General features: G+C 50.1%; 1 protein-coding gene across 1 annotated transcript; it reads right to left on the bottom strand.

Annotated features, from left to right (window-relative positions):
• Positions 1-34,409: 34,409 nt before the first annotated feature.
• On the bottom strand, positions 34,410-67,735 carry NMUR1 (neuromedin U receptor 1). Its single transcript, XM_060240930.1, has 2 exons — positions 66,829-67,735; positions 34,410-34,956 (listed from the first exon to the last, which is right to left on the bottom strand). The coding sequence occupies exons 1-2, from the start codon at positions 67,733-67,735 to the stop codon at positions 34,553-34,555; spliced, it is 1,311 nt and encodes a 436-aa protein (XP_060096913.1). The 3' UTR covers positions 34,410-34,552.
• Positions 67,736-71,061: the final 3,326 nt, after the last annotated feature.

The raw sequence follows: 71,061 nt of genomic DNA, 5'->3' as shown, positions 1-71,061 counted from the left end.
GGGTGTGGAATTGTTTTCTGTGGTCCCAGAAGGTAGGTCCAGAGCCAGTGGGTTGAAATTAAATCAAAAGAGTTTCCGACTCAACATCAGGAAGAACTTCCTTACCATTAGAGCAGTTCCTTAGTGGAACAGGCTTTCTCGGAAGGTGGCGGGCTCTCCTTCCTTGGAGGTTTTTAAACAGAGGCTAGAGGGCCATCTGACAGCGATGAAGATCCTGTGAATTTGGGTTAGGTATTTGTGAGTTTCCTGCATTGTGCAGGGGGTTGTAGATGACCCTGGAGGTCCCTTCCAACTCTATGAGTCTATGAGAATGGAAGAAGAATTGCAGACTTATACCCCGCCCTTCTCTCTGAATCAGAAACTCAGAGCAGCTTACAATCTCCTATATCTTCTCCCCCCACAACAGACACCCTGTGAGGTGGGAGGGGCTGAGAGGGCTGTCACAGCAGCTGCCCTTTCAAGGACAACCTCTGCCAGAGCTATGGCTAACCCAAGGCGATTCCAGCAGGTGCAAGTGGAGGAGTGGGGAATCATCCCACCACAAATCCAGAGTGCCAGACATCTTATAATAGCATTACATGAGGTGCTCAATAAGAATTGAAACCCGCCATCTGGATCCTGGTGAGTTGGATTTGGATACTGGATTTGAATTGTACTACATATTTTAAATTGTATGAACTATTGAAATGTTTTAATGCTTTTATTGTACTTTGATTTTAACACTGTTATTTTAGTGCCCTGAGCCCATTAGGGGAGGGCGGGATAGAAATGCAAATAAATAAATAAATAAATAAATAAATACAATAAATAAGATATTGGATTTATATCCCACCCTATACTCTGAATCTCGGATTCTCAGAGTGGTCACAAACTCCTTTCCCCCCCACAACAGACACCCTGTGAGGTAGGTGGGGCTGAGAGAGCTCTGACAGAAGCTGCCCTTTCAAAGACAACTCTGCAAGAGCTATGGCTGACCCAAGGCCATTCCAGCAGGTGCAAGTGGAGGAGTGGGGAATCAAACCCGGTTCTCCCAGATAAGAGTCCGCACACTTCACCACTACACCAAACTGGCTCTCAAAGAAGAGTGTTACTAAGCCAGATAACAGCCCAATATATTGCATTTCAGTGGAATTTCACCATGCTTGACAGTTAGCCACTCTGGGACAGAGGATGTGGTCTTAGGTAGACCTTTGGTGTGATCCAGCAGAACTCTTCTGTTCCCTGATTGATTTCCCTGATTCGTTTTCTTTAATTTCCATACTAAGCACCCCCGCCGTTCTTCTTCATTGCCTCCCAAAAGCTCTCCAGTGCATCTTTTTTGGGAACTGTATCAGTTGAAGTTGGTTCAAACGCCCCAGTCAGCCCTCACGAAACAAAACAAAATAGGATAAACTCAACTGATTACGAGTTTTATGTTTATCTACGGACAGGGCTTTTGGAGAAGATCATAAAAATGATGATAATCTTACAGTAGTTTGGGCCCAGCAGTCCTACAACAGCACAGAACTGTTCTCTCTTCTGCCCCATGATATTCTTGAAGCTTTCAGACTCAGAACAATATAGCCTAGATCAGGGGTGGCCAAACTGTGGCTTGGGAGCCACGGGTGGCTCTTTCACACACATTGCGGGGCTCTCTAAGCCCCCACCACCCCATCAGCCAGCTTGGAGAAACTGAGCGATAAATCTAGCTAAGATTGGATGAAAGCTGTTGGCAACGACTGTGCATAGCAGCAAATTAGCATACGAAGAGCAGAGTTAAGAAAAAGATGTGAGAACTGAGTTTGAGCCCACTGGTCTTAGAGGTGCCACAAAAAAATTTAGTCGTCACATCTGTTTGTTAGCTCTTTTGGCGGCGTTACTGATACATCTAGTTAGAAGTTCTGTCTTAACTATCACTCTTATGGGCTTCTACAGGTCAGTGGCCCAGAGGCCCTGGAGCAGTGTTTGTATTCCCCTGGGCATAGAACACGGGTCATGGAGGAGAGGGGGGGAGAGCTTTGAAATTCTTGCATTGTGCAGGGAGTTGGACTAAATGACCCTTGGAGTCCCTTCCGAGAGCCAGTTTGGTGTAGTGGCGAAGTGAGTGAACTCTTATCTGGGAGAACTGGGTTTGATGCCCCACTCCTCCACATGCAGCTGCTGGTGTGACCTTAGGTTAGCCACAAGTTCTCACAGAGCTGTTCTGCTCAAGGGCAGTTCTGGGAGAGCTCTCTCAGCCCCACCTGCCTCAAAGGGTGTCCGTTGCGGGGAGGGGGAGGGAAAGGAGATTGTAAACCACTCTGAGACTCCTTTGGGTAGTGAAGGGCAGGGTATAAATCCAATCTTCTTCTTCTTCTTCCTCCTCCTCCCCTCCTCTTCTTCTATTTCTTCTTCCTCCTCCTCTCCTTCTTCCTCCTCTCCTCCTCTTCTAATTCTTCTTCATCCTCCTCTTCTATTTCTTCCTCCTCCTTCTCCTCTTCTTCTATTTCTTCTTCCTCCTCCTTCTCTTCTGCCTCCTCCTCCCCTCCTTTTCTTCTTCTTTCTCCTCCTCTCCTCCTCTTGTTCTTCTTCCTCCTCCTCTTCTATTCCTTCCTCCTCCTTCTCCTCTTCTATTTCTTCTTCCTCCTCCTCTTTTTCTTCCTCCTCCTCCTCTCCTCTTCTTCCTCCTTCTCTTCTTCCTCCTCTCCTCATCTTCTTACCCTCCTCCTCTTCTTCCTCCTCTCCTCCTCTTCTTACCCCTCCTCCTCCTCTTCTTCCTCCTCTCCTCTTCTTCTTCCTCCTTCTCTTCTTCCTCCTCTCCTCATCTTCTTACCCCTCCTCCTTTTTCCTCCTCTCCTCCTCTTCTTACCCCTCCTCCTCCTCTTCTTCCTCCTCTTCTTCTTCTTCCTCCTCCTTCTGTTTCTATCACAAACTCCCCTCATTCTCCTCGCTAGAAGCCTGCAGCTCCCTGGGAGGGAAGTCCCACCTGTGTCATTTGTCTGGGAGGCCAAGGCCGAGCGCAGCCTCATCAATCACCCCCTCCCATCACTTCCCCATCTAGCGCAAGGCGAGTCCTCCAGAGAGGTCCATAAATAATGGGGGCTCTCCTGGCACACTGCCTGGAAGAAGAAGGAGCTCTCTTGTCACCAGGGTGGGTGTTCCTCCTCCCCACCCCCTGCCCTCTCTTTCCATCGCAATCTGCTGGAGCCTCTCGCATTCGGCCCCTAAATTGGAGGCACCCCTGCCATCGCTCTTGTTCAGCTCCAACGCACCCGGCCTGATTTACCGCTGGGCTCTCTGGGGCGGTTGCTGATGGCAGGCTGGGAACTGCAGACGAACGAGTGGATCTTCAGCAGAAAGCCTGAAATGAGATAGAGAGAGAGAGATTGCTTCCTTCCTTCTGGGCATTGTCATGCTTGGAACGTCAGGAGGAAGAAAAATGCCAATTGCTTCCCCTTGCAGAAAGGCCCTTCTGAAAGTAGGGTTGCCAAGTCCAATTTAAGAAATATCTGGGGGCTTTGGGGGTGGAGCCAAGATCAAGGCTGTGACAAGCATCATTGAGCTGCAAAGGGAGTTCTGGCCATCACATTTAAAGGGACGGCACACCTTTTCAATGCCTTCCTTCCATAGGAAATGATGAAGGATAGGGGCACCTTCTTTTGGGGCTCATAGAATTGGACCCCCTGGTCCAATCGTTTTGAAATTTGGGGGATATTTTGGGGAGAGGCACTAGATGCCGTGCTGAAAATTTGGTGCCTCTACCTTAAAAAACAGCCCCCCCAGAATCCCAGATACCAGCAGATCAATTCTCTTATTATTTTCTATGGCAATAAGTCTCCATAGGGAATAACAGAGTTCCCAGCAGACATTTCCCTCCCCTCCCCCCTCCTGCTTTCTGATGACCCTGAAGCGGGGGGAGGGCCTCCAAACCGGGGGATCCCCTGCCCCCACCTGGGGATTGGCAACCCTATCTGAAAGACAGAGCTGGAAGCCTGGGGTGTGTGTTGCAACCTGTAACAAAGGCTCACAATCTCCTTTATCTTCCTCCCCCACAACAGACACCCTGTGAGGTGAGTGGGGCAAAGAGAGGCTGACAAAAGCTGCCCTTTCAAGGATAACTCCTGCCATATCTATGGCTGACCCAAGACCATTCCAGCAGCTGCAAGTGGAGGAAGAAGACGACTGCAGATTTATACTCTGCTCTTCTCTCTGAATCAGAGTCTCAGAGCGTCTCACAATCTCCTTTACCCTCCTCCCCCGGACCAGACGCCCTGTGAGGTGGGTGGGGCTGAGTGAGCTCTGACAGAAGCTGCCCTTTCAAGGACAACTCCTGCGAGAGCTACGGCTGACCCAAGGCCATTCCAGCAGCTGCGAGTGGAGGAGTGGGGAATCAAACCCGGTACTCCCAGATTAGAAACCGCACACTTTGCCACGACACCAAACTGGTGTAAAGGCTCCAGGTTATTTTCTAACACAGACCTGACAGCGGCAGCCCTAGGTGAGAGATGTCAGTTCCCCTGGAGAGAACAGCCACTTTGAAAGGTGGACTCTATGGCATCGTACTCCACTTAAGTCCCTCCCCTTCCCCCAACCCCGCCCTTCAAAGGCTCCACCCTCCAAAATATCCTGATATTTCCCATCCGACACCTGGTAAGCCCTGCCTGTTACTGTGATTCCGAGGAGGAGGAAGGGAGCTAAATGACCCACCAGTCTAGAGTCTGCTTTATTTATTCATCAATTTCTATTCTTTCCCCACCTTTCTCCCCAAAGCCCCTTACAGAATTCTCCTCTGTTTTGCCTTTACAACAACCCTGTGAGGTCGATCAGGCTGAGAGTGTTCGATCACCCAGCAATCTTTCATGGCATTGCGGGGGCCGACCCTGAGTCTCCCACATCCTGGACTCTAACCACGACTACACGCTCTCCCTGAGAACAGGTTTGGTGTGTTAGGATGCTTTTTTTTTGTAGCAGGAACTCCTTTACATATTAAGCCACGCCCTCTTGTGTAGCCAATCCTCCAAGAGCTTACAGGGCTCTTAGTACAGGGCCGACTGTAAGCTCTTGGAGGATTGGCTACATCAGGGGTGTGTGGCCTCATATGCAAAGAAGTTCCTGCTACAAAAAAGCCCTGGGTGTAGTGTTTAAGTGCATGGACTGTTATCGGAGAGAACTGGTTTTGATTCCCCACTCCTCCACTTGCAGCTGCTGGAATGGCCTTGGGTCAGCCATAGCTCTTGCAGGAGTTGTCCTTGAAAAAACAGCTTCTGGGAGAGCTCTCTCAACCCCACCTACCTCACAGGGTGTCTGTTGTGGGGGAGGAAGGAAAAGGAGACTGTAGGCCGCTCTGAGCCTCTGTCCTTGAAAGGGCAGCTTCTGGGAGAGCTCTCTCAGCCCCACCCACCTCACAGGGTGTCTGTTGTGGGCGAAGAAGATAAAGGAGATTGTGAGCCACTTTGAGACTGTGAGATTCAGAGTGGAGGGTGGGATACAAATCCAATGTCACCGCTGTCTTCTTCTTCTCTTATTTATTTATCAATGGGATTTCTATCCCACCCTTCCTGCCAGAGAGGGCTCAGGGCGGGTTACAACATAAATATCATATAGTAAGATACATAATGCAATAGATGGTCTCTTAAAACTAAATTCTTGCTGTTTTCAATGACAGATTTATGTAGGGTTGCCAGCCTCCAGGTGGAGCCTGGAGTCCAGAGGAGGGCAACGAAGATGGTGAGGGGTCTGGAGACCAAGTCCTACGAAGAAAGGTTGAAGGAGCTGGGGATGTTTAGCCTGGAGAGGAGACGGCTGAGAAGTGATAGGATCACCATCTTCAAGTCCTTGAAGGGCTGTCCTATAGAGGATGGGATGGAATTGTTTTCTGTGGCCCCGGAAGGTAGGACCAGAACCAATGGGTTGAAATTAAATCAAAAGAGTTTCCAGCTCAACATTAGGAAGAACTTCCTGATCGTTAGAGCGGTTCCTCAGTGCAGGGGTGGCCAACGGTAGCGCTCCAGATGTTTTTTGCCTACAACTTTAGATAAAAATATGGAGCAGAGGTCCATCAGTGGCTATTAGCCACAGTGTATGTGTGTATATAACATTTTTTGCCACTGTGTGACACAGAGTGTTGGACTTGATGGGCCGTTGGCCTGATCCAACATGGCTTCTCTAAAAAAAAAACTCCCATCAGCCACAGCCAGCATGGGGCTGATGGGAGGTGTAGGCAAAAAACATCTGGAGAGCTACCGTTGGCCACCCCTGCCTCAGTGGAACAGGCTTCCTCGGGAGGTGGTGGGCTCTCCTTCCTTGGAGGTTTTTCAACAGAGGCTAGATGGCCATCTGACAGCGATGAAGATCCTGTGAATTTAGGGGGAGGTATTTCTGAGTTTCCTGCATTGTGCAAGGGGTTGGACTAGATGACCCTGGAGGTCCCTTCCAACTCTAGGATTCGATGATTCTGTGATTCGATCTCCTGCTTTTACAACTGATCTCCAGCTGGAAGAAATCAGTTCCCCAGGGAAAACGGCTGCTTAGAAGGGTGGACTCTGTGGCATTGGATCCTGCTGAGGCCCCGCCTCTCCACGAACCCCGCCCTCTTCCAGATCCACCCCCAAAGTCTCCAGGTATTTTCTAACACAGACCTGGCAACCCTCGATTTATATCCGTTTCTTCTTTTGTGTAGGGACTGTGTAGGGGGTTGGACTAGATGACCCTAGAGGTCCCTTCCGACTCGATGATTCTATGACTGACCTGTTTGTGGGATGTGGAAAGAGAGAGAGAGTGTGTTTGTAAATGATGAATCAAGTGAAAGAATTCTCATGAAATGGAATTTGTTTCTCCATCTTTACTCCCAGGAAACTTGACAGCAAACGATATCCACATGGGGTTACGGCTGAAGAATGAAACAGGTCAACAGGTAGCGTGTCATTCCCTTGACGCCGTGACAACCTACCCGCCTTTTGTGGGTAAGCAAGATCCCCAGGGGGGGAACATGTGGAAATGGCTTTGTGGCGCCACAGCTGCTGTGCCTCAGGAAAACGGCCAACCTCTTATCTCAAACGAGGAGCATAGATATGATGAGCAGTGAGCTTTCTAGAAAGTTCCGCCGGGCGATTAGAGAGAAAAGGATGCAAAAGCCTCCCAGTGCTCAAGAGAACTCAAGAGAACATAAGAACATAAGAGAAGCCATGTTGGATCAGGCCAATGGCCCATCCAGTCCAACACTTTGTGTCACACAGTGGCCATAAAAGCCAAGTGCCATCAGGAGGTCCACCAGTGGGGCTAGAAGCCCTCCCACTGTGCCCCCCCCCCAAGCACCAAGAATCCAGAGCATCACTGCCCCAGACAGAGAGTTCCAACAATGCGCTGTGGCTAATAGCCACTGATGGACCTCTGCTCCAGATGTTTATCCAATCACCTCTGGAAGCTGGCTATGCTTGCAGCTGCCACCAAGATATGCCTTTTCTCAAGGGAAATGGGTCATGCCGTCCAGTTGAAAGCAGAACAGCAAGCGTAGAGGGCTTGCTACCAGTGTTCCCTCTAAGCTGAGTTAGTGGGAGCTAGCTCACGGTATTTTAGCCTTTGGCTCATGCATTTTTGTCTTCGCTCAGAAACGATGGCCCCAGGGCAAACTAATTTCTGCAGCAGCTCACCACTTTAATGCCAGTAGCTCAGAAAGTAGAATTTATGCTCACAAGACTCCACAGCTTAGAGGGAGTACTGGCTGCTGCTATACGTCCTTTGAGAGCCAGTTTGGTGTAGTGGTGAAGTGTGCGGACTCTTATCTGGGAGAGTCGGGTTTGATTCCCCACTCCTCCACTTGCAGCTGCTGGAATGGCCTTGGGTCAGCCATAGCTCTGGCAGAGGTTGTCCTTGAAAGGGCAGCTTTTGGGAGAGCTCTCTCAGCCCCACCCACCTCACAGGGTGTCTGTCTTCTGAGAGCCAGTTTGGTGCAGTGGTTAAGTGTGCGGACTCTTATCTGGGAGAACCGGGTTTGATTCCCCACTCCTCCACTTGCACTTGCTGGCCACGGCCTTGGGTCAGCCATGGCTCTCGCAGGAGTTGTCCTTGAAAGGGCAGCTTTTGGGAGAGCTCTCTCAGCCCCACCCACCTCACAGGGTGTCTGTCTTCTGAGAGCCAGTTTGGTGCAGTGGTGAAGTGTGCGGACTCTTATCTGGGAGAACCGGGTTTGATTCCCCACTCCTCCACTTGCACTTGCTGGCCACGGCCTTGGGTCAGCCATGGCTCTCGCAGGAGTTGTCCTTGAAAGGGCAGCTTTTGGGAGAGCTCTCTCAGCCCCACCCACCTCACAGGGTGTCTGTCTTCTGAGAGCCAGTTTGGTGCAGTGGTGAAGTGTGCGGACTCTTATCTGGGAGAACCGGGTTTGATTCCCCACTCCTCCGCTTGCAGCTGCTGGAATTTTTTGAGATAGAAGTACCAAATTTGCAACATAGCATCCAGTGCCTCTCCTCCACCCCCCCCCCCCGCACTTTCAAAAAGATTGGACCAGGGGGTCCAATGCTATGAGCCTCCAAAGAAGGTGCCCCTATCCTTCATGATTTCCAAAGCAGACAAATAAAAATAATAATAATTTTTAATTTATATCCCGCCCTCCCCGCCGAAGCAGGCTCAGGGCAGCTCAGAGGAGGCATTTAAAGGTGCGCAGCTCCTTTAAATGTGACGGCCAGCACTCCCTTTGGAGCTCAATTACGCTTGCTCCTGACTCCACCCCAAAAGGCTCCTGACTGCACCCCCAAAGTCCCCACATATTTCTTGAATTGGACTTCTATTGCCTACCTTTGCATCCTGGCCTTGGTATTCTTTGGAGGTCTCCCTTCCAAGTACTTGCCGGGATCGACTCTGTTTAGCTTCCAAAATCTGACGAGATCGGGCTTGCCGGGGCTATCCAGGTCTCGGCCCTCTCGGGTTCCATTCTGAACTGGGACTTTTGACCTACCTAGGATTCCTGATCCCTGTTAGTTATTTTATTCCTCCTTCCATCCATGGATCTCCCGGGTAGCGGACAGAGCGCCCCGCCCCACCATTTTATCTTTACAATAACCTTGCGAGGTAGGCAAGGTTTAAGGGATGCTCCTCCAGTGAGATTCGAGGGCAGGTTAGGGCTTTCACCTTGTTGTTTCTTTAAACCATTTCTATGGAAGACCACCAAGGAAGGCTCTGCAGAGGAAGGCAATGGCCCACCACCTCACTTGCCTTGAAAGCCCCTTGCTGGGGTCACTATAAGCCGGAAGCTAAGCGTGGTAGGTAGGTATTTGGAAGGGAGACCACCAGGGGTCGTTTTGTAGAAAAATAGATGGTGGAGCTCATGACCATAATTCATTAGCATATAGGCTTCCCAATCCCCAGGTCCCAGAGGGGGATCCCCGGGTTTTACAGGCTTCCCCCCTCCCCCAGCCAGCTGGCCGGCGGGGGAAGCCCCGCCCCCAGAGCCATCATGCACCTCCATGAACGATTCCCATAGGGAATGATGGGGAATTGAACTGCGGGTATCGGGGGCTCTGGGGGGGCTGTTTTTTGAGATAGAGGCACCAAATTTTCCGTATAGCATCTAGTGCCTCTCCCCAAAATGCCTACCATGTTTCAAAAAGATTGGACCAGGGGGTCCAATTCTATGAGCCCCAAAAGAAGGTGCCCCTATCCTTCATTATTTCCTATGGTGGGAATGCATTTAAAAATTTGTGCAGTCCCTTTAAATGTGATGGCCAGAACTCCCTTGAAGTTCAATGATGCTCGTCACAGCCTTGATCTTGGCTCCGCCCCAATGTCTCCTGGCTCCACCCCCAAAGTCTCCTGGCTCCACCCCCAAAGTCCCCAGATATTTCTTAGATTGGACTTGGCAACCCTATTAGCATATTCTCCTCCCCCCCCCCACCAGCCAAAAGCAACCCAGTTCAAGAAAGGAGAGCCCCGGGGAAGTGAGGCCTGCTTGAGATCCAGGCAGCCCAATCAGGCCTCGCTCATCTTGGGCTTTCCTCTGCTGCCCTCCCCCACAGTCAAAAGACCAGCAAGCCACCCGCCACTCAAAATCACATAAGAAGCAGAGAAAGGGTGGCGGGGGCTTCTCCAGGGGTCAATGAGGGCTGCTGGGGGTGTGGCAAAGCCCCCGGTGGCTGGCTGGCTGCCCCCTCTCCTAACCCAGGGATTGTTATGCAGCTGCACCTGCTATTCAATGGATAAGGTAGGTGGGGAGGAGGACGGGGAACTCTCAGAAAGGTTCAGGAGCTGTGCTCCTGTGAGCTTCTGCTGAATTCAAGGCCTGGAGACCACCAAGGAAGGCTCTGCAGAGGAAGGCAACGGCAAACCACCTCTGCTTCCCCCTCGCTTTGAAAGCCCCTTGCTGGGGGAGGCTAAGCAGGGTCGGTACTTGGATGGCAGACCACCAAGGAAGGCTCTGCAGAGGAAGGCAATGGCCAGCCGCCTCTGCTTCTCCCTCACTTTGAAAGCTTCTTGCGGGGGGGATGGGAGACCACCGAGGAAGGTTCTGCGGAGGAAGGCAATGGCCAGCCGCCTCTGCTTCCCCCTTGTCTTGAAAGGCCCTTGCTGGTGTCACTGTAAGTCAGTTGCGACTGGACAACACTTTTCACACACACACTTTTTTTACTCCTTTGTTTCCAGATTGAAACTTACAAAACCGGTTTGGTGTAGTGGTTAAGAGCCGGTTTGGTGTAGTGGTTAAGTGTGCGGACTCTTATCTGGGAGAGCAGGGTTTGATTCCCCACTCCTCCACTTGCACCTGCTAGCATGGCCTTGGGTCAGCCATAGCTCTGGCAGAGGTTGTCCTTGAAAGGGCAGCTTCTGTCAGAGCTCTCTCAACCCCCCTCCCCACTTCGCAGGGTGTCTGTTGTGGGGGGGGGGGGAAGGTAAACGAGTTTGTGACCACTCTGAGACTCTTCGGAGTGGAGGGCGGGATATAAATCCGATATCTTCATCTACTTCACAGGGTGACTGTTGTAGGGGAGGAAGGTAAAGGAGATAGTGAGCTGCTCTGAGACTCTTCGGAGTGGAGGGCGGGATATAAATCCAATATCCTCATCTACCTCACAGGGTGACTGTTGTAGGGGAGGAAGGTAGATTGTGAGCCGCTCTGAGACTCTTCAGAGTGGAGGGAGGGATATAAATCCGATATCTTCATCTACCTCACAGGGTGACTGTTGTAGGGGAGGAAGGTAAAGGAGATTGTGAGCCGCTCTGAGACTCTTCGGAGTGGAGGGCGGGATATAAATCCAATATCTTCATCTACCTCACAGGGTGACTGTTGTAGGGGAGGAAGGTAAAGGAGATTGTGAGCCGCTCTGAGACTCTTCGGAGTGGAGGGCGGGATATAAATCCATCTACCTCACAGGGTGTCTGTTGTGGGGGAGGAAGGGAAAGGAGATTGTGAGCTGCTCTGAGGCTCTTCGGAGTGGAGGGCAGGATATAAATCCATCTACCTCACAGGGTGTCTGTTGTGGGGGAGGAAGGGAAAGGAGATTGTGAGCTCTGAGACTCTTCGGAGTGGAGGGCGGGATATAAATCCATCTACCTCACAGGGTGTCTGTTGTGGGGGAGGAAGGGAAAGGAGATTGTGAGCTGCTCTGAGACTCTTCGGAGTGGAGGGCGGGATATAAATCCAGTATCTTCATCTACCTCACAGGGTGACTGTTGTAGGGGAGGAAGGTAAAGGAAATTGTGAGCTGCTCTGAGACTCTTCGGAGTGCAGGGCGCGATATAAATCCATCTACCTCACAGGGTGTCTGCTGTGGGGGAGGAAGGTAAAGGAGATTGTGAGCCTCTCTGAGACTCTTCGGAGTGGAGGGCGGGATATAAATCCGATATCTTCATCTACCTCACAGGGTGACTGTTGTGGGGGAGGAAGGGAAAGGAGATTGTGAGCCGCTCTGAGACTCTTCGGAGTGGAGGGCGGGATATAAATCCAATTTCTTCTACAAAACCCCGCTGGCCTCTTCTTCTGATGTCAAATCTGGCGTTCGCACAATGCAATCGCAGAACCAGAGAATGCCTAAAGGCCAGACAAGCTTTCCATACGTCTACTTAACCGGGAACTTTTCTTGATAACAAAACACCAGACAGTCCCTACCGAGGCCGTTCCCTTGTAGGCTATAGAGAGCTCACGATAATATTGCCCATTTCCGCTTGACACGTTGGTTTGTTTTTTTTGTTTTTAAATGAATTCTCCAGGGCAACAAGGAACATTTTAGATGCGTCTCGTTTTCTGAAGAAAATTACCGTCAAAACTTTTAATGCCATTTCTCGGCATCAGATGAATCGTTCCTGTGTTGTTTAAAACCGCAGGTGATGTTTTAAGGGAAAGCTATATTTTCCATGATGTCTTGAAGCTGCGCGTTTGCCTCTGATAGGCTAAAAAAATAGGTTAACAATAGCATTGAGGTGCTTGTCTACTCAGACAAAGAAATATTGGTCTTGTTCAGGGAAGGTTATGTCAGTTCATCCCTAACCATCACTGCGAGGGGCTGTAGCTCAGTGGCAGAGTCTCTGCTTGGCACGCAGAAGGTCCCAGGTTCAATCCCCGGCATCTCCAGTTAAAGGACCAGGTAGGAAGTGATGGGAAAGAGCTCAGCCTGGGACCCTGGAGAGCCATGAAGTGGGGCTGTAGCTCAGTGGCAGAGCCTCTGCTTGGCACGCAGAAGGTCCCAGGTTCAATCCCCGGCATCTCCAGTTAAAGGACCAGGTAGGAAGTGATGGGAAAGACCTCAGCCTGGGACCCTGGAGAGCCATGAAGTGGGGCTGTAGCTCAGTGGCAGAGCCTCTGCTTGGCACGCAGAAGGTCCCAGGTTCAATCCCCGGCATCTCCAGTTAAAAATGACCAGGTAGGAAGTGATGGGAAAGACCTCAGCCTGAGACCCTGGAGATCCATGAAGTGGGGCTGTGGCTCAGTGGCAGAGCCTCTGCTTGGCACGCAGAAGGTCCCAGCTTCAATCCCCGGCATCTCCAGTTAAAGGACCAGGTAGGAGGTGATGTGAAGGACCTCAACCTGAGACCCTGGAGAGCCGTTGCTGGTCTGAGTAGGCAATCCTAACCTTGATGGTCCAAGGGTCTTCTGATTCAGTAGAAGGCAGCTTCATTTCCTGGCAGGGAGAAAATCCCAACTTGTTGACCGAGTAAGTTTTACCAGGTGTTGGAGATCCTTAAGAGTCACTTTTGTGCAGTGGTTCAGAGTGGCGGACTTTAATCAGGAGAACTGGTTGGATTCCCCACTCCTCCTCCACCTGGAGCCAGCTGGGTGACCTCGGGTCAGTCACTGCTCTCTCATGAGCTCTTACTCAGCCCCATCTACCTCACAGGGTGTCTGAAGGAGAAGATATTGGATTTATACCTGGCCCTACACTCTGAATCTCAAAGTCTCAGAGTGGCTCACAATCTCCTTTATCTTCCTCCCTCACAAGAGACACCCTGTGAGGTAGCTGGGGCTGAAAGAGTTCTCACAGAAGTTGCCCTTTCAGTTGTGGAGAGAGGAAGGGAAGGTGATTGCAAGCTACTGAGACTCCTTTGGGTAGTGAAGAGCAGGGCATAAAAACACCTCTTCTTAGAATCATAGAGCTGGAAGGGACCTCCAGGATCATCTAGTCCAACCCCCTGCACAATGCAGGAAACTCACAAACGCCTCCCCCTAAATTCACAGGATCTTCATAGCGGTCAGATGGCCATCTAGCCTCTGTTGAAAAACCTCCAAGGAAGGAGAGCCCACCACCTCCCGAGGAAGCCTGTTCCACTGAGGAATCGCTCTAACGGTCAGGAAGTTCTTCCGAATGTTGAGCCAGAAACTCTTTTGATTTAATTTCAACACATTGGTTCTGGTCCTGCCTTCTGGGGCCACATCCTCTATAGGACAGCCCTTCAAGTACTTGGTGATCCTATCACCTCTCAGCCACCATCTCTCCAGGCTAAACATGCCCAGCTCCTTCAACCTTTCTTCATAGGACTTGGTCTCCAGACCCCTCACCATCTTCGTCCTCCTCCTCTGGACCCATTCCAGCGTGTCTGTATCCTTCTTAAAATGTGGTGCCCAACATGTGGTACCATCATTTCACGTGATCTGAACACTATGCTTCTGTTGATACAGCTGCTTCTTCTTCTTCTCCTCCTCCTCCACTCCATCAAGTCTCTTCCAAGCGTCTCAACTGACCCAGCTCCTCCATGTGGCAGAAGACCGGGGAGGGATTTGTGGCCACCATGTGCAATAAAACTGAACACTGTCTGTTCCCCCTGCCATTGGGGAGGGGGGCACACAAGAATGCACATGAATCTGCCTTATACTGAACCAGACTTTCAGTCCATCCTGGTTAGTATTGTCTACTCAGACTGGCAGCAGCTCTACAGGGTCTCAGGTGGAGGTCTTTCCCATCACCTCCTGCCTAGTCCTTCTTACTGGAGATGCCGGGGATCGAAGCTGGGACCTTCTGCGTGCCAAGCAGAATCTCTGCCGCTGAGCCACAGCCCCCTCCTTAGCTCTCCAGGGCCCCAGGCAGAGGTCTTTCCCATCACCTACTGCCTGGTGCTATTTAACTGGAGATGCCGGGGATTGAACCTGGGACCTTCTGCATGCCAAGCAGATGCTCTGCCACTAAGCTACAGCCCCACTTCATGGCTCTCCAGGATCTCAGGCTGAGGGCTTTCCCATCACTGGAGATGCCGGGGATTGAACCTGGGACCTTCTGCATGCCAAGCAGACACTCTGCCACTGAACTACAGCCCCACTTCATGGCTCTCCAGGATCTCAGGCTGAGGGCTTTCCCATCACTGGAGATGCCGGGGATTGAACCTGGGACCTTCTGCATGCCAAGCAGAATCTCTGCCACTGAGCCACAACCCCTGTCTATGTCTCTGCATGGTCTTAGACAGATATCCTTCCCATCACCTCCTGCCCGGTCCTTTTCACTGGAGATGCCGGGGATTGAACGTGGGACCTTCTGCATGCCAAACAAAATCTCTGCCACTGAGCCACAACCCCCATCTATGTCTCTCCATGGTCTTAGACAGATATCTTTCCCATCACCTCCTGCCCGGTCCTTTTCACTGGAGATGCCGGGGAATGAACCAGGGACCTTCTGAATGCCAAGCAGAGGCTCTTCCGCTGAGCCATGGGCACCTCCTGTAGCCATTTCCGATTTCCTTGTTATTGTTTACTCAGATCCCCGATGCCAACTTGTTTGCCTACGCCAGCCCCATTGAAGTGAAGGGGAGAGAATGCAATGGAAGCCGGGCTCTCTTCGAACCCTTCAGCACTAAATTCTCTGAGCCGAAGCACAGATGGGGAAAGCGGCTCTACGGGCCCCTAAGGGACAGATACCGATAATTGCAATGTCTGTCGCAAATCGAGAGGTGGTCGTGCCAGGGTAATACTTTGTGCGAATCGCTCCCTGGAGCCCTCCTGAATTTTGCCTTGTCAGATGGTGGCAGTCGGTTGGGATGAGCGGCTCCCCCTGGCGCAGTTCCACCGGCGGCGATCGGCACATAAGCGCTGTATTCCTCCAGCCGTCCCGTCCTCTCTTTTGGAATTTTTATGAGCATTTTGCCCATTGGAATAGAATGCTAGACGAAGATTGGAGAGACCTGGGTTCAAGTTCTATTCGACCACGAAACTTGCTGGGTGACTTCTGAGTTTTGGGGGAGTGAACGCTGGAGCATAAGCTTGCCAATCTCCAGGCGGGTAGCAGGGGAGCCCCTAAGGGTTCTGTGAGTAAACCAGCCTCCAATATAACCAACAAATTTTCATTGAAATTTATAAGGGAAACTTAAAGCAGTGAATTGTACATAAGGTGAAGTCATACAGTATGCTCAGTTTTTTATAAGGACAAAATGAGGCGAAGTATTATAATATGCACAGTCTTTCTTGGGACCAATAGGCCTCCCAATGGTTTCAGCCAAGAACTGGCAAAGTAAAGTCTTCTTCACATGTCAAACTGCTGTAGAAAAAAGCCAACAGCAGCACACTGCTTTAAGTTGTTGTCTATGGCGTTTTCGCACTGACCTTCAAGTGGCGCGACCCCCCTCTTCACACCGGAGGATCTGCGCGGATTTCGCACAAGAAGCGCCGGAGCACCCAAAAGAGCCGGCGACTTCCGTCGCGAAACCCGTTCAAACGGAAACCGCCAAGAAGCAGGAAAACGTTCGAGCGGCTTTTGCGACGGAAGTCGCCGGCTCTTTTGGGTGCGCCGGCGCTTCTTGTGCGAAATCCGCGCAGATCCTCCGGTGTGAAGAGGGGGGTCGCGCCACTTGAAGGTCAGTGCGAAAACGCCCTATGTTTCCTTTATAAATTTCAATGGAAATTTGTTGGTTATATTGGAGGCTGGTTTAATCACAGAACCCTCAGGGGCTCCCCTGCTAGACATTTATCTGTGATTCTCTGTTCATATTGGGTTATTTAATCTCCAGGCGGGAGCTGGAGATCTTGTGGAATGACAGCTGATCTCCAGACGACATGTATGGCTTATTTGTTATTTATGTATACCGTTTGTTCCACTTCTCCTAGAGAAAACAGCTGCTTTGGAAGGTGGACTATATGGCATTATATCCCGCTGAAGCCCCTCCCTTCCCTGAACCCTGCCCTTCACAGGCTCAAACCTCCCCGCCCCCCGCAAAAAAAAATCTCCAGGTATATCCAAATCTGGAACTGGCAACCCTGCTAGAGCATCCCCCATTGGTGTGATGATGTCATTTCCAGGTTGTGGGGTTATCACTAGAGGGATTCTCATTGCCCCTCCCCCCCCACACAGTACGCCCCTGACAGTTAGTGTAGCGGTTAAGTGCGCAGACTCTTATCTGGGAGAACCGGGTTTGATTCCCCCCTCCTCCACTTGCAGCGGCTGGAATGGCCTTGGTTCATTCACTCCACCTTCTGTTTAGAGGACATCCTACATTCCTAAGAGGGACATAAGGAAAACCAACCTCTTCCTTTTCCCTGAATTTTTTTTTTTTTGCTCACTGTGCCGGATTCCTCGTCTGACGAAGTGCGCTTAGAGAGCTCACGAAAGCTTACGTTCTAAATAAGAATCGGTTGGTCTTAAAGGTGCCACTTGACTCCTGCTTTGTTCAACTGCTTCAGACCAACACGGCTGCCCGCTTCGATCTTTTCCCTGAAAGTTATGGGTTACACATAAGAACATAAGAGAAGCCACGTTGGATCAGGCCAGTGGCCCATCCAGTCCAACACTCTGTGTCACATAAGAACATAAGAGAAGCCACGTTGGATCAGGCCAGTGGCCCCTCCAGTCCAACACTCTGTGTCACATAAGAACATAAGAGAAGCCACGTTGGATCAGGCCAGTGGCCCCTCCAGTCCAACACTCTGTGTCACATAAGAACATAAGAGAAGCCACGTTGGATCAGGCCAGTGGCCCATCCAGTCCAACACTCTGTGTCACATAAGAACATAAGAGAAGCCACGTTGGATCAGGCCAGTGGCCCCTCCAGTCCAACACTCTGTGTCACATAAGAACATAAGAGAAGCCACGTTGGATCAGGCCAGTGGCCCCTCCAGTCCAACACTCTGTGTCACATAAGAACATAAGAGAAGCCACGTTGGATCAGGCCAGTGGCCCATCCAGTCCAACACTCTGTGTCACATAAGAACATAAGAGAAGCCACGTTGGATCAGGCCAGTGGCCCCTCCAGTCCAACACTCTGTGTCACATAAGAACATAAGAGAAGCCACGTTGGATCAGGCCAGTGGCCCCTCCAGTCCAACACTCTGTGTCACATAAGAACATAAGAGAAGCCACGTTGGATCAGGCCAGTGGCCCATCCAGTCCAACACTCTGTGTCACATAAGAACATAAGAGAAGCCACGTTGGATCAGGCCAGTGGCCCCTCCAGTCCAACACTCTGTGTCACATAAGAACATAAGAGAAGCCATGTTGGATCAGGCCAATGGCCCATCTAGTCCAACACTCTGTGTCACATAAGAACATAAGAGAAGCCATGTTGGATCAGGCCAATGGCTCATCCAGTCCAACACTCTGTGTCACGTAAGAACATAGGAGAAGCCATGTTGGATCAGGCAAATGGCCCCTCCAGTCCAACACTCTGTGTCACATAAGAACATAAGAGGAGCCATGTTGGATCAGGCCAGTGGCCCCTCCAGTCCAACACTCTGTGTCACATAAGAACATAAGAGAAGCCATGTTGGATCAGGCCCATGGCCCATCCAGTCCAACACTCTGTGTCACATAAGAACATAAGAGACGCCATGTTGGATCAGGCCAGTGGCCCATCCAGTCCAACACTCTGTGTCACATAAGAGAAGCCATGTTGGATCAGGCCAATGGCCCATCCAGTCCAACACTCTGTGTCACATAAGAACATAAGAGACGCCATGTTGGATCAGGCCAGTGGCCCCTCCAGTCCAACACTCTGTGTCACATAAGAACATAAGAGAAGCCATGTTGGATCAGGCCCATGGCCCATCCAGTCCAACACTCTGTGTCACATAAGAACATAAGAGACGCCATGTTGGATCAGGCCAGTGGCCCCTCCAGTCCAACACTCTGTGTCACATAAGAACATAAGAGAAGCCACGTTGGATCAGGCCAGTGGCCCATCCAGTCCAACACTCTGTGTCACATAAGAACATAACAGACGCCATGTTGGATCAGGCCAGTGGCCCCTCCAGTCCAACACTCTGTGTCACATAACAACATAAGAGAAGCCATGTTGGATCAGGCCAGTGGCCCCTCCAGTCCAACACTCTGTGTCACATAACAACATAAGAGAAGCCATGTTGGATCAGGCCAGTGGCCCCTCCAGTCCAACACTCTGTGTCACACAGTGGCCAAAAATATATATATATACACACTGTGGCTAATAGCCACTGATGGACCTCTGCTACATATTTTTATCTAACCCCCTCTTGAAGTTGTCTATGCTTGTAGCCGCCACCACCTCCTGTGGCAGTGAATTCCACATGTTAATCACCCTTTGGGTGAGGAAGTACTTCCTTTTATCCGTTTTAACCTGACTGCTCAGCAATTTTATCGAATGCCCATGAGTTCTTGTATTGTGAGAAAGGGAGAAAAGTACTTCTTTCTCTACTTTCTCCATCCCATGCATAACCTTGTAAACCTCAATCATGTCACCCCGCAGTCGACGTTTCTCCAAGCTAAAGAGCCCCAAGCGTTTTAACCTTTCTTCATAGGGAAAGTGTTCCAACCCTTCAATCATTCTACACAGGCCCTTGAATGAGAGAAGGTTGCTTAGAGATCGGAAGTTAAAAAACCAGATTTGCTGGGGGCGGGGGGAGGGCGGAAGGGGATGTAGGGAGGAAGATAACATCTTCAAAATTTAGCAAGCCAGCATAAGCTCACAATTCAGAAGCTGCTATAAGAATTTGAATCTTACTGGGAAGTGTAATATATATGTCAAGATTCGAGACAACACAGCAATACATATGCTAAATTCATTCAGTCCTTACATCTGTATTCTCCCCAAGGAGGGCTACACATCCTCTCTATTATAGTGCATTTCTTATTTGGAAGAGTAGATTTGAATAGCACTGTAATGCAATGCAATGGAATGAATATTAGAATGGTATATTGGAATGCATTCCTCTTTGTCTGGTAATAGAGGTGACTGTACTGTAAATCACCCCACCTCAACTAAAAAGATTCTATTAGTTACCTCCGCGCTTGAGAGGAGACAGATGGAGCGTAACAACAAGGTCTCAGTTATTTACTCTTAGCACAATTAAGAAGGATACATTTATACATCGATCTCCAATTCTGACACATTTATTTGCTTCACTGTTTTTCCCTCGACTTAAATCCAATCAATTGTGACCTTATAAACTTAGCTTGTTAGTCCTGTTTGCATCTGTTAAAACATTTTCATTATATTGTATGCAGCAACGGTGCCAGGCTATTGCGCCCCCCCTTCGGATCTCCCCCCCCCCTCACATGCGCCTGGCCAGACTTACCTTGCCACAGCTGCCTAACCTGAGAGGTAGGGTGTAGGTGCGGTGTGGCCTGGAGGTGTGTGCTGCAATGGGGATTGCCAATCCCCAGATGAGGGCAGGGGATCCCCCGGTTTGAAGGCCCTCCCCCTGCTTAAGGGTCATGAGAAAGCAAGGGGGGGGGAGGGAAATATCTGCTGGGAACTCTATTATTTCCTATGGAGACTTATTGCCATAGGGAATAATGGAGAATTGATCCCTGGGGATCTGGGGCTCTAGGGGAGCTGGGGGGGGGGGGTTGAGATAGAGGCACCAAATTTGCAGCATAGCATCCAGTGCCTCTCCCCAAAACACCCTCCAAGTTTCAAAACGATTGGACCAGGGGGTCCAATTCTATGAGCCCCCAAAGAAGGTGCCCCTATCCTTTATTATTTCCTGTGGAAGGAAGGCATTTAAAAGGTGTACGGCCTCTTTAAATGTGATGGCCAGAACTCCCTTTGGAGTTCAATGATGCTTGTCGTGCCCTTGCTTCTGGCTGCACCCCAATGTCTCCTGGCTCCACCCCCAAAGTCTCCTGGCTCCACCCCCAAAGTCTCCTGGCTCCACCCCCAAAGTCCCCAGATATTTCGTGAATTGGACTCGGCAACCCTAGCTGCATTCCGGAGACACACCTGGACGCATGCACACCGCCTTTGTTTCTGCCTCCCCCTCCCTCCTGGACATTTTAAAACGCGCGGGAGGGAACAGCTGAAAAAGCCTGCCAATCAGCCACAAGCAGGTAGGACAGTATCTCTCCCTTCCTCGCTCGCTCCCTCCCCGGCCTAGGGTCGCCTAATGGACACGCTGGCCCCAGTTGTATGCTAATTTGCTGTTCAACCTCTGTCTTATAGAAATACCTGGGATACAGGTAGGAAAGATGTGAAAGCGATATTGCATGGATGGGAATTTACTGCTTCACCCGCTGTTGGCTTTGTGATGAAGTGTTACCCTTAGGTAGCCAAGCCCAATTCGAGAAATATCTGGGGACTTTGGGGGTGGAGCCAGGAGACATTGGGGGTGGAGCCAGGAGCAAGGGTGTGACAAGCATCACTGAACTCTAAAGGGAGTTGTGGCCATCACATTTAAAGGGACCGCACACCTTTTAAATGCCGTCCCTCACCAGATCCCCGCTGATCCTCCCACAGGATCCAAGAAACTGGGCAAAGGAAACTGTGGCTTTTTCCTTCCTTCCCCAGGGAACTGGGAGGGGGGGAGGAGCCTCAGCCAATAGAAGGAAGAGAGGCTTGGCTCAGTAGCTCTGCTACGCAATTGAGAGAGTCTGGAGAAACAAGCTCTGCCTCCCCCGCCAAGGGAGGCGCTTCAGTTAAAGGAGAGAATAGAGGTTTTGCTCTGTAGCTCCTGTGCGATTGAGCAAGCCTTGCAAAGCAAGCTGTGGTGCAGATGGAAGCAAGAGAGAGGGAGAAGGAAGCAGATGACAGCCAGTTGCTTGAGGTTCTGATAGGGGCCTTCCGGGGGCCCAGATTCGGCCTCTGGACCGCATGTTTGACACCTCCAGAAACAAAGGCACCCCAAAACCCTATTGAAGACTCCCTGTGTCAAATCGCTTTGAGAGGCTCAAAAGCCTGCTTTGCTCTTAGCTGTTAAGCAAAGCAAAAATGGATAATATGCAGCAATGACCGGGGAGAATTAGGATCCAGGAGTCCAGTGGATTCTTAGGCTGCCTCGGCCGGAGCCAAACTGCCTCGTAAATGGACATAAGATATGACTGCTGTCAGGGTGTTTACATGGCGAGGAGAGAATTATTGCCGCAACTCACACACTCCGGTCTGGAGACAGCTGCAGAAAGTGACTCACCCCCTGGATCCACCCTGTTTCGCTGGAGGATGCTGATGCCTTCCCAAAGCAGAGGTCTATCAGTGGCTCTTAGCCACAGTGTATTGTTGGAACTTTCTGTCTGGAGCATAAGAACATAAGAGAAGCCATGTTGGATCAGGCCAATGGCCCACCCAGTCCCACACTCTGTGTCACATAAGAACATAAGGGAAGCCATGTTGGATCAGGCCAATGGCCCATCCAGTCCAAAACTCTGTGTCACATAAGAACATAAGAGAAGCCCTGTTGGATCAGGCCAAAGGCCCCTCCAGTCCAACACTCTGAGTCACATAAGAACATAAGAGAAGCCCTGTTGGATCAGACCAATGGCCCCTCCAGTCCAACACTCTATGTCACACAGTGGCCAAATAAACCCCCCAAGTGCCATCAGGAGGTTCGCAAGTGGGGCTAGAAGCCCTTCCTCTTTGCCCCCCCCCACAAGCACCAAGAATACAGAGCATCACTGCCCCACACAGTTCCAACAATATGCTGTGACTAATAGCCACTGATGGACCTCTGCTTCATATTTTTTTCCCAATTCCCTCTTGAAGCTGGCTATGCTTGTAGCCGCCACCACCTCCTGTGGCAGTGAATTCCTCATGTTAATCACCATGCTCTGTATTCTTGGTGCTTGGGAGGGACAACAGTGGGAGGGCTTGTAGTGTCCTGGCCCCACTGATGGACCTCCTCATGGTGCCTGGTTTTTTGGCCACTAGGTGACACAGAGTGTTAGACTGGATGGGCCACTGGCCTGATCCAAGATGGCTTCTCTTATGTTCTTCTGTGACACAGAGTGTTAGACTGGATGGGCCACTGGCCTGATCCAAGATGGCTTCTCTTATGTTCTTCTGTGACACAGACTGGATGGGCCACTGGCCTGATCCAAGATGGCTTCTCTTATGTTCTTCTGTGACACAGAGTGTTAGACTGGATGGGCCACTGGCCTGATCCAAGATGGCTTCTCTTATGTTCTTCTGTGACACAGAGTGTTAGACTGGATGGGCCACTGGCCTGATCCAACATGGCTTCTCTTATGTTCTTCTGTGACACAGAGTGTTAGACTGGATGGGCCACTGGCCTGATCCAACTTGGCGTCTCTTATGTTCTTATGTCTGGGACAGTGATGTTCTGTATTCTTGGTGCTTACGGGGGCAACTGTGGGAGGGTTTCTAGAGTTCTGGCCCTGCTGGTGGACCTCCTTATGACCCCTGGGTTTTGGCCACTGTGTGCCACAGAGTGTTGGACTGGATGGGGCATTGTTCTGATCCAACATGGCTTCTCTTATGTTCTTATATTCTAAAGCAGGGGTGGCCAACGGCAGCTCTCCAAATGTTTTTTTTTTTGCCTACAACTCCCATCAGCCCCAGCCATTGGCCATACTGGCTGGGGCTGATGGGAGTCGTAGGTAAAAAAAATCTGGAGAGCTACCGTTGGCCCTGTTCTAAAGCACTGCCCACATGACTGGGGACACAGGTGCAAACAGGCCGTTCTCGGGTGGATGCCAGGATCAGACCAGACCTCAGCTCTGCTCTAAGAGCAGCTTGACAAGTGCTAAGGTTGCCAGTTCTGGGTTCAAGAATTCCTGGTGATGTTGAGGATGGAGTCTGAGGAGGGCAAGGATTTGAGGGGGGCGGGGCTCAGGATAAGAACCAAAGAGAACATAAGAGAAGCCATGTTTGACCAGGCCAATGGCTCCTCCAGTCCAGCACTCTGTGTCACATGAGAGAAGCCATGTTGGACTAGGCCAATGGCTCTTCCAGTCCTATACTCTGTGTCACATAAGAACATAAGAGAAGCCATGTTGGATCAGGCCAATGGCCCCTCCAATCCAACACTCCAATCAAGCCATGTTGGATCATGTTGGATCAGGCCAACATAAGGGAAGCCATGTTGGATCATGTTGGATCAGGCCAACATAAGGGAAGCCATGTTGGATCAGGCCAATGGCCCATCCAGTCCAAAACTCTGTGTCACATAAGAACATAAGGGAAGCCATGTTGGATCAGGCCAATGGCCCTTCCAGTAAAACACTCTGTGTCACATAACAACGTAAGAGAAGCCATGTTGGATCAGGCCAATGGCCCCTCCAGTCCAACACTCCGTGTCACATAAGAACAGAAGAGAAGCCATGTTGGATCAGGCCAATGGCCCCTCCAGTCCAACACTCTGTGTCACTTAAGAACACAAGAGAAGCCATATTGGATCAGGCCAGTGGCCCATCCAGCCCAACATTCTGTGTCACACAGGGGTCCAAACCCAGGTGCCATCAGGAAGTCCACCAGCAGGGCCAGGACACTAGACACCCTCCCACTGTTTTCCCCTCAAGCACCAAGAATACAGAGCATCACTGCCCCAGGCATAAGAACGTAAGAGAAGCCATGTTGGATCAGGCCAATGGCCCTTCCAGGCCAACACTCTGTGTCACACAGTGGCTAAAGCTCAGGTGCCACCAGGAGGTCCACCAGCAGGGCCAGGACACTAGAAGCCCTCTCACTGTGCCCCCCCCCCCAAGCACCAGGAAGGAAGGAAGGAAGGAAGGAAGGAAGGAAGGAAGGAAGGAAGGAAGGAAGGAAGGAGATGAAGATATTGGATTTATATTCCGCTCTATACTCTGAATCTCAGAGTCTCAGAGAGGTCACAATCTCCTTTACCTTCCTCCCCCACAACAGACACCCTGTGAGGTGGGTGGGGCTGAGAGGACTCTCACAGCAGCTTCCCTTTCAAGGACAACTCCTACAAGAGCTATGGGTGACCCAAGGCCATGCTAGCAGGTGCAAGTGGAGGAGTGGGGAATCAAACCCAGTTCTCCCAGAGAAGAATCCGTGCACTTAACCACTACACCAAATTGGTTCTCAAGGAAGGAAGGAAAATGGGCAAGGGAGGAGGAAGAGAGAGGTGGAAAGAAAACAATTTTAAATGCATTCCCCAAACTGGCTGATGGGATAGTGGGGGCTTTGAGAGCCACCCAATATGTGTGAAAGAGACACGTGTGGCTCCCAAGCCACAGTTTGGCCACCCTTGATTTATACCTTGTGACTAATAGCCACCAATGGACTTCTGCTCCGGATGTATCTCCGGTCCTCTCTTGAACCTGTCTACACTTGTAGCTGCCTCCACCTCCTGCAGCAATGTCTTCTACATGGTCATTAGTCTTTGGGTGAAGAACTTTGTTGCTGTCGTTGGAATGGGGAAATTCCTGGAGACTGAAGGGTGGATTCTGGAGAAGGCGGGGTGTAGGGAGGAGAGGGACCTCTGGGGGTTATAATGCAGAGAGTCTGTCCTTGTTTTAGACCAGGGGTGTCGAACTCATTTGTTATGAGGGCCAGATCTGTCATAAATGAGACATTGAGGGGTTGGGCCATGATGAGTTGGGCTGGGCCATGTGTGTACCTATTTAAGATTAGATAGCAGAGATATAAATTGTATAAAGAACACAGACAAAGACAAATATATATATATATTTAAAAACTTAAAACCTTCTTAAAATGTTAGCCCTCATTGGACTTAAAGGTGCTTTCTTTGTATCTCTCCCATGGGATCCAGGGAACTGGGCAAAGGAAGTTCTGAAGAAGAAGAAGACATTGGATTTATATTCCGCCCTCCACTCAAGAGTCTCAGAGCGGCTCACAATCTCCTTTATCTCCCTCCCCCACAACAGACACCCTGTGAGGTGGGTGGGGCTGGAGAGGACTCTCACAGCAGCTGCCCTTTCAAGGACAACCTCTGCCAGAGCTATGGCTGACCCAAGGCCATGCCAGCAGGTGCAAGTGGAGGAGTGGGGAATCAAACCTGGTTCTCCCAGATAAGAATCCGCACACTTAACCACTACACAAAACTGGCTCTCAAGTTCTGGCTCTTCCCTTCCTTCCCCAGGGACTGGGGTGGTTGGGAAGCCTCAGTCAACAGAAGGAAGGTTTGTCTCAGTAGCTCTGCTGTGCGATTGTGAGAGCCTGGCAAAGCAAGCTATTCCTTCCCAAGGAAGGAGCCTCAGCCAGTGGAGAAAACAGAGGTTTTGCTCTGTAGCTCCTCTGCAATTGAGCAAAGCCGGCAAAGCAAGCTGCGATGGAGAAGGAAGCAAGGAAGAGGGAGAAGGAAGCAGATGATAGCCAGCTGCTCGGGGGCCTGCTAGGAGCCCTCCGAGGGCCTAATCCGGCCCCCAAACTGCATGTTTGACACTCCTGTTTTAGACGCCCTTCTCAACCTACTGAAGCTTTACTGGGAAATTTTACTGGCAAAGGAACGGTGTGCTCCTTCCCCTCTCCCCAGCACAGCATTCAGGAATCTTGCATCAGTTAATGCCGAACAAATTAGCATTTTATTTTTCAGCTGGAGCCTTCATCAATATTCATAACTGGGTAACAGGCTGTGTGGAGAAACGCCATTTTAATCCATGTTGGTGCTTCATTGGGAGGGATCGCTAAACTGCCAAGCAGGCTTGGGCCTAGCCTTCCCCTCCTCCCCCCCTCCCTTCCAGAGCCAAACCAACAACTCTAGGGGGAAAGTCTCCTAGAGAGGAAGGAAGTTCTTTTGTTCTCTGCATGTGAGTTAGGAGGAGGAGTTTGGCAGTTTGCAGCTGGCGCTCTGGAAGAGAGGTTGCTTGCCTGTGAGCTCCTGCCTGTGGGGGAGGCCTGCTCAGGAAAATGAGGCCTCCAGGCAGTAAGACCAAGTAAGTCATCCAAAAAGGCAGGGCGTGTTTAGATCAGGGACAGTAGGACGCGTTTAAAACCACATTTTGTTTGTCATGCTGTTTGCTGTACGGGTGCTGTGCTGCGCTAATTTTTTAAATGCAACTGTTTTTGTTTTGTTTTTCTTTTCCTATCTTTTTCTCTTGTAAATAAATAGTTTTTCTGTTTTAAATGCTGGCAGTCAATCTCTGTACCACATAGATCCCCAAACCTCTTTAGACCACGCTGTTTTATAAAGGGGGCCCCGGGCAAGGGGGAAGGCATACAGTTGGATAAGGTGCCAATCCTCCAGGGGTGCCCCAAAGAAGTGCTGAGGTCTCTGTGAAACCCAAGTACAGGGTGGCAGAGGACATTGAGGCCTGGCCTCATAGCTGGAGAGGGGGATTGGGAGTCCTGTTCCTCCCAATCTGGACCCCTAGACTGAGCAGGTGGTGGCAGCGAGCCCAAGGGGCAGGAGGAGAAATAGCTCCCTCCAGGAGTTGGCGACTCCATAGGGAGCAGACGGGACCGGGTCTGAAGGCAGAATCGGGCCGGTTCCGCCACAGGCTGTATTGAGCATCCGTTCGGCCGCCCACGGACAGAGCCGATCCCAAATTTGCCCCCGAGCCTCCTGCAGCCCCCTCTCCCAGTTCCCTCTGTCTCCCCTCCTCACGCCTGGCCTCACTGCCTGACTGCAGATAGGGGCGTCAAGTCTGAGTCAAGAAACCGCTGGGGACTTTGGGGGTGGAGCCAGGAGACTTTGGGGGGTGGGGCCAGAAGCAAGGATGTGATAAGCATGACTGAACTCCTTACCTGGACCGCAGCGACCTAGCGACGGTAATCCATGCTACGGTCACCTCAAGAATAGATCACTGTAATGCTCTCTACACGGGGCTACCCCTGACGCTAACCCAGAGACTACAACTAGTGCAGAACGCTGCGGCACGGCTGTTAATGGGGCTACCACGACGGGAGCACATTCGGCCAGTGCTGAGAGAGCTGCACTGGTTGCCTGTTGTGTTCCGAGTTCGCTTCAAGGTGTTGGTATTAACCTTTAAAGCCCTTTATGGTCAGGGACCTGCCTATCTACGGGACCGCCTTTCCCCATATATCCCCCAGAGAGCACTGCGATCAGGGACAAAAAATCTGCTGTCTGCCCCTGGCCCAAAAGAAGCCAGGCTATGCGCAACAAGATCTAGGGCCTTCTCGGTGGCAGCACCAGAACTCTGGAACACCCTCCCAGAAGCTATAAGGGCCCTGCGGGATTTGTCGGCGTTCCGCAGGGCCTGTAAGACCGAACTGTTTAGACAGGCTTTTCTGGTTGACTGAAAATGGGCTGCCACCGGACATCCTGCAGAAGCTGGCGGTCATAGTCAGAACCCACTACCGCCAGACTGGATTGAGACAGCGCAAATAGTTTTAAACTGATAAGTGTATTATGGTTTTATATGTTTTATGGAATTGATTGTTTTTATGATACTGTAAGCTGCCCTGAGTCCGCTTGCGGAGAGGGCGGGATATAAATGCAAAGTAATAAATAAATAAATAAAGGGAGTTCTGGCCGTCACAGTTAAAGCGACCGCACACCTTTTAAACGCTTTCCCTCCATTGGAAACAAGGAAGGCGAGGAACACCTTCTTTGGGGGCTCAAAGAATTGGAAAAAATGGCCTCAGAGCACACTAATTGATGCCGCAGCTCACAGCTTGGATGCCAGTCGCTCATGAAGCAGAATTTGTGATCACAGGACTCTGCAGCTTAGAGGGAACATTGAGTTTAATATGCAAAGGAGTTCCTGCTACAAAAAAAGCCCCCTGGATTTGGGGATGGAGCTTGCGGAGGACAGGGACCTCCATGGGGCACAATACCGTAAAGTCAACCCTCCAAAGCATCCGTTTCCTCCTGGGGAACTGATCTCTGTTGTCTGGAGAGAAGCTGTAATTCCAGGGGATCCCCAGGTCCCACCTGGAGGTTGGTATCCCCATATGATTGTGAGCCGCTCTGAGACTCTTTGGAGTGGAGGGTGGGATATAAATCTAATATCTTCATCTCCCTCACAGGGTGTCTGTTGTGGGGGAGGAAGGGAAAGGAGATTGTGAGCCGCTCTGTGACTCTTCGGAGTGGAGGGCGGGATGTAAATCCAAAATCTTCATCTACCTCACAGGGTGTCTGTTGTGGGGGAGGAAGGGAAAGGAGATTGTGAGCCGCTCTGAGACTCTTTGGAGTGGAAGGTGGGATATAAATCCAATATCTTCATCTCCCTCACAGGGTGTCTGTTGTGGGGGAGGAAGGTAAAGGAGATTGTGAGCCCCTCTGTGACTCTTCGGAGTGGAAGGGCGGGATGTAAATCCAAAATCTTCATCTACCTCACAGGGTGTCTGTTGTGGGGGAGGAAGGGAAAGGAGATTGTGAGCCACTCTGAGACTCTTCGGAGTGGAGGGCGGGGATATAAATCCAATATCTTCATCTCCCTCACAGGGTGTCTGTTGTGGGGGAGGAAGGGAAAGGAGATTGTGAGCCGCTCTGAGACTCTTCGGAGTGGAGGGCGGGATATAAATCCAATATCTTCATCTACCTCACAGGGTATCTGTTGTGGGGGAGGAAGGGAAAGGAGATTGTGAGCCGCTCTGAGACTCTTCGGAGTGGAGGGCGGGATATAAATCCAATATCTTCATCTACCTCACAGGGTGTCTGTTGTGGGGGGAGGAAGGTAAAGGAGATTGTGCCGCTCCGTGACTCTTCGGAGTGGAGGGCGGAATATAAATCCAATATCTTCTTCTTCAAGACACCTATGATTCCTGTCTCTCAATTTGTGGACAATATTTGTACCACCGCCGCTGCCTTATTTCATTCTTTTGAATGGTTTTAACTGTTTAATTTTTAACCATTTTATTGTATGGTTTTAACCGTTTTGTTGTGTCGTAATCCGCCCTGAGCCCATCTTGGAAAAGGGGCGGACTATATATTCGCAAAATAAATCAAACTAAATCAATAAGCACACGGCCTATATACAGCCTCCACTCACTTTCCGAACAATTTAGTTTATATCCTCCTCAACCGAGATGTCTTTTCTTTCTTTTTCTTTTTAAACTACATCCCCCGTTGCGAACGCTTTTAGATTTAGAGCCTTTGGAGCTCTAAAATGGCACAAACCGCCACTCTCGACACAAATAAAAGACACAGGAGCAGCTGATCTCCCAAGAGACGTATTTCATTTAGATCCCAAATGGAGCTGTGAGGCAGGGGCGGTATTTTTTAATGTATTTAGATGAAACGGCAAAAATCCCTCCTGACAGGGCAATAAGTATTGCTGCAAATCCATGTGGGTGTTTTTTTTTAGAGGAAACAATAAAGATCAGGGGTGGCCAAACTCCAGCTCGGGGAGCCACATGTGGCTCTTTCATGCACATGGTGTGGCTCTCAAAGCCCCCGCTGCGCTATTGGCCAGCTCGGAGAAGGGATTCGTCTCTTTACATCTTTTCTCGGAGCCAAGCCAACCATTAAAGTTGTGAGCAGCTGCATAAATTAGTGTGCTCTGAGGGCATCCTTCCTGAGCTAAGCAGGAGGCTAAAAATCTGTGAGCTAGCTTAGAGAGAACACTGGTTGTAATAGCGCAGGGGTGGTTAGTTCAGTCCAACACTCTGTGTCACACAGTGGCCAAAAACCCCCCCAAACCCAAGTGCCATCAGGAGGTCCACCGGTGGGGCTAGAAGTCCTTCCACTGTGCCGCCCCGCAAGCACCAGAATACAGAGCATCAGTGCTCCAGAGAGTTCTAACGATAAGCTGTGGCTAACAACCACTGATGGGCCTCTGCTCCATATGCTTATCCATTCCCCTCTTGAAGCTGTCTGTGCTTGTAGCCGCCGCCACCTCCTGTGGCAGTGAATCCCATGTGTTAATCACTCTCTGGTGTGAAGGACTTCCTCTCACTGCTCAGCAATTTCATTGACATTTTGGGGAGAGTATCAGACTTGCCCGTCCAGATACATGTATATATATGTATTTGTTGGCAACACTACTCCAGAGTAGTGTATGTGTGTATATGTATAAGAACATAAGAGAAGCCCTGTTGAATCAGGCCAATGGCCCATTCAGTCCAACACTCTGAGTCATATAAGAACATAAGAGAAGCCCTGTTGAATCAGGCCAGTGGCCCCTCCAGACCAACACTCTGTGTCACATAAGAACATAAGAGAAGCCCTGTTGGATCAGGCCAGTGGCCCCTCCAGTCCAACACTCTGTGTCACATAAGAACATAAGAGAAGCCCTGTTGGATCAGGCCAGTGGCCTCTCCAGTCCAACACTCTGTGTCACATAAGAACATAAGAGAAGCCCTGTTGGATCTGGCCAGTGGCCCCTCCAGTCCAACACTCTGTGTCACATAAGAACATAAGAGAAGCCCTGTTGGATCTGGCCAGTGGCTCCTCCAGTCCAACACTCTGTGTCACATAAGAACATAAGAGAAGCCCTGTTGGATCAGGCCAGTGGCCCCTCCAGTCCAACACTCTGTGTCACATAAGAACATAAGAGAAGCCATGTTGGATCAGGCCAGTGGCCCCTCCAGTCCAACACTCTGTGTCACATAAGAACATAAGAGAAGCCCTGTTGGATCAGGCCAGTGGCCCCTCCAGTCCAACACTCTGTGTCACATAAGAACATAAGAGAAGCCATGTTGGATCAGGCCAGTGGCCCCTCCAGTCCAACACTCTGTGTCACATAAGAACAGAAGAGAAGCCATGTTGGATCAGGCCAGTGGCCCCTCCAGTCCAACACTCTGTGTTACATAAGAACATAAGAGAAGCCCTGTTGGATCTGGCCAGTGGCCCCTCCAGTCCAACACTCTGTGTCACATAAGAACATAAGAGAAGCCCTGTTGGATCAGACCAGTGGCCCCTCCAGTCCAAAACTCTGTGTCACATAAGAACAGAAGAGAAGCCATGTTGGAGCAGGCCAATGGCCCATCCAGTCCAACACTCTGTGTCACATAAGAACATAAGTGAAGCCATGCTGGATTAGGCTAATGGCCCCTCCAGTCCAACACTCTGTGTCACATAAGAACATAAGAGAAGCCATGCTGGATCAAGCCAATGGCCCATCCAGTCCAACACTCTGTGTCACACAGTGGCTAAAAAAGCCGCAGGTGCCATCAGGAGGCCCATCAGTGGAGCCAGGACACCAGAAGCCCTCCTCCCGCTGTTGACCCCCCCCCCCTCCGCCCCAAAGCACCGAGAATACAAAGCATCCCTGCCCCAGACAGAGAGTTCCAACAATACACTGTGGCTAACAGCCACTGATGGACCTCTGCTCCATATGCTTATCCAATCCCCTCTTGAAGCTGGCTATGCTCGCAGCCGCCACCACCTCCTGCTACAGTGAATTCCACATGTTAATCACCCTTTGGGTGAAGAAGGACTTCCTTTTATCCGTTCTACCCCGACTGAGTTTGACACCCCTGCTCTAAAGTCCACCCTCTAAAGCTGCCATCTCCTCCTGGAGAACGGATCGTTGTCATTTGCAGATCAGTTGTCATTCCAGAGGCTGGCAACCCTACCTGTGAATGATGTGTGTGTGTGTGCGCGCGCGCACGTGTAAACGGACGACCACATAAACACGACCAGCTCAGACAGGAGTTTTGCGTCGCCTGAAATACAACGCTTTTCAGACACAGTCACGTTTAATCGGATCAGAACTCTATAAGCGTCTCATGCATGTGTGAACCAAGCCAACGGCGGTCCACTTCAAGGATGCGCTTCGACATTTTGGCACAAAGGAAGCACACGACAGCCGCGGCGGTGGCAGGTATAGCCGGGTGGAGGGGGCGGGCCCTGAAAGGCAAACAGTGAACTCCCTCCTGGCCTCTGGCGTCAGGTGGCTGGAGAACGTTCTGCCCCGGATGGGTGGAGGAGGAAGAGATCCCTTCTGTCCCTTTCGCGCCACAAAACCTCTTCCTCTGTGCCGAACAAACGCCATGAGTTGGAAGGCGGTAGCTGCCGTTTTGAAGGAAGCTTCGGAGCTAGCGTTGGGGAAAGTGATGGTAACTGTCCACTGCGAGGAAGTCTGGGGATGTGGCTTCCCTTGCAGCCATCAGCCAAGAGAGGGAAAGAGAGACAGAGACTCCCTAGAGACAGAGAAGCAACGGCGGGGAGAGAGATAGAGAGGGAAAGCGACAGGTACAGAGAGAAACAGGGACAGTGCTGGATTAAGAAGATGATGATGAAGATATTGGATTTATATCCCGCCCTCCGCTCCGAAGAGTCTCAGAGGGGCTCACAATCTCCTTTACCTTCCTCCCCCACAGCAGACACCCTGTGAGGTGGGTGGGGCTGAGAGAGCTCTGACAGAAGCTGCCCTTTCAAGGACAACTCCTACGAGAGCTCTGGCTGGCCCAAGGCCATTCCAGCAGGTGCAAGCGGAGGAGTGGGGAATCAAACCCGGTTCTCCCAGATAAGAGTCCGCACACTTAGCCACTACACCAAACTGGCTCTGTGGAGGCCCCTAGGCAGTCAAAATCTCAGGGGGGGGGTCTTGCAAATTAGAGTTGGAGCAGACACTCCACCGCCCATGGCCCCCACTGCAGCCTGCAGGCCCCTTCTCAAAAGCCCCTTTGACAAAGCTGCAGGGGAGAGACAGAGAGAGGCAAACTTGGCGACAAAGCTAGCAGCCGCCACACCAGGCAAATCAGGCAGAGCGGCTCAGTTGCTGGCTGCACGGGCTGGCTTCCAAGAGCTGCAAGCGGGGGCGGGGGGAGACGGGGGAAAAGCCGGCCTGGGGTCCCTAAAGGCATTGGGGCCCATAGGCCAGTGCCTACTAGGCCTTTGTTAATCCAGTCCAGGACAGAGAGACAGAGACAGAGAAAAAAGGCCAGAGAAAGACAGCTAGACGGAGAAACAGCGACTGAGAGAATGACAGAAAAAGAGACAGATACCGGTTTTGCACACAGCTTACCACGCGGTCACGTTCCTGTTCTCTCAGCAGCGTCCGTTGGATTTCCCACCATCTGCGCCGAAGTTACAGGAAGTGCCGCGGCTTTTGCATAGCAAACGTAAGCCGCTAAAACCCAGTTAACATTTGCTACGCGAAAGCCGCGGCACTTCCCGTAACTCCGGCGCAGATGGTGGGAAATCTGACGGACGCTGCGGAGAGAACAGAAACGTGACCGCGTGGTAAGCTGTGTGCGAAAACGGTAAGAGGCAATGACAGAAAAAGAGACAGAGACAGAGAGAAAGAGCCTGAGGGAGAGAGGCAGAGAGAGATGGAGACAGAGATACAGAGACAGACAGAGAGAGAAAGAGACATGGAGCCATGGCAACAGAGAAAGAGAGATGGAGATACAGAAACAGAGAGAAAGAGAGAGAGACAGAGACCTAGTGATACAGAGAGACAGATTCTTTTCTAACCCTAACAAAAGGTAGCCTTTAGTTCATAACTCAGTTGGGCTCAAGACTTCAAGATAGGGTTGCCAAGTCCAATTCCAAGAAATATCTGGAGACTTTGGGGGTGGAGCCAGGAGACTTTGGGGGTGGAGCCAAGATCAAGGCTGTGACAAGCATAACTGAACTCCAAAGGGAGTTCTGGCCATCACATTTAAAGGGACAGCACACCTTTTCAATTCCTTCCTTCCATAGGAAATAATGAAGGATAGGGGCACCTTCTTTTGGGGCTCATAGAATTGGACCCCCTGGTCCAATCTTTTCAAAACTTGGGGGGTATTTTGGGGAGAGGCACTAGATGCTATACTGAAAATTTGGTGCCTCTACCCCAAAAAACAGCCCCCCCCAGAGCCCCAGATACCCGCAGATCAATTTTCCATGATTTTCTATGGGAATAAATCTCCATAGGGAATAACAGAGTTCCCAGCAGACATTTCCCTTCCCTCCCCCTGCTTCCTGAAAACCCTGAAGCGGGGGGGAGGGCCTCCAATCTGGGGGATCCCCTGCCCCCACCTGGGGATTGGCAACCCTACGACTTCAAGACTAGGCGGGAAGAAAGGAGGCAAAGGCCGTCCTTGAATTCTCCTGGCACTGCTCTCTATTATTTACACAAGGCCATCAAAGTACAGCATTTGTGCAGTGGACAGTCCCCTGCCCCGAGGAGCTTACACTCCCCCACAAGTCTAGCCCATTCGGGGGGGGGGGGGCTCAGAGATACGGGGCCTCCTGTTCCTCCTCGTTCTCCTCCCCCTCGGCATCCAAGTCGTATTCCTCCATGTCCGAAAGCGGCAGCCCGTTGCCTCCTGGGATGTGCTCAGAGACGGTGCTGCGCATGGTGGCGCGGGTGCTGCTGGGCGAGTACTTGCGGGAGCCCAGCTTCCGGAAGCGTCCGTGGCACATCACCTCCTTGAACATCTCGCGGAAGCGGGTGGACATCAGGTTGTAAAGGATGGGGTTGGCGGCCGAGCTCAGGTAGAAGAAGACGCCCGAGAGGATGTGGATGTACTGGAACATCTGCAGCATTCTGTCGGTCCAATGGGTGACGAAGCTCCAGACAAGGCGGTCGGTGTGGAAAGGAGCCCAGCAGATGCCAAACACGACCACCAGCATGACTGTGGACCAAAGACAGAAAGCAAGGGGTGAATCTGGGCCTGTGTTCTGGTTGGAGGAAGGTGACTCGACAGGCCTGGACTTAGGTATTGGGTTAAATGTTAAAAGAAAAAAAATCGATTTTGACTTGGAAGCACAGAAACTTAATGCCAGGGTACGCCAAACAGTGGCTGAGGAGCCACACGTGGCTTTCACACATATTGTGTGGCTCTTCAAGCCCCCACTACTCTGTCAGCCAGCTTGGAAAAGGCATTTGTCTCTTTAAATTGTTTCGCCAAGCCAGCCAGTAGCTTGGAGAATGCCTTTAAAGTTAAAGTTCTTTCTTTCCAGCTCTCCTTCCCTCCTCCCTCCCCCATCTATTTGCCTTCCTTTCTTCCTTCCTCGCTTCCTTCCTTCTTTCCTTCCTTCCTTCTTTCCACCTTTCCTTCCTTCCTTCCTCCCCATCTATTTTCCTTCCTTCCTTCCATCCTTCCTTCCTCCCTTCTTTCCTTCCTTCCGCCTTTCTTTCCTTCCTTCCTCCCCATCTATTTTCCTTCCTTCCTTCCTTCCTTCCTTCCTTCCTTCCTTCCTTCCTTCCTTCCTTCCTTCCTTCCTTCCTCCCCATCTATTTTCCTTCCTTCCTTCTTTCCATCCATCCTTCCTTCCTCCCTTCTTTCCTTCCTTCCCTCCGCCTTTCTTTCCTTCCTTCCCCCCATCTATTTTCCTTTCTTCCTTTCTTCCTTCCTTCCTTCCTTCCTTCCTTCCTTCCTTCCTTCCTCCTTTCCTTTCCTTCCTTGTCTTGCAGCTCTCAAATTATCTGAAGACCAAGCCCTATGAAGAAAGGTTGAAGGAGCTGGACGTGTTTAGCCTGGAGACAAGGCAGCTAAGAGGTGATATGGTCACCATCTTCAATTCCTTGAAGGGCTGTCATACAGAGGATGGTGTGGAATTGTTTTCTGTGGCCCCAGAAGGTAGAACCAGAACTAATGGGTTGAAATTAAATAAGAAGAGTTCCTGGCTCAACATTAGGAAGAACTTCCTGACCGTTAGAGCGATTCCTCAGTGGAACAGGCTTCCTCCTCGGGAGGTGGTGGGCTCTCCTTCCTTGGAGGTTTTTCAACAGAGGCTAGATGGCCATCTGACAGCAATGAGGATCCTGTGAATTTAGGGGGAGGTGTTTGTGAGTTTCCTGCATTGTGCAGGGGGTTGGACTAGATGACCCTGGAGGTCCCTTCCAGCTCCAGGATTCTATTATTCTCTCTGACATTCATGTTTTCCAGCTCTCAAACATCTGATGTTTCTTCTTTGTGGCTCTTACGTTAAGCAAGCTTGGCCACCCCTGCTTTATGCAGTATCCCCAATCCTCCACGTTTCCCCGGTGAAGGGGAAAATGCTGTTCAAACCAATTACAAAGATGATCTGACTCCAGCGGTAACAAGAGAAGGAAATTTTATTGACAAAAATAAAAGCACATCTTACAGACATATCCATGTAGGGATATTTAACATTGGGAACAGATTAAGTTCCAAAAAGGTTAACTTGCTACAGCTTAGGGTTGCCAAGTCCAATTCAAGAAATATCTGAGGACTTTGGGGGTGGAGCCAAGAGACTTTGGGGGTGGAGCCAGGAGACATTGGGGGCGGAGCCAGGAACAAGGGTGTGGCAAGCATAATTGAACTCCAAGGGAGTTCTGGCCATCATATTTAACGGGACAGCACATCTTTTAAAATGTATTCCTTCCATAGGAAATAATGAAGGATAGGGGCACCTTCTTTTGGGGCTCATAGAATTGGACCCCCTGGTCCAATCATTTTGAAACTTGGGGGGTATTTTGGGGAGAGGCACTAGATGCTATACTGAAAATTTGGTGCTTCTACCTAAAAAGAGGTAGCCTTTCAATCGGAGACTGAAGCCTCCGGAAGGGGAAAGTCACATGGTGGCTTTGGGGGCGGGGCTTCCCCCTGCCGGCCAGCTGACTGGGGGCGGGAAGGAGCCTGGGAAAGCGGGAGAACCCCCGCTGGGTCCTGGGGATTGGGAAGCCTACTACAGCTCCAAGCCCAGGTAAGAGAGAGAAGAAGAGAGGCCATATATAAGTTGAACCACAGATGGCAAGCAAGGGCCAAAGAGGCCAGTCTGGTGTAGTGGTGAAGTGTGCGGACTCTTATCTGGGAGAACCAGGTTTGATCCCCCACTCTTCCACTTGCAGCTGCTGGAATGGCCTTGGGTCAGCCATAGCTCTCGCAGGAGTTCTCCTTGAAAGCGCAGCTTCTGTCAGAGCTCTCTCAGCCCCACCCACTTCACAGGGTGTCTGCTGTGGGGGAGGAAGGTAAAGGGGATTGTGAGCCGCTCTGAGACTCTTCGGAGGAAACAGCGGGATATAAATCCAGTATCTTCTTCTTCTTCTTCTTCTTCAACATCTAACCCATGCAAGGCGGGTGAGGCCACCTTGCCGAGTGTACCCAGGGCTTTTTTTTGTAGCAGGAGCTCCTTTGCATATTAGGCCACACACCCCTGATGTAGCCAATCCTGGAGCTTACAGTAGGCCCTGGAATAAGGGCCCTGTAAGCTCTTTGAGGATTGGCTACATCGGGGCGGGCGTAGCCTAATATGCAAAGGAGTTTCTGCTACAAAAAAAGCCCTGAGTGTACCCCAATGAGATAATACTCTTTCCCTCCCAGATCCTCTTGCCTAAAGAGGTGCAATATCCAACTATTGAGGATGCTCCATTATAGAATCATAGAATTCGGAGGAGTCACAGAGGCCATCTAGTCCAGCCCCCTGCTCAATGCAGGATCAGCCTAGAGCATCCCTGATTCCACTATTGAACAACAAAAATGTAAAAAGGTATTTCCTAATATCCAGCTGGTACCTTCCTGCCCTTAATTTGGACCCATTATGGCAAGTCCTCTCCCCTGCTGCCATAGCGTTGCCAAGTCCCCAGCTTCCCATAGAGGGGGGGGGGCCTTTCGTGCACGCTTTGCGTGTGTGTGTGAGATGTCACCCGGAAGTGACGTCACCAAAATGGCCGCGCCCCCATGCAGGGACGCTCTAGGCATTTCCGGTAAAACTCTATCGTTTTCCTGGATGCTCTAGCCATTTGGGAGGGGAAAACTCTAGGGGTACCTATTGTACCATAGAGTTTTTCCTCCCAAATGGCTAAAGCGCCTGGAAAAACGATAAAGAGTTTTCCCGGAAACGCTTAGAGCGGCCCCACACGGGCGCCGCCATTTTGATGACGTCGCTTCCGGGTGACGTCATCGCGCCAGCAAGGTGGGGGGAGGTTCCCTCCACCGGCCCAATGTGGACTGGCGGGTTGGGAACCTCCCGAGTGGGGGATTCCCCACCAGGACCGGGGGCTTGGCAGTCCTATGCTACCAACAGGAGCAACTCCATGCCCTCCTCTAAGTGACAGCCCTTCAAATACTCCAAGAAATTAATCATGGCCGCCCCCCCCAAACCTCCTCTTCTCCAGACTGAAGATTCCCAAGTCCCTCAGCCTTTCCTCACAGGGCTTGTTCTCCAGGCCTCTGGTCATCCTTGCTGTCTCCTCTGCCCCCTGCTCCATTCTGTCCACATCTAACTACCAAAAAGGAGTCTCAGAGCGGCTTCCAATCTCCTTCCCTTCCTCTCCCCACCACAGACGCCCTGTGAGGTAGATGGGGCTGAGAGAGCTCTTTTGAGAACTGCTCTTGAGAGGAACAGCTCTGAGAGAACTGTGGCTGGCCCAAGGTCACACCAGCAGCTGCATGGGGGGGGGGGAGTGAGGAATCCAACCGGGTTCCCCCGATTAGAGTCCATGCTCTCAACCACTACACCACACAGGCTCTTTCCACGACTTTGTGAAGTAGGCAAGGCTAGGAGAGAAAGAGAGGGCGATTCTCTCAAGCTTCCACGTCAAAACTCTGGTCTCTGTGGTCCTCGTCTGACCTAACCCAGGGTTCCCCAACATGGTGTCAGGCCACCGACCACTACTTCCCTCAGTGCCCAACAAGATTTCAGAAAGTGGGTAGGGACACTGAATGGCAGGGCTGTTTATTGCCTTCCCTTATTCAAACAAAAGGGGTTTCCACTGGAGGAGGAGGAGGACTGGTAAGGAATGGGGCTTTCCTTAATCAATGTGTAGTTCTATTCCCCCTACAGGATTTCCTTCTTCCCAGGAGATATGAGGAGGGAGGTATTCCATTTGGCTCTGCCTCCAGAGGCAGCCATTTTGGTTTGGCTCTACCTCCGATGGCAGCCATTTTGGGGGTGGCATTCACCAGTCTTTCAAAATACTGAAGGTGCCCACAGCCTCAAAAAGTTTAAGGACCCCTGCTCTGACCACTACACCTCATTGCCTTTTAGCTGAAAATGGAAAACTTGACTGTTGAGACATATTTTCAACCCAATCCCTTCCTTGAGTTGCCAACAGTCTGGAGGGGGGGGGGAGGTCTTGTCCCTTTAATTATAGAGACTTTCTAAGATGTTATTTTTAGAGCTGCCAGAGAGATTCACAGAATAGGATGATAACCAAAAATAATACTGTGAACAAATTACTGCAAATGTATTCCCTGTATAGTTTCACTCTCAATTAATTCATATTAAATACTTGTACAATAATAACTGGCTGTGAGAGGAAGTTTGGTGTAGTGGTTAAGTGCGTGGGCTCCAGTCTGGGAGAACTGGGTTCGATTCCCCACTCCTCCACGTGCAGCTGTTGGTGTGACCTTGGAAGGATGGAAGGAAGACAAATAGATGGGGAGGGAGAGGTGGAAGGAAAGCAACTTTAACTTTAAATGCATTCTCCAAGCTGCCAGATGGCTTGACTTGAGGAAAAAGACAAATGCCTTCTCCAAGCTGGCTGACAGAGCGGCGAGGGCTGCGAGAGCCACACAATTTGTGTGGAAGAGCCACACGTGGCTCCTGAGCTTCAGTTTGACCATCCCTTTATACCTCCATGCCTTGGAAAGCTTCAGTTGCCCATTCCCACACCAGTTAGACTCAAGGAAGGAAGGAAGGAGGGAGGGAGGGAGGGAGGGAGGGAAGGAAGGAAGGAAGGAAGGAGGGGGGAGGGAGGAAGGGAGGGAGGGGAGGGAGGGAAGGAAGGAGGGAGGAAGGAAGGAAGGAAGGAAGAAAGGAAGAAAGGAAGGAAGGAAGGAAGGAAGGAAGGAAGGAAGGAAGGAAGGAAGGAAGGAAGGAAGGAAGGAAGGAAGGAAGGAAGGAAGGAAGGAAGGAAGGAAGGAAGGAAGGAGGGGGAGGGAGGAAGGAAGGAGGGGGAGGGAGGAAGGGAGGAAAAAAGGAAGGAAGGAAGGAGGGAGGGAGGGGGAGAGAGGGAGGGAGAGAGGAAAAAGGAAGGAAGGAAGGAAGGAAGGAAGGAAGGAAGGAAGGAAGGAAGGAAGGAAGGAAGGAAGGAAGGAAGGAAGGAGGGGGAGAGAGGACGGGAGGGAGGGAGGAAAAAAGGAAGGAAGGGGAGGGAGGGAGGGAGGAAAAAAGGAAGGAAAGAAAGGAAGGAGGGGGAGGGAGGAAGGAAGGGAGGGAGGAAAAAAGGAAGGAAGGAAGGAAGGAGGGGGAGAGAGGGAGGGAGGGAGGAAAAAGGAAGGAAGGGAAGGAAGGAAGGAAGGAAGGGAAGGAAGGAAGGAAGGAAGGAAGGAGGGGGAGGGAGGACGGGAGGGAGGGAGGAAAAAAGGAAGGAAGGAAGGGGGGAGGGAGGGAGGAAAAAAGGAAGGAAGGGAATGAGGGGGGAGGGAGGAAGGGAGGGAGGGAGGAAAAAAGGAAGGAAGGAAGGAAGGAAAGAAGGAAAGGAGGGGGAGGAAGGAAGGAAGGAAGGAAAATAGATGGGGCAGGGCCATAGTCAGGATTTCATGTTTGGTGGGGCGCATAGCAGGATGTTCCCCCTCCCCCCCCACACACACACTCCAAGCTGCTGGCAAAGCCACAGTCCCTTGCCACAGCAAAACTCCACCAGAGCAGAACTTTTTAAAAGTAACAAAATGAGGAATTATTTGCACACCCACAGACATTTCACGCCTTGCTGCTAGCAGCAGCGGGGAGGAGAACGACAGTCGACAGTCGGGAAAGTAACACTGGGCCGAGCCTCTTCCCCTGCAGAGCCTCTCCTCGGGTTAATGGGATGCTGTGAGTGTCTCTGCTTTGGGAAGGTTCCCCCACCCCCCTCTATCCAAATATCCAGGAATATTCCTTGGAAGCCTGGAACTGTAATGGAACTCGGTGGTTTGGTTTATGTTATTCTGGATCTTGTATTTATTGGCAACTGTGTGTGTGTGTGTTTGTGTGTGTGACAACAGTTTGAATTTTTCTCAGAAGTAATACTAGTGTTTTGTGTGTTATCTATGCGTTTTAGATATTAGGTACATTGTTTTCATTATACAAGGGAGATATCTGGTGTTTTCTAGGTAACCTCTGGCTTACAGCAAGTCCATCAACGGGATTGAGGGCCAGTTTGGTGTAGTGGTTAAGTGTGCAGACTCTAATCTGGGAGAACCGGGTTTGATTCCCCACTCCTCCCCTTGCACCTTCTGGAATGGCCTTGGGTCAGCCAGAGCTCTGGCAGAGGTTGTCTTTGAGAGGGCAGCAGCTGTGAGAGCCCTCTCCTGCCCCACCCACCTCACAGGGTGTCTGTTGTGGAGGGAGAAGATAGAGGAGATTGTAAGCCGCTCTGAGTCTCTGGGAGAAGGGCGGGTGTATAAATCTGCCCCCACCTCACAGGGTGTCCTGTTGTGGGGGGAGAAGACATAGGAGGTTGTGAGCCGCTCTGAGTCTCTGATTCAGGGAGAAGGGCGGGGTATAAATCTGCCCCCACCTCACAGGGTGTCTGTTGTGGGGGGGAGAAGATGGAGGAGATTGTGAGCCGCTCTGAGTCTTTGATTCAGGGAGAAGGGCGGGGTATAAATCTGCCCCCACCTCACAGGGTGTCTGTTGTGGGGGGGAGAAGATGGAGGAGATTGTGAGCCGCTCTGAGTCTTTGATTCAGGGAGAAGGGCGGGGTATAAATCTGCCCCCACCTCACAGGGTGTCTGTTGTGGGGGGAGAAGATGGAGGAGATTGTGAGCCGCTCTGAGTCTCTGATTCAGGGAGAAGGGCGGGGTATAAATCTGCCCCCACCTCACAGGGTGTCTGTTGTGGGGGGAGAAGATGGAGGAGATTGTGAGCCGCTCTGAGTCTTTGATTCAGGGAGAAGGGCGGGGTATAAATCTGCCCCCACCTCACAGGGTGTCTGTTGTGGGGGGAGAAGATGGAGGAGATTGTGAGCCGCTCTGAGTCTCTGATTCAGGGAGAAGGGCGGGGTATAAATCTGCCCCCACCTCACAGGGTGTCTGTTGTGGGGGGAGAAGATAGAGGAGATTGTGAGCCGCTCTGAGTCTTTGATTCAGGGCGGGGTATAAATCTGCAGTTCTTCTTCTTTCAAGGCCAATGAGAAGCAGAGGTGGTTGGCCGTGGCCTTCCTCTGCAGAGCCTTCCTTGGTGGTCTCCCTTCCGAGTACTGACCCCGCTTAGCTTCTGAGATCCGGTCGGAACAGGCTATACCAAGCTGCCGTCTTCCTACCACACGATCCTCACAGGCAGAGAACTCCAGTTAGAGCCAAAGATGATGGCTGCATTTCCAATGATGGAGAAAGGCTTCTGGTAGGGCTGGGGAATTCTGGGGGATCAAGCTCAGAACAGCAGGGGTTGGAGAGGGAAGTGACATCAGTGGGGTATAATGCCATAGAGCAGGGGTGGCCAAACTTGCTTAATGTAAGAGCCACATAGAATAAACATCAGATGTTTGAGAGCCGCAAGACATGAATGTCACATTTTTGAGTGCCACAAGGTAGGGAGGGAGGGAGGGAGGGAGGAAGGAAGGAAGGAAGGAAGGAAGGAAGGAAGGAAGGAAGGAAGGAAGGAAGGAAGGAAGGAAGGAAGGAAGGAAGGAAGGAGAATTGCAGATTTATACCCCGCCCTTCTTTCTGAATCAGAGACTCAGAGCGGCTTACAATCTCCTATATCTTCTCCCCCCCCACAACAGACACCCTGTGAGGTGGGTGGGGCTGAGAGGGCTCTCACAGCAGCTGCCCTTTCAAGGACAACCTCTGCCAGAGCTATGGCTGACCCAAGGCCATTCCAGCAGGTGCAAGTGGAGGAGTGAGAAGGAAGGAAGGAAGGAAGGAAGGAAGGAAGGAAGGAAGGAAGGAAGGAAGGAAGGAAGGAAGGAAGGAAGGAAGGAAGGAAGGAAGGAAGGAAGGCAAATAGATGGAGAGGGAGAGGTGGAAAGAAAGCCACTTTAAATTAATTCTCCAAGCCACCAGCTGTCTTGGCTTGGAGAGGTGATTTAAAGAGACAAATGCCTTCTCCATGCTGGCCAATGGGGCGGTGGCGGCTTCGAGAGCCACACAATATGTGTGAAAGAGCCACTTGTGCCTTCTGAGCCACAGTTTGGCCACTCCTGCCATATAGTTTAGTCTCCAAAGCATCCAGTTTCTCCAGGGGAACAGATGACTGGAGATCAACTGTACTTTGTGGAATCCCCAGGCCCCACCTGGAAGTTGGCAACCTCAGCTTCTGGACATTCACATTTGGCTAGGGAGGGGTTGATGACATCTTTCCCGTGGCTTGCCTTTCCTGCCGATTCCATTTTCCATGGCGCTGGGATGCTCGGAGGCCTCCGGGAAGACGTGGGGGTGGATTTTCCAGCTCAGATACAGGAATCCTGCCAGACTCGGCCTGGTGGCCAATCAGTCAGCCTTTCCAATGTTTAGTCTACTGCCGCAAATCAGTCAGAGCCCCGTGGCACTGTAAAGATGAATAGATTTCTTGTGGCAGAAGCTTTCCCGGAGCTGAGGACGATGTGGACGGAAGCCAGAGCTGGCTTGGCTGTGCGAGGGACGGAGAAATTGAACGGGGAGCCAAAATCAGGAGGAAGTGCCCAGGAAAATGATCAGAAATCAAGGGGGGGGAGTGTGATTGTCAAGTCTTGGGGGTAGGATCTGGGGTCCTTGGATGCATGGTGTATCAGTGGTAGAGCATCTGCTTGGTAAGCAGAAAGTCCCAGGTTCAATCCCCGGCATCTCCAACTAAAAAGGGTCCAGGCAAGTAGGTGTGAAAAACCTCAGCTTGAGACCCTGGAGAGCCGCTGCCAGTCTGAGCAGACAGTACTGACTTTGATGGACCGAGGGTCTGATTCAGTATAAGGCAGCTTCATATGTTCATATATATGGGGAGGGATGGCGGCTCAGTGGTAGAGCATCTGTTGGGTAAGCAGGAGGTCCCAGGTTCAATCCCCGGCATCTCCAACTCAAAAGGGCCCAGGCAAATAGGCGTGAAAAACCACAGCTTGAGACCCTGGAGAGCTGCTGCTAATCAGGGGAGGGATGGTGCCTCAGAGGTAGAGCATCTGCTTGGTAAGCAGAAGGTCCCAGGTTCAATCCCCGTTATGTCCAACGAAAAAGGGCCCAGGCAAATAGACGTGAAAAACCTCAGCTTGAGACCTTGGAGAGCCGCTGCCAGTCAAGGGAGGGACGGCGGCTCAGTGGTAGAGCATCTGCTTGGTAAGCAGAAGGTCCCAGGTTCAATCCCCGGCATCCCCAACTAAATAGGCGTGAAAAACCTCAGCTTGAGACCCTGGAGAGCCGCTGCCAGTCTGAGTAGACAAGACTGACTTTGATGGACTTTTGAGGGTCTGATTCAGTAGAAGGCAGCTTCATCTGTACGTATGTGTTCATATGTTCCTGCAGACCGTTAGCTTCAGGGCACGTTTTTGTTCCTTGGCTGACGTGAGTCTGTGCGTAACCACTTTCTCCTGGGACCGGTGTTCCTTCTGAGCTGTGTTAGTGTGAGCTAACTCACAGGTTTTTAGCCTCCCGCTCACACATTTAGCTCAGGAAGGATCGCCGTCATAATATTTAACTTATATCCCGCCTTCCCCGCTGAGGCAGACTCAGGGCGGCTCACAACATCAAAACACTTCAACAATTAAAACGATACATATTCTACATCATACATTAAAAGCCATCTTAATAATACCCCCGGAGCACAATAGTTTATGCAGTAGCTCACCGCTTTAATACCAGTGGCTCACAAAATAGAATTTTTTGCTCACAAGACTCTGTGGCTTAGAGGGAACATGGCCTGGGACATCTCGGTTCTGCCAGCTCTTGAAACCCTCCCGGCCTCTAAGTCCCCCCTGCTTCTCTTCCCCCCACCCCAGCCCCATGATAATGTTGGAAAGTCTCCGGAACCTAATTTGGATGGGAGAAAGCGCTATCATTTCAAGGCGTGTGTGTGATGCTCTGTACTTTCTTTTCTTCCTCAGGAATCACAGAATCATAGAGTTGGAAGGAAGAAGAAGAAGATATTGGATTTATACCCCGCCCTCCACTCCGAAGAGTCTCAGAGCGGCTCACAATCTCCTTTCCCTTCCTCCCCCACAACAGACACCCTGTGAGGTAGATGAAGATATTGGATTTATACCCCGCCCTCCACTCCGAAGAGTCTCAGAGCGGCTCACAATCTCCTTTCCCTTCCTCCCCCACAACAGACACCCTGTGAGGTAGATGAAGATATTGGATCTATATCCCGCCCTCCACTCCGAAGAGTCTCAGAGCAGCTCACAATCTCCTTTCCCTTCCTCCCCCACAACAGACACCCTGTGAGGTAGAAGAAGATATTGGATTTATACCCCACCCTCCACTCCGAAGAGTCTCAGAGCGGCTCACAATCTCCTTTACCTTCCTCCCCCACAACAGACACCCTGTGAGGTAGATGAAGATATTGGATTTATATCCCGCCCTCTACTCCGAAGAGTCTCAGAGCGGCTCACAATCTCCTTTACCTTCCTCCCCCACAACAAACACCCTGTGAGATGGGGGCAGATTTATACCCCACCCTTCTCTCTGAATCAGAGTCTCAGAGCAGCTCACAATCTCCTTTACCTTTTTCCCCAACAACAGGCACCCTGTGAGGTGGGTGGGGCTGAGAGGGCTCTCACAGCAGCTGCCCTTTCAAGGACAACCTCTGCCAGAGCTATGGCAGACCCAAGGCCATGCTAGCAGGTGCAAGTGGAGAAGTGGGGAATCAATCCCAGTTCTCCCAGATAAGAGTCCGCATACTTAACCACTACACCACACTGGCTCTCCAGGTTCATCTGGACCGACTGTCCTGGACGGTGCAGGCAATTCACAAATACCTCTCCCTCCCACACACCTCTCCAGGATCCCTGGCCAAACTGGCCAGGAGAAAGACCGCTGCCTGACCCCAAAGTGGCGAACAGCATTTCCCTCGGCGTGTAAGAAGGGACCACAAGAATGAAGCACTGAGGAAACCCTTCCTGTCCTCCTTCCCATGATCTGCCTAATTCACCAAATCAGCATTGCTGTCAGATGGCCATACAGCCTCTGTTTCAAAACCTCCAAGGAAGGAGAGCCCACTGTCTCCTGAGGAAGCCTGTTCCGCTGAAGAACTGCTCTAACGGTCAGGAAGTTCTTCCTAATGTTGAGCCGGAAACTCTTCTGATGTTGAGCTGGAAACTTCTCGGTTCTGGTCTGAAAACAGTCCCACAATCCTCTAAATGACAGCCCTTCCGCCAGCCCCTCCCTTCACTCTTCTTCACTGCTATTCAGGGAGGGGCTATGGTTCACTGGCAGAGTAGCTGCTTGGCAACCAGAAGGTCCCAGGTTCAATCCTCAGTATTTCCAATTAAAAAAGGACTAAGCAGTAGTTGATGAGATAAACCTGTCGGTCTGCATAGACCAGGGTTTCCCAAACTCCCCCCCCCCCCCCCGCACCTTCCGGTGGTCAAGTTATTTTTACACTTCTCCTTCGTGGCTCACTAAGATTTGGGGGTGGAGCCAGGAGACTTTGGGGGTGGAGCCGGGAGACAGGAAAGGATGTACAAACAAGCCTAAAACTCTTGCGATGTTTTGTTTAGGAAAGGTAAGGAGAATAGTGGGATTTTGCAATGCAATTTTAACAAGAAAACATTAAGAAAAAGCACAAGGACCACACAGCAGAAAACTAAAAATATAAAATGCTCTCATCCTCGGAAAACATGAAATGGCAGGGCACTTCAAGCTTCTCCCCACCCCCCTGGGTTTACTCAGATTAGCAATGGCAAGGAAGGAAGGAAGGAAGGAAGGAAGGAAGGAAGGAAGGAAGGAAGGAAGGAAGGAAGGAAGGAAGGAAGGAAGGAAGGAAGGAAGGAAAGGAGGAAGGAAAGGAGGAAGGAAGGAAGGAAGGAAGGAAGGAAGGAAGGAAGGAAGGAAGGAAGGAAGGAAAGGAGGAAGGAAAGGAGGAAGGAAGGAAGGAAGGAAGGAAAAGACTGACGAAAGAAAAAAAGAAAGGGAGAGAGGGGGAAAGAGTTGGAAACAAATACAGAAAAAAAGAAAGGAAGGAAATAGGAAGGGAGGGAAGGAGTGAAAGAAAGGCGGGACAAAAGGAAAAAAGAAAAAAAGGAAAAGGAAAACGGAAAGAAACGGGATGGGAGCAATTCACCTTTAAAACTGCTCACTCTCTCCCTGCCACCTCCCTCCCTTCCCCATGGCAGGTCAATTTCAGGCTGTAAAGCCCCCTCCCCCAGCTGATTCCTGCAATCGGGCCACGGAGCCCTCAACGCCAGACCTCCCGTCCCCTGACCGCCCCCCCTGCATCACGCCTCCTCCCCCCCGTGGGGTCACACGCCTCCATGCCTCCTTCTCCCTCCCTTCCCCACCGCAGACATGTCAATTTCACACTGCCTAAAGTCCCCCCTCTGACCGATGGCCCAATCCAGGAAGTGCCAGCAAGGGAGGAGCCACGCGCCCTTTTCAGCCGCGGTCTGTTTGAGCTGCTGCAGGCTTGGCCCAGCGCGGAGTGAACTCCGTGCCGATTTCCCACCCATCGGTTGGGGGAGGGGGGCTTTAGGCAGCGTGAAATTGACCTGCCTGCGGTGGGGAAAGGAGGGAGAAGGAGGTGTGCGACCCCATGGAGGGTAGGTGGGGGCGGGGTTGGGAGGCCCCGCCGCCTGGCGTTGAGGGCCCCGTGGCCCGGTGCCGGGTTGCAACCCTGCTATTGGGAAACACCGGCGTAGACAATACTGACTACTGATGGACCAAGAGTCTGATTCAGGATAAGGCAGCTTCATGCATTCATGTGAGTCGGCCGCCACTTTTCTTCTTCGTATTCTCTCTTGTTATTACTGTGGGCAACGCTGAGGTAAAGTTAATGAAGCCTCCTAAGCTTTTGCTAGGATGCTGTTTAAATGGCTTCGTAAATAGTTATCACACACTGCTTTCTTGAATACGCGTGCTCTACAGCAATCTCTTCACACTGGATTAATTCACTAACTCTGCTATTTATCAATGTCGGTGGTATATCCTGCATCTAGCGAGGATTTTTGTGCTCAGTTTTGGGCACCGCAGTTTAAGGATTAGACAAGCTGGAACGGGTCCAGAGGACGGCAACAAAGACAGTAAGGGGTCTGGAGATTAAGTCCTACAAGGAAAGGCTGAAAGAGCTGGGTATGTTTAGCCTGGATACGAGATGACTGAGAGGTGATACGAGCATCATCTTCAAGAATCTGAAGGGCTGTCATATAACGGATGGTGTGGAATTGTTTTCTGTTGTTCCAGAAGGTTGTACCAGAACCAGTGGGTTGAAATTAAATCAAAAGAGTTGTTGGCTCAACATCAGGAAGAACTTCCTGACCGTTAGAGTGGTTCCTGGGTGGAACAAGCTTAAACATAAGAACATAAGAGAAGCCATGTTGGATCAGGCCAACGGCCCATCAAGTCCAACACTCTGTGTCACACAGTGGCAAAAAATGTTATATACACACATACACTGTGGCTAATAGCCACTGATGGACCTGTGCTCCATATTTTTATCTAAACCCTTCTTGAAGGTGGCTATACTTGTGGCCGCCACCACCTCCTGTGGCAGTGAATTCCACATGTTAATCACCCTTTGGGTGAAGAAGTACTTCCTTTTATCCGTTTTAACCTGTCTGCTCAGCAATTTCATCGAATGCCCACGAGTTCTTGTATTGTGAGAAAGGGAGAAAAGTACTTCTTTCTCTACTTTCTCCATCCCATGCATTATCTTGTAAACCTCTATCATGTCACCCCGCAGTCGACGTTTCTCCAAGCTAAGAGTCCCAAGCGTTTCAACCTTTCTTCATAGGGAAAGTGCTCCAGCCCTTTAATCATTCTAGTTGCCCTTCTCTGGACTTTCTCCAATGCTATAATATCCTTTTTGAGGTGCGGCGACCAGAACTGCACACAGTACTCCAAATGAGACCGCACCATCGATTTATACAGGGGCATTATGATACTGGCTGATTTGTTTTCAATTCCCTTCCTAATAATTCCCAGCATGGCGTTGGCCTTTTTTATTGCAAACGCACACTGTCTTGACATTTTCAGTGAGTTATCTACCACGACCCCAAGATCTCTCTCTTGGTCAGTCTCTGCCAGTTCACACCCCATCAACTTGTATTTGTAGCTAGGATTCTTGGCCCCAATGTGCATTACTTTGCACTTGGCCACATTGAACCGCATCTGCCACGTTGACGCCCACTCACCCAGCCTCAACAGATCCCTTTGGAGTTCCTCACAATCCTCTCTGGTTCTCACCACCCTGAACAATTTAGTGTCATCCGCAAACTTGGCCACTTCACTGCTCACTCCCAACTCTAAATCATTTATGAACAAGTTAAAGAGCATGGGACCCAGTACCGAGCCCTGCGGCACCCCACTGCTTACCGTCCTCCACTGCGAAGACTGCCCATTTATACTCACTCTCTGCTTCCTATTACTCATCCAGTTTTTGATCCACAAGAGGACCTGTCCTTTTACTCCATAACTCTCAAGCTTTCTAAGGAGCCTTTGATGAGGAACTTTATCAAAAGCTTTCTGGAAGTCAAGGTAAACAACATCTATCGGGTCTCCTTTGTCCACATGTTTGTTCACCCCCTCAAAGAAATGTAACAGGTTAGTGAGGCAAGATCTTCCCTTGCAAAACCCATGCTGAGTCTTCCTCAATAACCCGTGTTCATCAATGTGCCTACTCATTCTGTCCTTGATAATGGTTTCTACCAACTTTCCCGGTATTGAAGTCAGACTGACTGGCCTGTAATTTCCCGGGTCTCCTCTGGAACCTTTTTTAAAGATGGGGGTGACATTTGCTACCTTCCAGTCCTCAGGAACGGAGGCAGATTTCAATGAAAGATTACAGATTTTTGTTAGAAGATCCACAAATTCAACTTTGAGTTCTTTCAGAACTCTCGGATGTATGCCATCCGGACCCGGTGACTTATTAGTTTTTAATTTGTCTATCAGTTGTAGGACCTCCTCTTTTGTCACCTCAATCTGACTCAGGTCTTTCAACACCCCTTCCAAAATTAGTGGTTCTGGGGCGGGCAAAAAGTTCTCATCTTCCACAGTGAAGACGGAGGCAAAAAATTCATTTAGCTTCTCAGCCATTTCCCTATCCTCCTTCAGTAATCCTTTTACCCCATGGTCATCCAAGGGCCCCACTGCCTCCCTGGCTGGTTTCCTACTTCTAATATATTTGAAGAAAGTTTTATTGTTGGTCTTTATTTTTTTTGCAATATGCTCCTCATAGTCCCTTTTTGCCTGCCTGATCACAGTCTTGCATTTGATTTGCCACAGCCTGTGTTCCCTTTTACTAATCTCACTTGGACTGGTTGTTCCACTGCTTAAAGGAGTCCTTCTTACCTTTTACAGCTTCCATTACTTTGTTTGTTAACCACGCAGGCCTTTTCTTATGCCTGTTTGTGCCTTTCCTAACTCGGGAGGTGGTGGGCTCTCCTTCCCTGGAGGTTTTCAAGTGGAGGCTAGATGGCCAGCTGACAGCAATGAAGATCCTGTGAGTTTAAGGGGAAGTGTTTGTGAGTTTCCTGCATTGTGCAGGGGGTTGGACTAGATGACCCTGGAAGTCCCTTCCAGCTCCATGATTCCTGACTGTTAGAGCAGTTCCTCAGTGGAAGAGGCTTCCTCCTTGGGAGGTGGTGGGCTCTCCTTCCTTGGAGGTTTTCAAGCAGAGGCTAGATGGCCATCTGACAGCAATGAAGATCCTGTGAGTATAGGCGGAGGTGTTTGTGAGTTTAGATTGGTTCCTCAGTGGAACAGGCTTCCTCGGGAGGTGGTGGGCTCTCCTTCCTTGGAGGTTTTTCAACAGAGGCTGGATGGCCATCTGACAGCAATGAAGATCCTGTGAATTAGGCAGATCATGAGAAGGAGGACAGGGAGGGTTGTGCTTGTGGCCCTTTCTTACACGCCCAGAGAAATGCTGATTGCCACAGTGCCAGGAGAAGTGATTTATTCATTTGGAAATTTCTGTGCCAGCTCATCAGGGAACTTGCCATAGGTGGCTCACAAAATAAGGGATAATAAAAACGTAAAAAATGGCAACGGTTGTTAAAAACCCAGCACTCCAGACACCACAGAGCAGAATCCCACCATTCGTGAAGGAAGAGGCCAGCTGCATCAGCAGCGTGACGAAGCCCGTAAGAGTTCCAGGAAGGTGGTTTTCAAAGAAGGAATCATCATCATTCATTAGGAAAAGGCTAACTGGCAAACGGCTTATCAAAAAGCCGAACTGGGCCCGGGGGCAGGCACTTATTAATCTCCTACAGGTGCACAGGGTCACCCTTCTAATCACTTCATTAATGGAAGAGCATTTAGTTCTGCTAATTAAAAAAACAGCACGCTGCCAAGGAAACCGTAGCTTCCAGGTGCAGGCTGCGGTTCAGCGCCAAGATAATCCATCGCAGGAAGCATGCCAGGTTACGGGCCCAGGGGGAAACTTCAGCCAATGCATGCCTGGTGCACCATGTTCCCAAAAGCTGGGCTGCTGGCCTTGCCAACTCAGCCACTTCGAAAGGTGGCCTGCCTGTTTCATGGCTAGTTTAGTACACAACGAGAGGTCACTTTAAAGTAGGGTTGCCAGGCCCAATTCAAGAAATATCTGGGGACTATGGGGGTGGAGCCAGGAGACTTTGGGGTTGGAGCCAGGAGACATTAGGGGTGGAGCCAAGATCAAGACTGTGACAAGCATCATTGAACTCCAAAGGTTAACTCCCTTTGGAGTTAAAACGGATAAAAGGAAGTACTTCTTCACCCAAAGGGTGATTAACATGATTAACATGTGGAATTCACTGCCACAGGAGGTGGTGGCGGCCACAAGTATAGCCACCTTCAAGAGGGGTTTAGATAAAAATATGGAGCACAGGTCCATCAGGTCCATCAGTGGCTATTAGCCACAGTGTATGTGTGTATATAACATTTTTTGCCACTGTGTGACACAGAGTGTTGGACTTGATGGGCCGTTGGCCTGATCCAACATGGCTTCTCTTATGTTCTTATGGACGGCACATCTTTTCAATGCCTTCCTTCCATAGGAAATAATGAAGGATAGGGGCACCTTCTTTTGGGGCTCATAGAATTGGATCCCCTGGTCCAATCTTTTCAAAACTTGGGGGGTATTTTGGGGAGAGGCACTAGATGCTATATTAAAAATTTGGTGCCTCTATCCCAAAAAACAGCCCCCCCCCAGAGCCCCAAATACCCACAGATCAATTCTCCATGATTTTCTATGGGAATAAATCCCCATAGGGAATAATAGAGTTCCCAGCAGACATTTCCCTCCCCTCCCCCCGCTTTCTGACGACCCTGAAGCGGGGGGAGGGCCTCCAAACCGGGGGATCCCCTGCCCTCGCCTGGCATCTGTCCATCTGATTTCCATCCGTCTGCTTTATATGTTTTGGTTGTTTTCTCCAATCTTTAGAGTTCAGCAAAATTCTCACGGGGGCTGGGGGGGGAGTTGAACAATGGAGCCCAGAAGCAAGTATTTTGGGGGTGGGGCAGGGGGAGAAAGAAAGAGCACAATAAAATTTAGAGGTTCCGGAGCTCCGCTCCTGTGAACTCCTGCCCAAAATGAGGCCTGACTTTAGAAAATATAACCCTCTTTTAAGATCTGCAAAACGGCTCCAGTGGTCCCGGAAGGTAGGACCAGAACCAACGGGTTGAAATTAAATCAAAAGAGTTTCCGGCTCAACATTAGGAAGAACTTCCTGACCGTTAGAGCGATTCCTCAGTAGAACAGGCTTCCTTCTCGGGAGGTGGTGGGCTCTCCTTCCTTGGAGGCTTTTAAACAGAGGCTAGGTGGCCATCTGACAGCAATGAAGATCCTGTGAGTTTAGGGGGAGGTGTTTGTGAGTTTCCTGCACTGAGCAGGGGGTTGGACTAGATGACCCTGGAAGTCCCTTCCAGCTCTATGATTCTATGATGGGGGTAGGATGTGATAGCACTGCCATGAGCTGAAGCTGCAATATGGTCGAGCTAAACTTCAGGGAGGAAACGGGTCCTTTGTGTGGAATGTGGCCGCCCAGACAGCTCCCCCAGAAACGCCAGCCTTCGAGCCATCTTTGCATTGTAGGCATCTTTCGTTCCTCTGCATGGAAAAGGCGCAAGTCAGCTGTGAAGCAGTAAAGATGAGCGATGGCTGACAAGCAAAATGTCACTGCTGAGAAACAGACGTTCGGCCCGAAAGAGGCTACAGCAAAAGCATCTCTGGTCTCTAATGAGGCATGAGGAGAAATCTGTAATCGCGTCTCGCAACTTAGCGTTGTCTTAAAAAGCAACCGCGGGAAGGTTTCACTCAAGGGCAGCAATTACAGCTGCCCACCAATGCTCCCTCTAAGCGGTGGAATCTTGTGAGCGAAAATTCTGTTCTGTGAGCTACTGGAATTAAAGTTGGGAGCTCCTGCATACATTAGTTTGCTCTGGGGCCCTTTTTTCCCCGAGCCAAGACAAAAAATGTGTGAGCCAGAGGCTAAAAAAAACGGTGAGCTTGCTCACACTAACTAAAATGTGGTGCCCAAAACTGAACACAATACTCCTGGTAAGACCTCACCTGGGGTATTGTGTTCAGTTTCGGGCACCACGTTTTAAGAAAGATATAGACAAGCTGGAATGGGTCCAGAGGAGGGTGATGAAGATGGTGAGGGGTCTGGAGACCAAGTCCTAAGAGGAAGGGTTGAAGGAACTGGGCATGTTTAGCCTGGAGAGGAGGCAGCTGAGAGGCGATAGGATCACCATCTTCAAGTCCTTGAAGGGCTGTCCTATAGAGGGGTCTGGAGACCAAGTCCTATGAGGAAAGGTTGAAGGAGCTGGGCATGTTTAGCCTGGAGAGGAGGTGACGGAAAGATGATATGATCACCATCTTCAAGGACTTGAAGGGCTGTCATCTAGAGGATGGGGTGGAATTGTTTTCTGTGGCCCTGGAAGGTAGGACCAGAACCAAAGGGTTGAAATTAAATCAGAAGAGTTTCCCTCTCAAAACTAGAAAGAACTTCCTGACTGTTAGAGCGGTTCCTCAGTGGAAGAGCTTCCTCCTTGGGAGATGGTGGCTCTCCTTCCTTGGAGGTTTTTAAACAGAGGCTAGGTGGCCATCTGACCCTGCGAATTTAGGGGGAGGTATTTGCGAATTTTCTGCATTGTGCAGGGGGTTGGACTAGATGACCCTAGAGGTCCCTTCCAACTCTGGGATTCTATGATTCTAACTCAGCTTAGAGGGAACACTGTTGCCAACCTCCAGATGGCAGCTGGGGATCTCCTGTCGTTACAACTGATCATTATACCCCATTGAAGTCCCTCCCCACCCCAAACCTCATCGGCTCCCCGCTCCCCCCCCCCTAAGCACCAGATGTTTCCCAACCCCAAACCAGTAATCCAACTGAGCATCCAAGAGATCGGGCTGTATAATACAGAAGTTAGGGTTGCCACCTTCCAGGTGCTAAGGAAAGAGCAACAGCTCCGTGTATAATAAGCCCCTTGTCACTTTCTGATCCTCAGAAGTTCCATAAAGGAATACTTTCACAAAATCTGCTGTTGAATTTCAATTTCTTCACTAGTATCCAAATTCTCTTATAGGTCCGGATTTGCTCAATGTATGCAGTGGATACTCCAATGCAACTTTAGGTATCGCAGTCAGCTTACTTATACACTATTCTTGTTCAGATTGCTCCAATCACTGCTGATAGATCCCAGTAGGCAGCCGTGTTGGTCTGAAGCCATAGAACAAAGCAGTAGACAAGTGCACCTCTAAAACCAACTTAGCTTTATTCAGAATGTCAGCTTTCGTATGCTCTTAAGCAGACTTCTTCAGACAAAATGGGAATGGCGAGCAGCAGTTCTTAATATAAGTGGGCAGTGAGTTGGTCTGTAGAATCATGGGAATGTGGTTAGCAGATTGAAAGAATCACAAATAGGGATCTGTGTTTGTTAGTGTTAGGGCAAAGCAGGGCTGAAACAACACTGGAGGGGGATAAAAAGCAGGCTGCTGTTGTAGGTGCGAAGTGCCATAAATCTAGGTGACATTCTGGCTTTGTTAGTTTAAACAGAGGGCACGGTTTCTCAAGAGGTTATAACATCTGTTATACTCTGCCATTAGAAAAAAAGGAAGACATTAAAATACAGTCCCAATCACTGCTGTTAACTCGGAGTGATTTGAACAAGAACAGTGTATAAGTGTGATGAGTACAGCAAATCATATGAACACACACACACACACACACACACACACACACACATATATATATATATATATATATATATATATATATATATATATATATATATATATATATATATATATATATATATATATGAACATATGAAGCTGCCTTATGCTGAATCAGGCCCTGGGTCCATCAAAGTCAGTATTGTCTACTCAGACTGGCAGCGGCTCTCCAGGGTCTCAAGCTGAGGTTTTTCACACCTATTTGCCTGGACCCTTTTTTGGAGATGCCAGGGATTGAACCTGGGGCCTTCTGCTTCCCAAGCAGATGCTCTACCACTGAGCCACCATCCCTCCCCAAATATATATGAAGCTGCCTTATACTGAATCAGACACTTGGTCCACCAAAGTCAGTATTGTCTTCTCAGACTGGCAGCGGCTCTCCAGGGTCTCAAGCTGAGGTTTTTCACACCTATTTGCCTGGACCCTTTTAGTTGGAGATGCCGGGGATTGAACCTGGGACTTTCTGCTTCCCAAGCAGATGCTCTACCACTGAGCCACTGTCCCTCATTGGTACAAATTTGTAGCTTGGATAAAGCGTTAGTGCGAAACAGGAGTATAGACCGGTTATGCCTGTAAGCTGATTGCGATACCTAAAATTGTGTTCGGAGTATCCACTGCATACATTGCATACAGGTTCCAATCCCTGGGGGAACTTGGGCCAGTCACATGATCTCAGCCTAACCTACCTCGCAGGGTTGCTGTGAGGATAAAATGGAGGTGAGGAGAATGGGGTGAGCCACTCTGGACCGGCATGGGAGACAGAGGAAAATGAAGTCAATATAAAAACATAAGAGAAGCCATGTTGGGTCAGGCCAATGGCCCATCCAGTCCAACACTCTGTGTCACAGAAGAACATAAGAGAAGCCATGTTGGATCAGGCCAATGGCCCCTCCAATCCAACACTCTGTGTCACAGAGAACATAAGAGAAGACCTGTTGGATCAGGCCAATGGCCCACCCACTCCAACACTCTGTGTCACAGAAGAACATAAGAGAAGCCATGCTGGATCAGGCCAATGGCCCATCCAGTCCAACACTCTGTGTCACATAAGAACATAAGAGAAGCCACGTTGGATCAGGCCAATGGCCCCTGCAGTCCAACACTCTGTGTCACATAAGAACACAAGAGAAGCCATGTTGGAACAGGCCAATGGCCCATCCAGTCCAACACTCTGTGTCACATAAGAACATAAGAGAAGCCATGTTGGATCAGGCCAATGGCCCATCCAGTCCAACTCTCTGTGTCACATAAGAACATAAGAGAAGCCATGTTGGATCAGGCCAGTGGCCCATCCAGTCCAACTCTCTGTGTCTCATAAGAACATAAGAGAAGCCATGCTGGATCAGGCCAATGGCCCATCCAGTCCAACACTCTGTGTCACATAAGAACATTAGAGAAGCCATGTTGGATCAGGCCAGTGGCCCACCCACTCCAACACTCTGTGTCACATAAGAACATAAGAGAAGCCATGTTGGGTCAGGCCAATGGCCCATCCAGTCCAACTCTCTGTGTCACATAAGAACATAAGAGAAGCCATGTTGGATCAGGCCAGTGGCCCATCCAGTCCAACTCTCTGTGTCTCATAAGAACATAAGAGAAGCCATGCTGGATCAGGCCAATGGCCCATCCAGTCCAACACTCTGTGTCACATAAGAACATAAGAGAAGCCATGTTGGATCAGGCCAGTGGCCCATCCAGTCCAACACTCTGTGTCACATAAGAACATAAGAGAAGCCATGTTGGATCAGGCCAGTGGCCCATCCAGTCCAACACTCTGTAGCACACAGTGACCAAAAACACCCAAGTGCCACCAGGAGGTCCATCAGTGGGACTAGGACACTAGAAGCCCTCCCGCTGTGCCCCCCTCACAAGCACCAAGAATACAGAGCATCACTGCCCCAGACATAAGAATGTAAGAGAAGCCATGTTGGATCAGGCCAATGGCACATCCAGTCCAACACTCTCTGGCACACAGTGGCTAAAAACACCAAAGTGCCATCAGGAAGTCCACCAGTGGGGCCAGGACACTAGAAGCCCTCCCCCTGTGCCCCCCCAAGCACCAAGAATACAGAGCATCCCTTGCCTCAGACAGAGAGTTCCATCAATACCCTGTGGCTAATAGCCACTGATGGACCTCTGCTCCAGATGTCGATCCAATCCCCTCTTGAAGCTGTCTATGCTTGTAGCCGCCACCACTTCCTGTGGCAGTAAATTCCATGCGTTAATCACCCTTTGGGTGAAGGACTTCCTTTTATCCATTCTAACCTGACTGCTCGCAAGTTCTCGTATTGTAAGAAAGGGAGAAAAGTAGTTCTTTCTCTACCTTCTTTATCCCATCTTGGAAACCTCTCTCACGTCACCCCGCAGTCGACGTTTCTCCAAGCTAAAGAGCCCCAAGCGTTTTAACCTTTCCTCATAGGGAAAGCGTTCCAACCCTTTAATCATTTTAGTGGCCCTTTTCTGCACTTTTTCCAATGCTATAATATCTCTTTTGAGGTGCGGTGACCAGAATTGTACACAGTACTCCAAATGAGGCCACACCATCGATTTATACAGGCGCATTAGGATACTGCCTGGTTTGTTTTCAGTTCCCTTCCTAACAATCCCCAGAATAGCGTTGGCTTTTGCTTATGGCAGTCGCACACTGTCTCACCATTTTCAGTGAGTTCTCTACCACAACCCCAAGATCTCTCTTTTGGTCAGTCTCTGCAGTTCAATCTCTGTCATCTGGAGGCCAGTGGCAATTCTGGGAGATTTCTAAGCCGTAGCTAGATGTTGGGAACCCTGTGGCCCTCCAAGGCAAGTGGTTGGCCATAGAGTATAACAGAATGCTGGATCAGACAGACCACTGGTTGGCAGGGTGGGCACAAAGGGTTCTGTTGCTCAAGGCAGACACCTGCGCAGCGCCCTCCCCCCCCTAGCTCCATTAAGAAATTAAATTCTTATACTATGGTACTTACTTTCAGCTGCTAGGACATTATATGCGCAGTTGTGGAAGCAAGATACAATGCCAGAAAAATGGGACTGGATTTTAAAAGTTATGTCTTGGAGATGGCACTTACTTTCAGCTGCTAGGACATTATATGCGCAGTTGTGGAAGCAAGATACAATGCCAGAAAAATGGGACTGGATTTTAAAAGTTATGTCTTGGAGTGAAATGGACAAGCTTACAAGAATCTTAAAAGATTATGAGTTGGAGACGTTCAAAACTGAGTGGGAGAAGTTTCAAAAATATGCTGAAAAGTACTGGAAAATAAAGGGACATTGGGTGATTTTTGATAACGGTTGAAATTACTTTTCTTTAAAAGAAGAAAAAAAATGTAATGGACTAATGTTTTTTTTCATTTTGATTCTGTTTTTATCTTTGGATAAGGACTATAAGACCTATAAGAGAAGAATGAAGATGGATTATAATTATTATGTTGGGTTTGTTTATTCTTCTACAGAATGTTTTGTGGGGGGGGGGGTTAGATAAGATTTTTAAATAAGATGATTCTTTAATTGATAAGGTTACCTTTATTTTTAGCAATTTGAATAATTGACACTGGCGAGGGTCAGGATATGGGGGGAGGGGAGAAGGGAAAGAGTAATGTATTGGTATTGGTATTAATTTTGTATTTTTTTATTATTGGATATTACTACACTATATTACCACAATAAAATTGTTTTTCACACAAAGGAATTAAATTCTTATAACTACAAATAAACAAACAAATAAAAACACAAATAAAATTGGAGGATGAGAACTTGGTCTGTTTTAACACTTATTTCATCCATCGATATCATCATTTCCCTTTTTCCTCACCCCTCTCTCGTGTTGCTACGGATCCTACATATTCAACCAATCGTACATAGGTTGCCATACCTCTTTACATCGGCTTAAATTCCCTTCAGACAATTTTGTTGAAAGAAAATCCATTTCAGCTATTTCAAACCATTTTCGTACAAATTCTTCTATTTGGGGAGTTTGTGGTACCTTCCAATACCTTGCATATACGATCCTCGCAGCCGTAGTTGCGTGGACTAAGAATCTAGTTTGCACTTTAGAAACGGGGGGTTGACATATACTCAAAAGATCAAGTTCAGGTAAATGTTTTATATTTATTTCGAATACCTCCTGTAGCCAAGTACGCACTAAAATCCAGTCGTTTCTTGCTTTTTCGCATAGCCACCACATGTGGTAAAACGAGTCAACTGCTTACTGGCATTTCCAGCATCAGCTTCTCTGGGGTAACGTACCATCTGTAAATCATCTTGTATATGTTTTCTTTAAGAGTAGATGATCTAGTCATTTTTATGTTCATTTTCCATAGCTTCTCCCAATCTGCTAGTCCAATCACATAACCAATGTTCTGCATCCATTTGGCCATACTCTCTTTGACAATTTCTTCTTGCATCTTCCTTCCCTGTAATAAACTATATATTTTAGTAATCGATTTCTCATCAGTGCCAATCCATATCTAATCTCATTCGTTCATTTTCTTTTCGAAACCAAGGATCTTATCTTTCACATATCTAGACTGTTTATTTGTGGTTATTTCTTTGTTTGTTTGTAGCTTTTGTACTTTGTATTGCTACAGTGTTACAGTCCTTGGTGTTCCTTATTGTTTTTCGATGTTGTCGAGTATTATTGTTTTCCTTATGTAGTATTTCTATTATAAAAAAATAAAAAAAAATTATTGAACATAAGAAATTAAATACTTAGTACACGCAACTACGGCTGGAAGAATTGTCTATGCGAGATATTGGAAATTACCAGAGGTACCTAAGAGAGGAGAATTTGTTCAAAAATTATTTGAAACAGCAGAAATGGACTTTCTTTCAGGGAAATTGAAGGAAGGAAACATACAAGAGTGTAAAGAAACCTGGCAACCCCTTATGAGTGTCTGAAAAAGATGTAATGAAATATAGAAGAAGAAGATATTGGATTTATATCCTGCCCTCCACTCCGAAGAGTCTCAGAGCGGCTCACAAGCTCCTTTACCTTCCTTCCCCACAACAGACACCCTGTGAGGTAGATGAAGATATTGGATTTATATCCTGCCCTCCACTCCGAAGAGTCTCAGAGCGACTCACAATCTCCTTTCCCTTCCTCCCCCACAACAGACACCCTGTGAGGTGGGTGGGGCTGGAGAGGGCTGGAGAGATATAATAGGGTGGGGATGGAGAGATATAATAGGTAGGAATGACGCAAGAACCAGATATAAATGAAATAGGTCGAGGAAAAGTAGTAGATGGGAATATGAATGATGGGATATATTGTAAATAACCGACTTAAACCCTTTCTCTCCAGTTTATTGTCTGTTTTGTTTGTGTTACATAGGTATGACTTTGTTTTCCTTGTTATATGTACGTTGGAAAATAAAAACTATTGGATCAAAAGGAATTAAATTGCTCGTGCACGGCCCAATGACGTCAAAAGTGACCAGGGGCGGGGAGAGCCGATGCTTGTGTATCCCTCTCCTGCAAGGAGTGCGGTACACAAGCCCTGGACCCAGCTCATCAGGGGAGAGAGGCAGCGCCCAGCAGCGCCCCCCAGGCGGAGTGGCGCCCTAGGCAGCCATCTACCCTGCCTACTCTCACACGGCAGCTCTGCTGGTCGGATCTAGTCAGGCTCTTCTTACGTCCCTGGCTGAAGCCCATTTAAGACTGCAAACTAATTGAGTCTTGTGGAAAGGAGGAGAATCACAAACCTGGTTCCTCCCCATCAAAAACCCTTCCCGGCCTTCGTTTACCTTTGCTTTCCTCTGGCTTCCTCATTCATCCTCCTTAAACAACAAAATCGCAAACGTCGGCAAGAAGAAAGGTCAGGGTCTGAATAAGGCATACGAATGGAAGATGTGGGAACCAAAAGGAGGGAGGGAACGTCCAGAGACCGAGAGAGGAAGGTGCATACAAAATCCGACAAAAAGACGTGCAGCTGTGGCAGAACAGTAAGGTTGCCAGCCTCCAGGTGGTGCCTGGAGATCTCCCGCTTTTTCAACTGCTCTCCAGCTGGCAGAGATCAGCTCCCCTGGAGAAAATGGCTTCTTTGAAGGGTGGACTCTAGGGCATTGCACCATTCTGAGGCGGCCCCTTCCCTCCACAAAAGCTGCCCTTTCCCAACTCCACCCAGGGGAGAGCCAGTTTGGTGTAGTGGTTAAGTGTGCAGGCTCTTATCTGGGAGAACCGGGTTAGATTCCCCACGCCTCCGCTTGCACCTGCTAGCATGGCCTTGGGTCAGCCATAGCTCTGGCAGAGGTTGTCCTTGAAAGGGCAGCTGCTGTGAGAGCCCTCTCAGCCCCACCCACCTCACAGGGTGTCTGTTGTGGGGGAGGAAGGGAAATGAGATTGTGAGCCGCTCTGAGACTCTTCGGAGTGGAGGGCGGGATATAAAATCCAATATCTTCATCTATCTCACAGGGTGTCTGTTGTGGGGGAGGAAGGGAAAGGAGATTGTGAGCCGCTCTGAGACTCTTCGGAGTGGAGGGCGGGATATAAAATCCAATATCTTCATCTACCTCACAGGGTGTCTGTTGTGAGGGAGGAAGGGAAAGGAGATTGTGAGCCGCTCTGAGACTCTTCGGAGTGGAGGGCGGGAGATTAATCCAATATCTTCATCTACCTCACAGGGTGTCTGTTGTGGGGGAGGAAGGGAAAGGAGATTGTGAGCCGCTCTGAGACTCTTCGGAGTGGAGGGCGGGATATAAAATCCAATATCTTCATCTACCTCACAGGGTGTCTGTTGTGAGGGAGGAAGGGAAAGGAGATTGTGAGCCGCTCTGAGACTCTTCGGAGTGGAGGGCGGGAGATTAATCCAATATCTTCATCTACCTCACAGGGTGTCTGTTGTGGGGGAGGAAGGGAAAGGAGATTGTGAGCCGCTCTGAGACTCTTCGGAGTGGAGGGCGGGATATAAATCCAATATCTTTATCTACCTCACAGGGTGTCTGTTGTGGGTGTGGAAGGGAAAGGAGATTGTGAGCCGCTCTGAGACTCTTCGGAGTGGAGGGTGGGATATAAATCCAATATCTTCATCTACCTCACAGGGTGTCTGTTGTGGGGGAGGAAGGGAAAGGAGATTTTGAGCCGCTCTGAGACTCTTCAGAGTGGAGGGCGGGATATAAATCCAATATCTTCTTCTTCAACCCCCAAAATCTCCAGGTATTTTCCAGCACACACCTGGCAACCCTATGAGGAGGAAGGGAAATCAAGGGCTGAGGACACAGCAAAATGCTTGCCCATACAGACATCAAGGGAGGTCGCTGGGAAATCAGTCCCCTGGTTTATGCTTCCATAAACGTTTGTACTAACAAACCCATTATTCGAGACAGGATAAAATGTGGACAGCGACAGCTACTCCTATATTTTCTGGGAGCAACTGTTGTGAAAAATTCATCAGGCAGACATAACCCTGGGAGAGTATAAAAGAAAACCATCTTAAACTGGAAGGAAACCAACAGAATGGAATTTATTTCCAAGAGATGTGAAAGATGAGCTTTTTTACCAGGGATAGTTTCTACCAGGAGTAGAATTCTAGCAGGAGCTCCTTTGCATATTAGGTCGCACCCCCTGATGTAGCCAATCCTCCGAGAGCTTACAAGGCTCTTTTTTGTAAGCTCTTGGAGGATTGGCTACATCAGGGGCGTGTGCCCTAATATGCAAAGGAGCTCCTGCTAGAATTCCACCCCTGGTTTCGATCTTGAAGTCTTTGGGCCAGGAGGTCTTCCAGTATCTCCCAAATTACTCTATAACAGAGATCCTCAATGTGGTAGTCTAGGGCTCCATGACGCTTGCCAACATCTTTCCTGCCGTCCACCGAGTGTTTTTAGAAATTGGGTGGAGCCAGACAGGGCTCAAGTCCAGCAAGGCGACAAAGATGGTGAGGGGTTGGGAGATCAAGCCCTATGAAGAAAGGTTGAAGAAGCTGGGCGTGTTTAGCCCGGAGAGGAGGCGGCTGAGAGGTGATACGATCACCATCTTCAAGCACTTGAAGGGCTGTTATATAGAGGATGGTGCAGAATAGTTTTCTGTGGCCCCGGAAGGCAGGACCAGAACCAACGGGTTGAAATTAAACCAGAAGAGTTTCCGGCTCAACATTAGGAAGAACTTCCTGACCGTTAGAGCAGTTCCTCAGTGGAACAGGCTTCCTCTGGAGGTGGTGGGCTCTCCTTCCTTGGAAGTTTTTAAACAGAGGCTAGATGGCCATCTGACAGCAACGAGGATCCTGTGAATTTAGGGGGAGGTGTTTGTGAGTTTCCTTCAATGTGCAGGGGGTTGGACTAGAAGACCCTGGTGGTCCCTTCCAACTCTATGATTCTAAGGCTTTTGATTAGCTACGGGAGATATGATTGGCTGTGCAGCAGCTACCACTACAGTATTGTTTTTATATTCTCTCTCTCTCTCTCTTTCTCAGTGTATTTTTAAAAAATTACTCCTCTTACCCCCTGCACCTGAGCTTCCTCTGTGTTTGTACATATGGCTCTGTCTCCCAAATAGGCTTCCCAATCCCCAGGTCCCAGCGGGGGATCCCCCGTTTTTACAGGCTTCTCTCCGCCCCCAGCCAGCTGGTCGGCAGGGGAAGCCCCGCCCCTCACAGTCACCATGTAGTTTTAGAGTTCCTGCAGGTCCATTTTAAAAATTAAGGCTAAACAGGAAGCAGGAAACAGGAAGGGCTTCGGAGAATGGCCCCTCCCTTTGCTTTGCTTTCGTTTTCAGAGCAAGTAAAGTTCTGCAGGAACAAGACCCAGTAAGTATTTGTGTGCGGGAGAGAGGGAGGGGGCAGGGGATTCCCTGGTTTGGAGGCCCTCCCCCGCTTTAGAAAGCGAGGGGGGGAGAGAAATGTCTACCGGGCACTCTATTATTCCCTATGGAGAACGATTCCTATAGGGAATAATGGGGAATTGATCCGCAGGTATTGGGGGCTCTGGGGGGCTATATTTTGAGGTAGAGGCACCAAATTTTTAGTATAGCATCTAGTGCCTCTCCCCAAAATACCCCCCAAGTTTCAAAACGATTGGACCAGGGGGTCAAATTCTATGAGCCCCAAAAGATGGTGCCCCTATCCTTCATTATTTCCTATGGAAGAAAGGCATTTAAAAAGGTGTGCTGTCCCTTTAAATGTGATGGCCAGAACTCCCTTGGAGTTCAATTATGCTTGCCACACCCTTGTTCCTGGCTCCGCCCCCAATGTCTCCTGGCTCCACCCCCAAAGTCTCCTGGCTCCGCCCCCAAAGTCCCCAGATATTTCTTTAAGTGGACTTGGCAACCCTACTCCCGAAGGAAGTAATTTTGCGGTTGGCTCCGCCTCCCATGGCAGCCATTTTGTGGTTGTGCCCACCACACCCTGGGTTAGAATTCCAGAGGTACCCACAGGCTCAAAAAGTCTGGGGGATCCCTTCTCTACATTTCTGGGCTTCAGAAGGCCATTTGAATTAATTAATTTATAACATTTAGCTACCTTTCTTTCTTACAGCACTCAAGGCAACTTGCAACATAGATAAAACACACAGAATAAAATGCATTAAACACAGAAAACCACAGGGTTTTTGTTTGTTTTTTTAAAGTCACAACTCAGGACTGCCTTGGGTTGCCAACTCCAAGTTCAGAAATACCTGGAGATTTGGGGAGTGTAGCTAGTGTTGCCAGATGTGTGTTGGAAAATACCTGGAGACTTTGGGGGCTGAGGGTGGGGTTTGGGAAGGGGACGGGCCTCAGCATTGTACAATGCAGAGTCCGCCCTTCAAATAAGCCATTTTCTCCAGGGGAGCGGATTCTACCAGCTGGAGATCAGTTGTAAAATCAGGAGATCTCCAGGTCCCCCCCCCTCCCCCGGAGACTTGCAACTCTAGGTGTAGTCTGTGGAGGGTGGGGTTAGGAAGGGAAGGGACCTTGGTAGGGTATACTGCCATGCAGCCCCCCTTCAAGAACCAGTTTGGTGTAGTGGTTAAGTGTGCGGACTCTTATCTGGGAGAACCGGGTTTGATTCCCCACTCCTCCACTTGCACCTGCTGGCATGGCCTTGGGTCAGCCAGAGCTCTGGCAGAGGTTGTCCTTGAAAGGGCAGCTGCTGTGAGAACCCTCTCCAGCCCCACCCACCTCACAGGGTGTCTGTTGTGAGGGAGGAAGGGAAAGGAGATTGTGAGCCGCTCTGAGACTCTTTGGAGTGGAGGGCGGGATATAAATCCAATATCTTCATCTACCTCACAGGGTGTCTGTTGGGGGGGAGGAAGGGAAAGGAGATTGTGAGCTGCTCTGAGACTCTTTGGAGTGGAGGGCGGGATATAAATCCAATATCTTCATCTACCTCACAGGGTGTCTGTTGGGGGGGAGGAAGGGAAAGGAGATTGTGAGCCGCTCTGAGACTCTTCGGAGTGGAGGGCGGGATATAAATCCAGTATCTTCTTCTTTTTCTTCCCATTTCTCCAGGAGAAGTGGCATAAATGTTTCAAATAAATAAATAAGTGATTTATGTAGTCCGAATATCATTTGCAATCCCAGGATATCTCCAGCCAACGCCTGTAAGCTGACAACTCTAGGACTGCTAGCAAATTTATCCCAATGCAGTCCTGAATAAAACCGTCTTCAACTGCCTCAGAAAGGTGGAAAGGGATGGGGCCATGCACACCTTCTTGGGGAGCTTATTTCATAACCATGGGGCTGCCACCAAAAAGGCCCTCTCTCACGTTCCCACCAAATGAATTCATTTGACTAATGAGGCAGTCGGAAGGGCCTCTCCCTGTGGTCTTAATTCCCAGGCAGGAACGTACAGGAGAAAGGGGTCTCAAGTTCCCACCAGGGCCCCAACCTGTCAGGGAGGAGGCCACCAGGGGAATCACTGCCCTCCAAAGAGTCCCATTGCCCATAAGTGACATATTGAACCGGGCAAGTCATGCGGGGGTGCTCTAGGAATTCATGGGAAACTCTATGGTTTCATGTGAGGGCACTCTAGCAATTTGGAGGGGAAACTCTATGGTATCATAGAGTCCCCCCCCCCAAAAAAAAATTGCTAGAGCATCCCCATACAAAACCATAGAGTTTCCTGTGAATTCCTAGAGCGTCCTCACGCACTGTGCACAGTGCAATACACCATTTTCGGGTGACGACACCATACGATACGTCGCTTCCGGGTGATGTCATCATGGGTGGACAACTGGCTGATGATATTTGCCCCCGCAACTCCCATTTCCATGCCTTATTCAGACCCTTACATTTGTTCTTGCCGACGTTTGCAATTTTGTCATAGCCACGGGGGCTTGACAACCCTTCCAGGAGAAGATGGTCCACCAGGTACCCCAGTGCCAAGCTACTGAGCTCTCAGCCCTCTCACCCTCCCCATCCTGGGCCCCACTGCCTCCACTTACACAGCATCTTGGTCACCTGCCTCCTCCTGACCTTCTTCTGCTGGAGCCGGACGTTGTGGTAGTCGCAGAGGCTCTCGGACTTGGCCTCCAGGGCTTCCAGCATCTTCTCCTTCCTCAGCTGCAGGCCGATGAGCAGGTAGAGGATGCTGATGATGCCCATGGGGATAAAGAAGAAGATGATGGTGGTGACCTGGATGATGAGGTTGTACATCAAACGGGACTTCACCAAGGTGCAGGTGGCGGAGTCGGGGACCACCCCCCAGCCCGGCACGTAGAGGGTCTGGATCCCGTGCAGGCTGGTGTTGGGGATGGAGCAGAGGACCGAGAGGGTCCAAACGGTGACGATGACCCTCTTGGCGTGGGTCTTAGTCACCACGTACTTGGCCTTGAGCGGGTGGACCACGGCGATGTAGCGCTCCACGCTGAGCGCCGTGACGTTGAGGATGGAGGCGAAGCAGACGGCCTCGAAGAGCAGGGTCTTGAAGCAGCAGCCGCCCGCCCCCAAGAGGAATGGGTAGTTGCTCCACATCTCGTAGAGCTCCAGCGGCATGCCCAGCAAGAGCACCAGCAGGTCCGAGACGGCCAAGCTGAACAGGTAGTAGTTGGTGGGTGTCCTCATGAAGCGGTGCCGGAGGATGACCAGGCAGGTCAAGGTGTTACCCACGGCCCCCGCCGCGAAGATCAGGAGGTACATGGTGCAGACGGGGACGAAGAAGCCCGACCGGCGGGGCCCCAGGTATCTTATCCGGAGCTGTTCGGCGGTCATGTTCAAGACCTCCGGGTCGAAGAAGCTGACTCTCGCCTCCTGGCTGGCGTTGTTGCACAGGTCCTGGTAAGCCAGCGTCCCCAGCAGCTCCAAGCCGGGAGACTTTAATTCCAGGTTGGAACAGTTGGCAGAAGAGTACATGGTCGCAGACTGCAAAGAGAGAAGAGCAGGTCACCCAGCTGCATTAGCACTGAACATGAGCTGCTGGTAGAAGACTGAAGACTGCAGATTTATGTCCCACCCTTCTCTCTGAATCAGAGACTCAGAGCGGCTCACAATCTCCTCTATCTTCTCCCCCCACAACAGACACCCTGTGAGGTGGGGACAGATTTATGCCCCGCCCTTCTCCCTGAATCAGAGACTCAGAGCGGCTCACAATCTCCTCTATCTTCTCCCCCCACAACAGGCACCCTGTGAGGTGGGGGCAGATTTATACCCCGCCGTTCTCCCTGGATCAGAGACTCAGAGCGGCTCACAATCTCCTATATCTTCTCCCCCCACAACAGACACCCTGTGAGGTGGGGGCAGATTTATACCCCGCCCTTCTCCCTGAATCAGAGACTCAGAGCGGCTTACAATCTCCTATATCTTCTCCCCCCACAACAGACACCCTGTGAGGTGGGGGCAGATTTATACCCCGCCCTTCTCCCTGAATCAGAGACTCAGAGCGGCTCACAATCTCCTCTGTCTTCTCCCCCCACAACAGACACCCTGTGAGGTGGGGGCAGATTTATACCCCGCCCTTCTCCCTGAATCAGAGACTCAGAGTGGTTCACAATCTCCTCTATCTTCTCCCCCCACAACAGACGCCCTGTGAGGTGAAGACAGATTTATACCCCGCCCTTCTCTCTGAATTAGAGACACAGAACGGCTCACAATCTCCTGTATCTTCTCCCCCCACAACAGACACCCTGTGAGGCGGGGGCAGATTTATACCCCACCCTTCTCTCTGAATTAGACACACAAAGCGGCTCACAATCTCCCCTATCTTCTCCCTCCACAACAGACACCCTGTGAAGTGTGTGGGGCTGAGAGAGTGCTGACAGAAGCTGCCCTTTCAAGCACAACCCCTGCCAGAGCTATGGCTGACCCAAGGCCATTCCAGCAGCTGCAAGTGGAGGAGGGGGAATCAAACCCAGTTCACCCAGATAAGAGTCCGCACACTTAACTACTACACCAAACTGGCTCGAGTCGGTATTGTCTGCTCAAACTTAGGGTTGTCCAATCCCTAGTTGGGGGTGGGGGTATCCCCTGATTTGGAGGCCCTCCCCCTGTTTTAGGGTCATCAGAATGAGGGGGGGAAATATCTGTTGGTCACTCTGTTATCCTCTATGGAGATCGATTCACATAGGGTATAATGGAGAATTGATCTGTGGGTATCTTGGGCTCTGGGGGTCCCATTTTTTCAGGTAGAAGCACCAAATTGTAAGCATAGCATCCAGTGCCTCTTCTCAAAACGCCCTCCAAGTTTCACAAAGATTGGACCAGGGGGTCCAATTCTATGAGCCCCTAAAGGAGGTGCCCCTATCCTTCATTATTTCCAGCGGACGGAAGGCATTTAAAAGGTGTGCAGCCTCTTTAAATGTGATGGCCGGAACTCTCCCTTTGGAGTTCAATTATGCTTGTCGCAACCTTACTCCTGGCTCTACCCCCAAAGTCCCCAGATATTTCTTGAATTGGACTTGTATGTGGGACCTGGGAGGAGAGCATAAAAGGCCCAAGCACAGACAGGGTGTGTTCTCTCTGGGAAAGGCTTCAGGACAGCCAGCTGCAGGAGAGATCCCTTACCCAAGGTGGTGAGTTTGGTATTAGAGCAGGGAATGTGTAGTTAGTTGCATCAGGGCTTCTGTTTATTTGCACCCACCTTTACTGTATATACCAGAGCCTCGTGGCGCAGAGGGTTAAAGCTGCAGTACTGCAGTCCTAAGCTCTGCTCACGACCTGAGTTCGATCCCCAGCGGAAGCTGGGTTTTCAGGTAGCCGGCTCGAGGTTGACTTAGCCTTCCATCCTTCCAAGGTCGGTAAAATGAGTACCCAGCTTGCTGAGGGGAAAGCGTAGATGACTGGGGAAGGCAACGGCAAACCACCCCGTAAAAAGTCTGCCGCGAAAACGTTGTGAAAGCAACATCATCCCAGAGTCGGAAACGACTGGTGCTTGCACAGGGGACCTTTCCTTTTCCCTAGAGACGCAGGGAGTGGAAGTTACATTTTAACAGTCTGCTCAGAGAGACAGTGAAGGAAGCAACAGCCAGCTTCCAGAAACTCATCTGCAGTAATAACAAATAAACCCAGTTATCACAACGGCTCAAAATTGCCAAGTTGACATGTGCCGATAAATACATAATGGGGAAAATTGCTTCTTTCTGGGGGGTTTTTTGGACAGCTTGGACAGGCTTTGCAGTTTTTCTGGCTGCTTTAGATTAACAGCAGAAACCTCCCCCCCACACACACACACACACAAAATGACGAAAACCTGCTCCCTAGCTAGGGTTGCCAACCTCAAGGTGGCGTTATATTGATTCATTCACCCGTATAAAGAAGTAACACGCTTATTAAACAGTGCAAATGTTACAATCAGCCACAGGTTGGGTTTACAACTTCCACAGAATGATTCTCACAGTCTCTAGTGAAAGTATCGACAGACCTCAACAGAATAATTCTCACAGTCTCTGGTTAGAGGATAATCATTGCAGTCCAGCCGGGAAGATTCTCGAAGAAGAGAAGAAGAAGAAATTGGATTTGTGATGGGAATGGATTTGCCAAGGGAATGGTGTGAGAGCCAGTTTGGTGTAGTGGTTAAGTGTGCGGACTCTTATCTGGGAGAACCGGGTTTGATTCCCCACTCCTCCACTTGCACCTGCTTGGAATGACCTTGGGTCAGCCATAGCTCCTGCAGGAGTTGTTCTTGAAAGGGAAGCTTCTGGGAGAGCTCTCTCAGCCCCACCTACCTCCCAGGGTGTCTGTTGTGTGTGAGGGGAATGTAAAGGAGACTGTGACCGCTCTGAGATTCAGAGTATAAAAGTAAAGGTAGTCCCCTGTGCAACCAACAGTTGTTTCCGACTCTGGGGTGACGTTGTTTTCACAACGTTTTCACAGCAGACTTTTTAATGGGGTGGTTTGCCATTGCCTTCCCCAGTCATCTACACTTTCCCCCCAGCAAGCTGGTACTCATTTTACCAACCTGGCGCCGGCTACCTGAACTGGCTTCCGCTGGGATAGAACTCAAGTATAGGGTGGGATATAAATCCAATATCTTCTTCTTCTTCTTCTACAGTAGGCTGACTGAACCAAGGCACCCTACAGGTGGGATAGGGGTGTCTTGCGCTGGAGCGCGTGGTTTGAGACACTTCTTTTTGAGCCTGCCTGATTTGGGACATCTCTAATGCGCCTCCAAACTGCCTGTCTGTTCCACATGTGGTGGACTTGTGAGAAAGCGAAAGAGTACTGGAAGATGATACAACAAGAAA

The sequence above is a fragment of the Heteronotia binoei genome, chromosome 6 (genome assembly GCF_032191835.1).
Source record: "Heteronotia binoei isolate CCM8104 ecotype False Entrance Well chromosome 6, APGP_CSIRO_Hbin_v1, whole genome shotgun sequence".
In the NCBI taxonomy this organism is placed as follows: Eukaryota; Metazoa; Chordata; class Lepidosauria; order Squamata; family Gekkonidae; genus Heteronotia; species Heteronotia binoei.
Note: the sequence above shows the minus strand (reverse complement) of the source record. Positions and strands in the feature narration are given on the sequence as shown.

Bases quoted from the DNA above. Each gene is read 5' to 3' on its own strand.
- NMUR1 (XM_060240930.1), bottom strand. From the start codon at position 67,735: ATGTACTCTTCTGCCAACTGTTCCAACCTGGAATTAAAGTCTCCCGGC. The intron at 34,957-66,828 runs GTAAGTGGAGGC...TTTGGTCCACAG, and splicing joins GCAGGTGACCAAGATGCTGT to TCATGCTGGTGGTCGTGTTT.